The sequence below is a fragment of the Natrix helvetica genome (assembly GCF_964273705.1).
Source record: "Natrix helvetica genome assembly, chromosome: 2".
NCBI lineage: Eukaryota > Metazoa > Chordata > Lepidosauria > Squamata > Natricidae > Natrix > Natrix helvetica.
Genome location: NC_138552.1, coordinates 249,393,997 through 249,448,271, shown reverse-complemented (window position 1 = coordinate 249,448,271; position 54,275 = coordinate 249,393,997). Strand labels below are relative to the sequence as shown.

The window sequence follows — 54,275 nt, the reverse complement described above, 5'->3', positions numbered from 1 at the left end:
GGTCTGTTGCTCAGTGGTCCAAAGTCCTCTTTTCTGATGAGAGCAACTCTTGCATCTCATTTGGAAACCAAGGACCCAGAGTATGGAGGAATAATGGAGAGGCACACACTGCAAGATGCTTGAAGTCCAGTGTGAAGTTTCCACAGTCTGTGTTGACTTGGGGAGCCATGTCATCTGCTGGTGTTGGTCCACTGTGCTTCATTAAGTCCAGGGTCAACGCAGCCGTCTACCAGGAGATTTTGGAGCACTTCATGCTTCCTTCTGCAGACGAGCTTTATGGGGATGCTGACCTCATTTTCCAGCAGGACTTGGCACCTGCCCACACTGCCAAAAGCACCAAAACCTGGTTCAATGACTGTGGGATTACTGTGCTTGATTGGCCAACAAACTCGCCTGACCTGAACCCCATAGAGAATCTATGGGGCATTGCCAAGAGAAAGATGAGAGATATGAGACCGAACAATGCAGAAGAGCTGAAGGCCGCTATTGAAGCATCCTGGTCTTCCATAACACCTCAGCAGTGACACAGGCTGATAGCTTCCATGCCACGCCGCATTGAGGCAATAATTGCTGCAAAAGGGGCCCAAACCAAGTACTGAGTACATATGCATGCTTATACTTTTCAGAGGTCCAATATTGTTCTATGTACAATCCTTGTTTTATTGATTGCATGTAATATTCTAATTTTCTGAGATTGTGGATTTGGGGTTTTCATGAGCTGTAAGACATAATAATCACAATTCTGACAAATCACGGCTTGAACTATCTTGCTTTGCATGTAATGAGTCTATCTCATATATTAGTTTCACCTTTTAAGTTGCATTACTGAAATAAATGAACTTTTGCATGATATTCTAATTTTTCAAGTTTCACCTGTATAAAATCTGATTAACATAACATTACATTACTTTCTCAGAAGGGATGCAGTGGCTCAGTGGCTAAGATGCTGAGTTTGTCAATCAGAAAAGTTGCCAGTTCAGCGGTTCAAATCCCTAGCGCCGCGTAACAGAGTGAGCTCCCATTACTTGTCCCAGCTTCTGCCAACCTAGCAGTTCTAAAGCATGTAAAAATGCAAGTAGAAAAATAGGGACCATCTTTGGTAGGAAGGTAACAGCGTTCTGTGCACCTTCGGCATTTAGTCATGCCAGCCACATGACCCCGGAGACATCTTCAGACAGCGCTGGCTCTTTGGCTTTGAAACGGAGATGAGCATCATCCGCTAGAGTCGGGAACAACTAGCATATATGTGCGAGGGGAACCTTTACCTTTACCTTTATGTTATTTTCTCACATAAAAATAATCTATTCACTTAAATCTGCCTGCATGCTCTAAATTTCATATATGTCTGTGTAAAGTTAATCTTAGATTCTTTAAGCACTATTTAAAATAAATACTTTTTGGATTTCATATTTTCTACATCAAATTGTTAATAAGTTTCTTTTTTAAGCTTATCTTTTTAAATCTCTTTTGATTACTAATGATTTTTTTCTGCTCCTTCCTTTTCTAACTCCTGTTAAATTATGATTCTTTCTTTTAATATAGCCGCCTTCTCTTTAGCTGTGTCTTTTCCCTCAGTTATTCTTCTTCTTTCTTTAGGCTTCTATTTTGTTCTTCTCAGATTCTTTTTGACCTAGCTCCCATTTCATGAAATTGTGGCCTTCTCATGAGACATGAGTTTTCTGATACTTTCTGTGATCAGTGCCTACATCCGAATGGCTGCTTAAGAACCATTTTTTCTATGGAGTCTCTCATTTAAGCCTACTTTCCAGAAGAGTCAGAAATTGTTCTATGTCCCTGAGGTTGCTTTTTTAGATAGTAGAAACAAATTTTACCCAATCTCAGGACTTCTCCACTATAGTGAGAAGTTCATTCCGAAGATTATCTCCTGTAAACATTAATTTATGTTGAGTTAATGCAAATCAGTAATCTATTTTTTAATAGATTCATAACACTGGAAGTCACCACTGAAGTCTGACTCTGGTTCAGAATTATAATCCAAATTCAAGCATCCTGTCCAGATCATTGACCAGCTCAGCTTCCTTTGGTCACATCCAACAAAGGAGAACAAATTAGTTGCCTGCATCATTATTCCCACAATAGAAGTTTCTTTCAGCTGGAAATTTTCTGATAGTCGGTAGAAATCTGTTATTTTCTGAAGTGGTACAGAACAAAAGGCATAATGCCATTCGCACATTATGTGATATCCTTAGATACCTGGGTTTAACCTTCTTTTGAAAGATCACAGACTATTCTCAAATGTGAGTTTAGCAGTCTTCTGGAAGTCTGTTGCACAGATTTATTTGAACTAAGGAAGAAAAAACATATATACTCCCAAATGAGCAGATTCATTTCCCACAGTTTGTATTGGCAAAGGTTTTTTTTTCCCCATCACACTTTTTATTGTTTCTGTTCCTGTTCCTGCTATTTCTTATGCCATTGGGCATTGTCAGTCATCCCATACATTTCTACACTTTTTGGTTTACTATTTGGAATGATAAGTTTATTATTTTGCACGTCAAACTGTAGATCACATTGTCATTGACTGTAAATTGAGGGTATGTATTGATCCAGTATCTGATTTAAAAAATAATAATAATGCAGCATTTCAATGGTTAGCTAGCCTAGACCAATGATGGCTAACCTTTTTCTAAAGGCATGCCAAAACTGTGTACGGGTGTGCCATTGCGTGTGTGTGCACGCCCCACCCACATGTGCATGTGACTCCCCGCACATGCATGTGCAAAACCCCCCTATGGAAGGGGGAGTTTTCACCTTCCCCAGACTCCTGAGGCTTTCCTGAAGCATGGGGAGGGCGAAAACCACCTATCCCGGCCCCCTGGAAGCCTTCCGTAAGGCAGAAATTGTTTCTGAACCTCCAGTTGACCCGTTGGGCCTGTTTTTTGCCCTCCCCGGCTCCAGAGGATTTCCTGAAGCCTGGGGAGGAAGAAAAACGTCCAAATGGGCCAACCGAAAGTTTGGGAACAAAGTTCTGGTTGGCCCATTGGGACTGTTTTTCACCCTCTCTAGGTTCAAGAGGCTTTCATGAAGCCTGGGGAGGGTGAAAATGGCCTTTCCCAGCCCTCCAGAAGACCGAAAATCAGCTGGCTGGCACGCGCATGTGCGACGGAGCTGAGGGCGGCCGTGCTGGCACATATGGCTCCGTGTGCCACCTGTGGCACGCGTGCCATAGGTTCACCATCACAGTCCTAGACACTGATATTTGAATATAGATCTTTTTGACATTTATATTTTATTGGGTTCTACTAATCTAGTTCAAATGATATGACATACACTAAATAAATAAATACATATTTTTCATTTGTGGCAATTAATCTTATCAGATAAAGTATGATTCCCAGAATCTTTTCAGTATTTTGAGTTTCCCAAATGATCTTTTTTTTTTAACGCTTTGATTTCAGAAAACTGAGAGAAAGAGAGCTGCACCATAAGAACCATCGAGAAGAAAAGGGGCGGGGGCAGCTGCTATCTTGCCTACTAGTTTTGTTTGTAATACACTCAGCCAGTATGGTTAAAGATTAACCTGCATGAGAATGCTGTACATTGCAGTTAGGGAAGACTACAGTAGGTGTGTATCAAAAAAGTGAAAATGGTAACTGCAATCACTTGATTAGTTAAAATCCCCTTTTAACCTGCACGTGTTTGTTTCCATTGCATGAAAAAGAGGAGACTTTGCCCAGCTGCAGCTGGCATCTTGACCTTTTTCACCCCACCTTCTATGGATATCCCAGGATGCAGTTCAACGTACAAGAAAGTTAATGAACATTGTTGCATTATTAGTTATACTAATAAGATAATGTCTTAGTTTTACCGATTGACTCCAGTCACAGATGTGGCTGCACACTCCTAATTCTTGACTGATAAAAGAGAATCTGTGTGTCTTTTTGTGCACATCAGGATGGCAGGGAGATAAATGTAAGATCTGACAGATGTTCCTTAACTTGACAGCATGTGCACACTTACTTTCTGCAAGACTTTTCGGCTTTCAAATGCCAAAATAGCTGTTGTAGCCTTGGTCTCCCCCAAATTCCATTGTACGGGTATCTCCTCTTGTCATAACACTACTTCTGAGCAGTCATCCCGCTTAGTCCCTTTAGCAGAACACTTAGAGGGTGGAATTTTAAAATATTAAAAAACCTTGTTTAAGCAATGTCAAGTCCTGATTCACTTCACAAAGGGAAGGAAAAACTAAAGGGGGAGATAAAGGAGGCATTTTTACATCTTTCGTCCTCTAAATTCAGAATTTTCCATGTGGCGTGAGATTTCCCCAATTATCTCTCTTCCTTTCTATTTGCTCCCCCTTTTTTCTAAAAAATAAAAGGGGGAGAAAAGAACCCCATCACCTTGCATTCACAACAGACAGTCAGCCTAGAATTTAATCCTTAAAAATAGAGGGGGGGGGGTTTTAAGGAAAAAAAGAACTGACTTGCCAATATAATCTGGAAACAAGCAAATTAGAAAAGAGATCCTAATCATAACAGAACATTATGCAAAAGGGAAAAAATCTTTTTTTTAAAAAAAAAAGTCTTAAATACAATAAAAAGGAATAATTAAGAATCAGAGAGAGGCCACCATCTAGACAGTTTAATGATGCCACGTGAGACTGAAAATGTCTAGGCCTATCTCTTCTAATTTTCATCTTTTTAAAGAGAAAGTTGGATAATTTAAAAATTATTGAAATACTAGTTCACTTTTTAACATCTTTTCTATAGCTCCATTATCTTTATATTAAATATACCCGCTCTAACTATACAGTAAGTAAGTAAGTCTATATTTACAGGGAAATTTTCTTTCGTTCCATAGGAGGCAAGCTTTCTGGAAATTTCTAAAGCATCTTGGGGGGGGACAAGGTTGACAAATGGCTAAGGAGAAAATACCAATTTACTACAAGACAAAACTGATGAAGTTGCTTTCTGTGCACGTGCACACACCAGATACAGCAACTCCTAGGAAACTTCCTACCACTTCCTCTTATTTTTACCTTTCTTTTCCAGTCAGGTAGAAACACTGTAAAAAAAAAACAACAACAATCCTGGGCTGACAGCATTCCATCCTCTCAGTTGTTTAAGCTATACTTAAGAGCCCTGGGACACTTTCTTGGAAATGAAAATTACATTAGAGCATATCAGCTTCCTATTTATTTATTTTTTTGTAGAACAACTATAAAATAAGTTAGAATCTGTTTTAACTACTTGATGTCAAGGTGCTGATTACCATCTTTAAAGCGCTCCATGGCACGGGACCTAGTTACTTGCGGGATCGCATCCTCCCACATACATCCCTGCGGCCAATTCGCTCACACGGAGAGGGACTTCTCCTGGTGCCGTCCACTAGGCAATGCCAACGGGCGACACCAAGGAGTAGGGCCTTCTCTGTGATGGGCCCAACCCTCTGTAATGACCTCCCCCCCCGACATTAGAACCACTACTGACCTCCGCTCCTTCCGGCAAAAATTGAAGACTCACCTGTTCCGATTAGCAGGCCTGGCATAATTACAACTGTCCCTCCTGGCAAATGGACTATTAACTGGTTATTTTAGGGGTATTGTTTTTAATTTATTGTGTGTGTTTTAGGGGTTTAAAAACTTATATTTATATCTGGCTTTGTACAGTTCTTTTAATTCCATTTTTAACCTCCTCCATTCCAACTGTACATATTCAACTTTTTATTGTATTTTGATATATTTTGCATGGACTGTACACCGCCCCGAGTCCCTTTTGGGAGAGCGGGCGGTCTAGAAGCACGACAAATAAATAAATAAATAAATAAAATCTCTATAAACACATTGGTGCTTTTAGGCCTGACATTACTTGATGTAAATGGTCTATGATTGTACTCTGCTTTCTTAGAAGCCAATAACAAATGAAAATACTGCTGCTGCTGTCCTAACTACTGTTTCTGATTATCCCTGCAGCATTCCAAACAAATTCAGTTTTTTATTTGCAGGAATAATGTCTTCTGGGTAATTTATCATGTTTTCACTGCAGAAATCCACTAAAGCTTGACCAAGTGGCCATCCAACTTGCACCTGAAAACATTCAGAAATGGTCCACCCTACCTCCAGCTATCTTTAACTCCAGCATATTGTTGTCTCCTAAATGGCTGACATTTTTGGTCCATCAACAGTTCTTGTTGGGTATTCAAAGTTAGATCCAGAATACTTGATATCCTTGTTTCTTCTTCCTTCTGAAAACTGCAGCTATCAGCAAAAGACAACCAATACCTTCCATGTCAAGAAACTAACACAATTATATTTACAAATCTAAGATCCATGATGGTTTTCATATGTGAGTAGGAGATATCATCTGTCACAATCAACCGGAACGCTGTAAGTCTAGTAGTACTAGTGACCACGAGGCAAATGTGGTTGTTTATGCTTTGGGGAGATGTAAGTCCAGAACAGAAAATGTGTTCTTCGTTTGATATTTCTACTTATACTCTGCTCTATTGACTTTTGTTCGAACAGTGTCTCCAATAGATACTTCATATCTCAGCATGAACAAATTGCTCAGCTTGGATCATCTCCTTAAATTACATCACTGGTGTTTGATTTCTTCAATATGTTAGACTCTGATATACAAATAGAACATTTGAAAGCTTATGATCGAGTATGATATTTTATCCAGGTATTGCTCTCAAAGCACTCTTGAAAACTTGAAATAAACTTTCATCCATTCCATTTGCTGATGCAATGTACTAATTCCATGGTGCTGATCCAAAATATATGATGTAATATAAACGATTCCATTCTTTTTCGGAAATTTTTGAAACTTCAGCTACAAAACATTATATATGCATTATCTATTACTGATAGTTGTGGAAAACCTGCTCACACGAACTTATCAATACAGCCATGGTTTAGGTGGTTGTTATTGAGCTAATTGGAAACATGTCCAAAATCTATATTATTATTTTTTGTCACAGAAACACAGGCTATTTCCATAAGTGAACTGCATTTCTATCACAATTCATTGCAAGCTATTCAATTTATTGGTGTATTCATTAGTTATTTATTACTTTTATCTTTAGTACTCTAAGACAGGGGTGCCCAACCTTGGCAACTTTAAGCCTGGTGGATTTCAACTCCCAGAATTCCCCAGCCAACTGCTCTAAGAGGTTCTGTCACACGGCTGCTCCACATAAATCTGTTCTCAGCTTTAATAGTATGACTTCCAATGCTTATATAATATAAGCACTACCTGGTGTAAGCTCAATATTGGACTGAGAAAATTCTGTTGAGCTTAAAAGTTATATTTTTAATAAAGTAGATATTCCTAGTTAAGATGTTCATTTTTGTGTTTAAGTCTGGTTCTTTCTGTTAACAGTAAGAAGCACACCTGTATACACATAGAAAGTCGTTGGAATTGGGCATTCTTTGACCTTGCAATTCAGTTTAAAGTGGCCTTGAAGGAAGGCAAATAACAATACTCTTATCAAAATATTAAAAGGAATGTCTAATGTTTGGATTAAGAAATATCTAGTAGAGTTGACAATAAGACTATGGCAAAAGTCTCAAGGCTAGGTCTAGTTGGTTACTTCATGGCCAATACAGACTTGGGTTCTTTCCTGTCCATGTAATTTATTTAATTCTCCATGATTGTTGATGCACCTCTTTTATCTCTGATATAAATTTTGGCCAGTCTATTGTTGGGATTCACTGGCTCCATTGACTGTAACACACTTGTAGGGTATATGATTTTTTTTTTTAAAAAAAAACTTTGTTTCAGATCTTTATTATTTTGTTATACACTTCAGTGAATTGTTACTTGTCCACAACTATTCCATAAATAGTTTCTATCCCAGAGCAGTAACTATATTGAATTCTACTGTTTAGTGTAATGCTAATGCAGTATCAGGGTTTTTCAATGCAATTGTATAGAATGTGAAGGATGTGTGTTTTGTTTTATTTTTATAGTTTTCTTATGTATGATGTACACCGAAGATGGCATTTAATTTCGTTGTACGAGGTGCAATGACAATAAAGTAAACTAAATTAAACAGATATTTTTGCGGTGTGCTTTCACTATTCTGTGTAGATGTGGATTTTGTCTTGGCTCTGATGGGGGAAGAGAGAGGAATCAAATCAAAGGAATCTCTCCGATGTGGATTTTTCAAACCGGTTATCCCGACAGATGTAAATAATATGTCTGATAGTATGCTCTTTTAAATTCTATTTTGTATTTCTGTCCTCCAAATAATAAGGTCTGACACTGCTGTTAGGGTTAGTCTTCCTATGCAGGTCTATGTTATAGATTTCTTGATCGTTTGTTGTTTTCTAGCACTGTGGTTTGTCATGACACGAATAAACATGATAGCAGTGTTCCAATATTTGAGGGGCTGCCACAGAGAGGAGAGGATCAAGCTATTCTCCAAAGCACCTGAAGGCCAGACAAGGAATAATGGATGGAAACTGACCAAGGAGAGATTTTCAACCTAGAAATAAGGAGGAACTTTCTGACAGAGAGCAATCAACCAATGGAACAGCTTGCCTTTGGAAGTTGTGGGGGCCAGTGGCGTAGCGTGGGGGGTGCAGGGGGTGCCGGCTGCACCGGGCGCAACATCTGGGGGGGCGCCCTGACTTGCCCCGCGCCGCCCTTTGCCGGACTGTGGCCGCCTCTTTCCGCGCCCGGCTTGGCCCGCGAACTAAGCTTCCCGGCCCTGGCACGCCCAGGCCCCTCCTGCGCACCGCCTACCTCCCAGCGGAGCCGCCAAGACCCGCCGCGCCGCCCCCGCGGGAGCTGAAGGAGAGCGGCGCTGCGCTCCGTCTGCCCGCGGCTGCAACGTCATCGCGTCCTCCCGCTCCGCCTGGAGCGCCCCGGGGAGCCGGCGCCTTCCCGAAGCCCCCGGTGCGCCTCCCACCCCCGCGGCACCTGCTTCCCTTCAGTCGAACCTTTTCCCGCTGCCCTGTCGAGCTCCTCCTCGGGAGGAAGGCAGGAGGCCAGCATGGAGAGCCTCACTTGACTGATGCCGACCCAGGGGCAGCTGCAGTCGGGCCGCCCTCGGGTTAGGGGGCGCAAATTACTTGCCCCGGGTGCTGACAACCCATGCTACGCCACTGGTGGGGGCTTCATCACTTGAGACTTTCAAGAAGAGATTGGACTGCCATTTCTCAGAAATGGTATAGGGTCTCCTGCTTCAGTGAGAGGTTGGACTAGATGACCTCCAAAGTCCCTTCCAACTCTATTAATCTGTTAAATCTGTTAAACAGGAAGAATAAACTTTGGTCATTCTTCCATCAAGTCCTTGATATGGAATGAAGACCGCAAGGAAATAGCTTGCTTCTGTTCCACCAGCGGCACTCAGCTATTTATGAAACATTAGCATCTCCCCATAATTTTCCATGGTCCTTTTAAAAAAATTTCCAGTACTGAAAAATAAAGCAAATAATAATCCTTGCTTGTACAATTAAGTACAACAAATAATCATTGTCAACTGCATTTGATTTTATTTAGGACATGCATTTGTAAGATAACATTTGATTACACAATAAAAATTACCTTAAGTAAACCTAGATTGTATGGATCCAACCATAAGTGTAACTATGCAATAGAGTCTTGGGGTGATAAACCTGGTTTCTTTCATCAAGTACCAGAGGGTGTGCCAAACGCAGGAATATGGTTTTCTACCGGTGGTGGTTTGCTGCCATCTAGTGACTGATTCAAATAATGAAACCAATGAATGTGATATTTATCTTGGTTAAAGGTAAGACATTCTTGACACTTGATAACTCCATAGATTGTCTTGGCAACAGTATGGGAGTGGCTTGCCCTTGTCTTTTCCCAGTGAGGTTTTCTGACTTTCCTGTCTAATTTAGAATGTATGGATGAACCAGTTCCAAACCTGTAGCTTTTTTGAGATCTGCCATAGCTAACAAGGTGATGTCATCTGCCATTAGGGTACATTTCTTACTTTATTATATTTTCAGAAATAGCGATCTGAGTTTTTAAAAACATTTTAAAGAATTTGTTTATGGTAAGGATTATATATGACCTTTAATCTGTCAAGGCACAAGCTTGTCTTTTCAACTTCACGGGATACCGGTTGTGAAGATGCCATATATTCCCTGGCATTCACAACAGAGGTGGTATTATTCACTCCAGTTCAGATGAACCAGTAGCAGTGACTGCAGGACGTCCCACCCACCAGCCCTGATATAATGCGTGAGCACTGCACATGTGCAGAAGGTGGTGTGTGCATGCGCAGACTGGGTATGTCTGCTCATATTTGCGAACCGGTATGGAAGGTAAGTGAATCCCACCGCTGATTCCACAAGATGGACAGATTATCTCATCTCCTTGTTTCAAGCAAGAGCTATCTGAGGAAAAATGCCCCCAATTTCTCCCTCCTTGTTTTAGGCAGAAGGGAGACATACTGAGGTAAATTAGGGTTAGGGAGAAAGAAGGCCTTAAGATTCTAATCTCAGGCCAAGCTTTACAAAAAGAAGGATTTTCTACTTAACAAAGGTTGCTTCTGGGACCTGTTCAAGGTGTTGGCTATTACCTTTAAAGTTCTATATGGCATGAGTCCCTTATCTGAGGAGCCCCAAGGAATTAGCGTGTCTCATTTGCACCAGCAGAAGAGGCCACTACAGACCCCATCTGCTAAGGAATTCAGGAGGCAGGATCAAGGAGAAGAACCTTTTCTGCTATGGCCCTGATCCTACTACCAGAGGTGGGAACTGCCTGTAACTTTTTGACCTTCTAGAAGGGTATGAAAACTTGGTTCTTCTGCCCAGCGGTGGGATTCACTTACCTTCTCTATTGGTTTGCAAACATGAGTACACTTCTGCGCATGCACAGTGCTTACACATTACATCGGGGTGGATGGGAGGGGCATCCTGCAGCTGCTGCTGCTGGTTTGTCCGAACTGGAGAGACACAGGTAAATACCACATGTGGTTCTGCCACTTGGCTTGGGGCCATGAGGGCAATGCAACTCTGCCCTCTGCAATGCAACTCTGCCCTCTGCATGCAACTCTGGAGTGGTTGACAAGGTAAAAGGACCTCATCCCCGTATTGTCTCTTAGTTCCTGTTGGGGGCATAGTTTTAAAATTATAATGTGCATAGTTTTAAATGTTTAACTATTTGTTTGTTTGTTTTCATATATCAAGCTTCTGAACAACCCATTGCCCTCATACAGGGGCTCTAGCCAGTGGCAATTTAATCAATACAACAAAGTATTAAAGCCAAAAAATTTCAGGGGGCGTCATCTGGATGACTGTACATTGCACAATTAATCTCCACAATATGACTTCAAATCACCAGGACCAGATGGTTTACATCCCAGGGATCTGAAGGACCTGGCAGACATGATCTCAAATCACTGAACAAAATCTTTCAGAGCTCTCACAGCATGGGGGAAGTGCCAGGAATGGGAAAAAGCTGGTGTGGTTCTGATTTTCAAAAAAAAGAGGGGGGGGAAACAGAACCATGAAACTACAGACCAATCGGTTTAACATTAACACCTGGGAAAATTCTAGAAAAGATAAGCAGTGGATTTGTGAGTACTTAGATAAGAACAAGGCAATTAATAGAAGTTAATATGAGTTTTTAAAAAACAGTTCGTGCCAAGCAAACCTTAATTGCCTTTTTTGATAAAGTGACTAAATTAGTGGATCAAAGAAATGCTGTTATAGTGTACTTGGATCTTAGTAGGGCATAAAATTGACAAAATCGATCACAGTCTATTTCTTGGTAAAACAGAACAATGGGATAGACAGTACCATCACCAGATGAATGTGCAATTGGCTGACCAACTGCACTCAATGCGGAGCCCTCAATGGAACTACCTCTGCATGGAGAGAAGCATGTGGTAAAGTACCTCTTTGTTTTGGGCCTACTACCCTTCAACATTTTCATAAACAGTCTGGATGAGGTGATAGAAGAGGAGCTCATCAAATTTGCAGACGATGCCAATCTTGCTAAGACTTAGGAAGAGAGACTCAAGATTTAGAAAGATCTTGGCAGACTAGAGAATTGGACACTATGCAATGAGATAAAGTTTAGTGGTGAGAAAAGTAAGGTCCTGCACTTAGGTAGGGAAAAACAAATGCACACGTATAAAATAGGCACCACCACTTAAGTATGAGCCAGCAGTGTGCTGCAGCTGCCAAAAAAGCCAATGCAGCTCTAGGCTGCATCAACAGAGGGATTGCATAAGGATCATGAGAAGTGACAGTATTGCTCTATGCTTCACTAGTGAAGCCACAGCTGGAATACTGCATCCAGTTCTGATTTGTCACAATGCTAAAAAATGCTGAGACTCTAGAAAAAGTGCAGAAAAGAGCAACAAAGATGATATGAGGTCTGGAGACTAAACTGTTCGAGGAAGAATTAAGGGAACCAGGTAAATCTATACTAAGGAAAAGAAGAATTATGGGTGACATGATACCTGTTTTCCAGTATTACAGTCACAGAGATGAGGGGGCTGACTTATTCTCCAAAGCATGTGAGAGCAGGACAAAGAAGCAGCAGGTGACAGCACGTTAAAGAGAGATCCTACCTGAAACTAAGGAGAAATTTTCTGACAGTGAGAACAACTAACTAATGGAGCAGCTTCTCTCCCAGAGTTGTGGGTGCTGCACAACTGCAGGTTTTCAAGAAAAGAGTAGGGTTTGGGATGATATAAGGACTCGTCCCTTTGCAGGGGGCTGGACTAGAAGACCTCCAAGGTCCCTTCCAGCCCTATGATTCTAGGTGATTTCATTTTCAACACAAGAGCTAATATTCATACCAACTCTCTGGTCGACTGAAACAGCCTAGGAATGGAAGGAATGCTAACAGTGAATGACTGGCAGATTTGTTACCTTGGGCCATCTTGGAAATTATGTATTGGGTAGATCTTTGTTCTGTCTTTGCTTCAGGGAGTCAATTATCTCACCGAAGCTTCAGAGGATGGGTTGCATGTCACAGAGGTTGGAAAAAGGGCTTAGCCCTTATGTTGACCAAAAGAGTTCTGATATGAATCCTGGATGCAGGATAAGATTGGTGCTACCATCTTGAAATTTCTAGTCATATACTATAGAAATGCCTGATTCATACAGCAGCTTGGAACACCATTGGACCACCTGCAACTAGTACTTGCCACGCTCTTTGCCTCAACTGCAGTTATTCTGGCTTGTACTGGCATCCTGGGAGGTCACACGTGACTGGCTCCTAGGCCTAGTGAACGCTTCGCTGAGTGAGGGGTCTCTCCCGGCCTCTTTGAAAGAGGCGGTGGTGAGACCCTTGCTCAAGAAGCCTTCCCTGGACCCTATGGAGCTGGCCAATTATCGTCCTGTCTCCAACCTTCCCTTCTTGGCGAAGGTTGTAGAGAGTGTGGTGGCTTATCAGTTTCCACGACATCTGGAGGAAGATGATTATCTAGATACGCGCCAGTCCTGCTTCCGTCCCGGGCACAGCACGGAGACGGCCTTGGTCGCGTTGGTAGATGATCTCTGGAGGGCCAGAGATAGGGGTTGTTCCTCTATCCTGGTCCTATTAGACCTCTCGGCGGCTTTTGATACCATCGACCATGGTATCCTGTTGCGCCGACTGGATGGGTTGGGGGTCCGGGGCACCGTTTTGCGGTGGTTCGGCTCCTACCTTTCCAGTCGGACGCAACGTGTGTTGGCAGGAGAGCAGAGGTCGACCCTAAGCCCCCTTACGTGTGGGGTGCCACAGGGGTCAGTCCTCTCGCCACTCCTGTTCAACACATATATGAAGCCGTTGGGTGAGATCATCCGTGGTTTTGGGTGGGATATCATCTGTACGCTGATGATACTCAGCTGTACATTTCCACCCCGAACCACCCCAACGAGGCCGTCGAAGTGATGTCCCGGTGTGTGGAAGCCGTACGGGTCTGGATGGATGACAACCGACTCAAGCTCAACCCCTCCAAGACAGAGTGGCTGTGGGTACCGGCTTCCCGGTTCAGCCAATTAATGCCATCTTTGGCCATCGGGGGCGTTCAACTTGCCCCCGTGGAGCGGGCGCGCAATTTGGGCGTCCTCCTGGATGCCCGGCTGTCCATGGATGACCATGTGACAGCCGTGGCAAGGGGGGCGTTCCACCAGGTTCGCCTGGTGCGCCAATTGCGCCCCCTACTGGTCCGGGACGCCTTACGCACAGTCACTCATGCGCTGGTGACGTCTCGCCTGGACTACTGTAACGCTCTCTACATGGGGCTTCCCTTGAAATGCACCCGGAGGCTACAGTTGGTCCAGAATGCGGCCGCGCGGGTAATTATGGGGAGTTCTAGGTACTCCCATGTGACACCTCTCCTGCGCGAGCTGCACTGGCTTCCTGTGGTCTATCGGGTGCGTTTCAAGGTTTTGATAACGATCTTTAAAGCGCTCCTTGGCTCAGGACCTAGTTACTTGCGGGATCGTATCCTGCCCCATACATCCCTGCGACCAATCCGCTCGCACAGAGAGGGACTCCCCCAGGTGCCATCCACCAGACAGTGTCGAGGGGCGGCGCCTAGGAGCAGAGCCTTCTCTGTGGCGGGCCCAGCCCTGTGGAATGACCTCCCTCCGGATATTAGGACTACCTCCGACCTCCGCTCCTTCCGTGTAAAGCTCAAGACCCACCTATTTCAAGTAGCTGGCCTGGCTCAACTATAGTCTGAACATATCGCTCCTGACGGGTTTTTTATTTTTGTAATTTTATCTAATTTATTTAGGGGATTTTAATATTGTGATTTTAATTATTTCCATCCATTTGTCCACCTCCTCTTTGTATACGTCTTTGTATACGTCTTTGTATACGTCTTTGTATACGTCTTTGTATACGTCTTTGTATACGTCTATATTTTATGTATGTTTGTTCCATACTTGTATTTTTATGTTTTTTATTGTACGCCGCCCCGAGTCCTTCGGGAGAGGGTGCGGCTAAGAAATAAATATTATTATTATTATTATTCTTTTCAAAATGTTCTATTTTTAAAAAAAGGAATCTGATACTTTGCAAGAAAAAGTGCCGAATTTTAAATATTCTTATTTCCAAGAAAGCAGTAATTCTTAGTGCTTTCTTAAAGAATGTGCTTTGAAGAACAAATGATATAAGTTGGGGCATGGGAGACATGTATCCTGCAAAAGGACTGTACTTGGTGAGAAACTTTGCAGTAAAATTTAGAATTGCAGCGCTTTCCAAAAGTTGATTTAGACAAATGTGTTTATGAATGTCTTATGGAATCTTTATATATATCTGCACCTCTAGAGGTTGAGGACCTTCAGTTCCTGATTAACAGTGTCTCAGAAATATCTGAAAAATATGGCTTGATGCTTAACACCTCAAAAACCAAGATCACGATCGTCAGCAAACAACCCATTAATTTACCACTAATAAATTCGGAAGGAATACCACTAGAAAAAGTTGAAAGGATCACGTACTTCAGTGTTAATTTACATGAAAGCTGGGACATGATCAGTGAAGTAAAGACAAGGCTAGAGAAAGCTCGAACAGCATTCTTCAAAATGAAAAAAGTCTTCTGCGGTCATGACATGAGTCTAAGACTGAAAATCAGGCTTGCCAGATGCTACATCTTTTCTATCCTGCTCTGCGGAGTAGAGAGTTGGTACTACTGACAGAGAACCACTTGAAGAAACTAGAAGCATTTGAAATATGGATTTACAGATGGCTGTTACGTATAGGCTGGGTTGACAAAATCACAAATGAGGAGGTGATAAGCTGCCTGGGAAAGCAAAGGGAAATCATCAAAGCCATTAAAAAGTGAAAGTTAGCATATTTTAGACACGTGATGCGATACCCAGAAAAATACGGCATCCTTCACTTAATCCTCCAGGGAAAGATTGAAGGCAAACGAGGTCCAGGCAGAAGAAGAACATCACGGCTTCAAAACAAAACTCAGCAGCACTTTTTCATGCGGCTGTTGACAAAAATAGGATTGCCAACATGATCGCCAACATCCAATGACGGATATGGCACAAGAAGAAGAAGAAGAGAGTTTGACCATATTAGAGAGAAAAAGTGTTATTACTGAAGTTCCTATTGCTTATTTATAGGATATAAAAGACAAAATCACATCCAGATCAGTTCTGCTTCTTGTTACAAACTTCTATTTTTCTGACAATTGTCTATATTTACATCTAGGCCACCTATGAGACAGAAAGGAAAAGGCACCAGAGCATCCTGTATTTGCTGGCCATCAGTAAAGGCAGCCATTAAGAGCTTATAGCCTATGATTTAGTTTCCATGACAACATGTCACCTATAATTTATCTAACAATAGATGTGCATTGACAGTAGGATTCAAGCCCATTAAACATTTTTAGAATTTCTGAGTTAGAAGGGTTCCCAAATGTCATTTAGTCCAGCTCCAAATCTTATAATATTATGTTATTAAACTTTATTCATAAAGTAGTTTAACACTGTGCTTAAAAGGACATTTATTTGGAAGTAAATCTTGCTGAATGCCCTAAGTAAGAGTTGTATAGGAATGCAGCATGAAGCACAGATAGGTAAGTATAAAATGCGTCACCATATTTTTTAAGTGTATGTAACTTATAATTTAGCTAGGAAATTAGGGGAAGAGACAAGAGGAGGCAAATATATAATGTTAACCTGCTTTGGTTGTCTCAGAGAAGTACCTGAACATGGCACTTGTGTGCTGATGTCATTGCAGGTGTAGAGTTATTGTCATGGTATCAGTTTATTATAGATGCCACTGAAGATGTGGCTTCACATGTTGTCAAGGGATTACAAGAAATCTATGCTCTAAATCTGCGATAATCTTTCAAACCCCAGTTGAATTAGAAATACATACTGAAACAGGATAGGCAAAACTAGACAAAGCATACAAACTATAAACTTTAGGACATGGATGTCTACTTTCAGTGCAATGCTGAAGATCCTCTCAGGTGCAGAAAAACAAAGAAGACTACAGAGAATTTCATGAGTCAAATGAAAGCTGGAAAATACTTGCTTATACAACAGCTAATGAAATGGCAGAAGAGCACAGGTTCTTCTTAAATGTATTGTAATATATTGTAGCTGAATCCTGGATGGGTTCCTGCCAGTTCTAACCTCTTCTATAGAAGAGGTTCCACAAATCTACAGTGCCGTTTAGAACCGGTTCCAGCTCCCTCCTTCCCCCCGCCCGTCTGCACATCAAGATGAAGAGCGAGAGGAGGAATTCTGGGAGTTGAAGTCCACAAGTTTTAAAGCTGTCAAGTTTGAACACCCCTGGGGTTTTTTTTCTAAAGGGTTAGGGGTACAAGGGTCTTGCAACTTGACAGCTTTAAGACTTGCATGCTTCAAATGCCAAAGTTTCTGAGCCAACATTTTGGTTGCTAAGCAAGAGCGTTGTTAAGTGACTTTCACCACATTTTACAAGTTGGCCACATCCACCCAGTCACATGACTGGCAAGCCACTCCCACTTGGTCACATGGCCATGTGACTTCCACCCAGTCACATGGCCGGCAAGCCACTCCCACAAAGCAGGCCACACCTACAGAAGAGGTTCTAAAAAATTTTGAAACCCACCACTGAGCTGAATCTAATAAGAATGTTCTTCAGAGATAACATTAATCTGATTTATAAAAACAAGGAAAGTCTAATTACTTGCTGACAAGGAGATGTTGTTATGTTGGCAACACCCATCCTCTGGTCTTCATTCATATCTACAGTTTTATGGACTTATTTTCTGGAACAGAATTTAACTAATCAGGGGGCATTGCATTTATATCCTAGAAACCCTGAAGAGTTAACTATAAATGTGGTCCCTTTAAAAGAAAGGATTTTTCACTGAAAATTTAGACCTTTCAACTAAGAGGGCTTATGATATTTACAATTTAAAATGATAAAAGAATCTTGCTCATAGAAGGACATTGTTGGATAATGTTTTGTTCCATTCAGTGGCTAAGATGCTGAACTTGTCGATCAGAAAGGTCGGCAGTTCGGCGTTTCAAAACCCTAGTGCCACGTAACGGAGTGAGCTTCCATTACTTGTCCGAGCTTCTGCCAACCTAGCAGTTCGAAAGCATGTAAAAATGCAAGTAGAAAAAATACCTTTGGTGGGAAGGTAACAGCGTTCCGTGCGACTTCAGCTTTTAGTCATGCCAGCCACATGACCATGGAGATTTCTTCAGACAGCACTGGCTCTTCAGTTTTGAACTGGAATTGGACTAACAATGTTTAAAATATTGGATGGTTTTAAATGGAAGACTATTGATTTTAAGGATGGGAAACTGTCCAATAATTTAAATAGTCAGCATCAATAGTTGGGATTAGTTATCATTATGTTGACAAATCCTATGATTATGCTTAATTGTGCAAACCACTTCTCAGATATTATTGATATAAAAACTCTGAAAGTCAGATTACATGTATAGGTGGAAAGCTAAGGAAGGAGGCTTATTAGAATATGTATTGTAGTGAATTTATAGCTGAAGCAAGGGGTAAACTGTGCCTTCATCACTCCAGAAAACCAAAGGATCTGATAATGATAATACTGCTAACAGTTTAGTAAGTTACTGAGTGATGTATTCAGTGATGAACTAAGTGTACACTGAAAAATGTCTAAATAGCAAGCTGCTTCATTTTGAAATTTACAAAAATTGCATATTTCTAGGTCTCCTTCTCATCTCCAGTACAAAGCAACTGGGCAAGCAGTCTTTACTAAGGGTTGAGACTCAACCATGTCACTAAAGTGAAATTAGACTCTGTAGTTGAGGGGGGTTTTCTGATGTGGAGAGATGCTGTGCTTTCAATCACAACAGTTATTACAAGAGCTGGGGGACTACAGTGACTAGCTTTTCAGCACAAAGTAAACACTCTGTCCTTTTTTATTAGACTGCCACCTGGTACACATACCTACCACCTACCTCTAGCCAACATTTTTCAATCATACTTTTCATCTGTCGCAAAGGTGCAATCTAACAAGCTTCATTAACTTCAAGAGGAGCTCAACATGCCCTCCCCCACCTGGCAGAAATTTAGCAAAAACTGCGTTGGAGCTCAGCTTGGGTTTGATGGGATTTGAGATTACAGCCTCTCCATCCCCCCCCCACTCGTCTGGTTTAGGCGTCACTTACAATAGCCCATATCTCTACATAGCATGGGACCCTGGTACTGAATATAAGAAACTGCTTTACAGCTCAGTGAGAGTTTCAGGGTGGGCTCAAATTGATAGATCAAAGAAATGGATTGAAAATGGCAGAAAGGAATTTAACAGAGAATTATGGAAGTTCTTCACAGACAAAGAAATAATAATTTTAAAAAACACAATGATAGAGAGGGGAAATATCTGTTCTGGCCAGAAGTACTAACAAAAAGGATGCCAAACTGAATTTTTCCCTAACATGCTAGTGTGTTTGAGTGCCTTAGTGGGTTGCATGTCACGTAGCATGCACGGAAGTTGGTGCTGACGCTTCGGTTGTTCCTCCCAAACATGAAGCTCTGCAGAGGAACTTCATCAATGCCCTAATGGGCATTGGCTCTGCTCCTGCAGATGCCACTAAGACACATATTTTTCCAACAGCATATTCAACATCGAGCATGTCCAGCATGCAATCAGCAGTCACTCCGTTTCACTAGCCCTTAGAGTGGATTTCAAAGAATGGGAAAGCAAAGGCCTCCACTTCCATCATCAAGAGTTACAAAATGCCAGTTTAATTTATTTTTTTAAAAAAACTTGGCCAGATGAAGCTTTTAAAGAGGGTATATCTGGAAAAAAAATGATGTATAGTAACCCCATTTTAATGTCCAGACACAAGTGAACCTTTTTGTAGTATTCCTTCTACTCGAAGGTCACTTAGCTTTAACTTTTAGTATAAGATGAAGAAATGTTCCAGCATTCACATTTTATTTATTTGATGTTATGACTGGATCAAACCTATTTAAAATATACACTACTTTTTTCTTGTGTATTAAAATGTGTGCGTTTCTAAATTTTATTTTAACTTGTTAGCTCCTCTGATTGCTTTCTAAGGGGAAGAAAGTGGGAGGAAGGTGTTTTAAGTAAATACTTAAATAAAGCTTCAGTCTGTAACCCAAGCCTTACAAAAACAGATTGAACCTGTTTAACTTGTGAAAAGAAGATTGAGGATATACGCTAACACTTTTTAAATAGCTGAAGAAGGGGCCCACTTTCTTTTGGAGAAGTTAGAAAGGTAAATTCCAATTGAATAATAGATTTAAAAACTATGATTAGTTTACCTTTTAAACCAGCCTTTTCCCCAGTTTAATAAACTTGAGATGTTTGGAGAATGTGAGCCTCAGAATTTCCTAGCTCTATCAATCTGCTGCATATCTGGACAACAAAACAGCTGTTCATATTGCTGATTGCAGGACTTGTTCATTAGCTGCTATTAGAACTTTTAAAAGTTTAAGAATATCAAACTTTGGTCTTGAGATTGTTATATGAGGTTTGCTCTGTGCTACAATTTGGAATTTTTTTATACTGCACCAGCTCAAAATCAATGAATACTACCCCACTCAGCAATTAATATTTAGCTGAGGAGGATATGCTTTATCTATATGTAACTTTCTCAGCAGTGTGTTAATTGTAAGGCATGGACGTCTAAAGCAAACAACAGCCTATGTCACACTGCAGTGCTTTGGAAGATGCTGAATGAGAACAGCAAGGCATCAATTCAAGGGGGGGGGGGGAGTTAACCAGTCTTGTATTTTAGTAAAGCAAGCACATGGTTAGGCAAGATATAAGTGATGATCTTGTGTTCTTTAGGTCAGATGGCACTTAATATGCAAGGGAGGAAGAGTTGAAAATCTTTTGGAGTATTTAATCTCTTTATATTGTGGCTAAATTAACCCATTCAGGACATTCAGTTGCTGATGCTGCCAGGCAAGAAGAAATATAACTAAGGGAGCTGTTAGACCAGCAAGATGCATCATTACAATATCTATAAAGATATTGATGATGAAACTGGCTGGAAAAACAAAACTTTTTTTCCAAATGATCACAGAACTCAGGAGATTCCAACCTCAAATGTACCAGAAGATGAAATTTGATCGGTAATCTGGTCATTACCAAATATCAAGGTTATGAGAACTGATGAATATCTAAAAGATATATGGAAAGTACAAAAGAAGAATCTGTAAAGATTCTAACTAAACTATGCCAGTCAATCAGGAAAACAACACAGAGGATAACAGGTTGGAAGACATACAATAGCAAATAAGGATATTTAACAGAGTGCAGACACTTATATTCTTAAATTATAATAGCAAAATAATGTTGAGGATCATTCAATACAGATTTGATCCCTAAATGGAAAGGGAGATGCCAGAAACTGGATTTTCAGAATAGGTTGAGAAACAACAAAGCTTTTTGATGTAGACTGGATAATTGAGAAAGTTAAAGATTATAGCAAGGCCTTTTAATTGTGTTAACCATAAAAAGCTGTGTAATGTCCTTCAGAAAATGGAAATGGAAAAACCTACTGTATATGCTGGATAAGCTGCAGTCCAGATGGAACATGGCAAAATAGATTGGTTCCAAGTCAGGAAAGGAATAAAACAAGGCTTTATATTTTCTCTTTATTTGTTCAATGTAAAAAAGGCTTTATTGGAATTAATATGTTCTGGTAATTACATGTTTATTTGAATTTGAAACAAAGTTTAATATTTTTAGATGCACACATACTTTTGAACGACATACCTTCAACATGGAAACTTCAGCTGGGCAATAGAAACAGATTCTCCATACTTTTATTATTATCGTTATTATTGCTAAGAGATTAGTTCTTCAATATTCAGTCCTTGGGTAACAATGGTAATTAGGATTGGGAACTCTTGTTCTAAACAATGTGGTTGTGAGCACACTCACTTATAACAACAATTCCAGTTGAGGTTGTTAAGCAAATCCTGTGTGGTCATTAGGTGTGATGTCATGTGATAGCTATTTGTGACCTCCTGCTGGCTTTCTCATTGGCTTTGCTTGTTAAAAGCTGGCAGGGAAGGTCATAAATAATTATCACGTGACTGCAAGATGCTGCGACCGTCATAATTGTGAGCTAGTTGCCAAGTGCCTGAATTGTGATCATGTGACCATGATCACTGCAATTTCGAGGACAAGCTGTAAATCTCTTCCTTTAGCACTGTCATAACTCCGAATGGTAGCTGAACAAATAGTCACTAACCGAGGACTACTTGTATTGAAAAGACAAAGTGAACTGATGTAATTGATGCTAGTTGTATCTTACAAACCAGTTAGCCATAGACATAAATTATGCATGGACAATTGAAATGAATTGGAATTACTTTTTATTGAAATTGTTACATAAAAATGTCATATATATGTATTTATATATGCATGAGAAATCCCTATATATAAAACATATCTTGCATTGAAAAATTTATTTAAAATGCAAATATTTTTCAATGCAGTTTAAATTGGCTTAAACTATTGACGTGTGAAAACATAAAGATGAATTTCCTTATTTTCAAGTATACTTTTGCTAAGATCAATAAAACCTGTGCATTCCACAATTAAACAAAAACAGTCTGCAAGAAACAGAACTAAATGTGTTAGTTCTGGACTACTGCATTGTCTAATAGTTTAAAACGTATCATTTACTGCATGTGCTGATGTGTGGAAAAGTTATGGAGGCTTATGGCTGAGCTGATAAACAACATACCACAATATTATACAACTACAGGAATTATTTACTCAAACTTTTGCTTCAATGTAGCCAACAGATAATATATACATATGCAAGGTTTTAATATAATGGCTGGCTATGCTAGCCATCTGGGCAGTAGGACATCAATTTGCTGTTGGTTGATTTTTCAGGTAGCTTTTCAATTCTTCTTGAGACAACCAATCTCATGTCATATATTAAACCATTCTTAAAACCTTACTTGAATCCACTTAAACATATAAATTATATATTTAAACTGAAAGCTGGATGAAAGGTAAATAATTCTCAGTCACGAATCAAATTCTATTTCTTTCCAGGTTTTAGCAGCATTTCTTTTGTACTGTTCTAATTCCTGAAAGGGAAAGGGATAGATTAAAACATTAAATCACAAGATCTTAACAATTGCATTCCAATTTTCAGCTTGCGAACATTATGAATCCAACTATGCATCTCATTTTATATTCTACTGCAAGCATTGAATTAGACCCATTCTTTCCCTTTGTATCCTACACATGTCTATATACTACTAAAATTCTTGTGTCTGACTGTTTATAACTATCATTGGGAAAATTGGTGCATCAGTTTCATCTTTGAAACTGCAAATGGTTCATAGAATAAGCCACGGTTAAATAAATTTTCAGGTACATTTTCTACATTAAGCAAACTGTAGTTTTATTTTTTCATTTCATACTGTTTCCATATGCCAAGGTTTGCTAGAAAATTACTGAAGTACATTACTGTAAGAGCATTCATAACAACCGCTTGCAGTTTCAAAGAGCCCTTACCCAGGGCCATACTGAGGCATAGAAATAGCTTTTTATTTAGTAACTCAACAGTTCAAAAGTGAATTGATTTTGAATTTTCAAAATAGAAAAGTATAAATATGGACTAAACAATTTATCATCATAATAAAATGAAAACATTTTTCATAATTATGGGCATTTCATAAATTAGTTTAGTTTATACCAATACAATACAATACAATAGCAGAGTTGGAAGGGACCTTGGAGGTCTTCCAGTCCAGCCCCCTGCCTAGGCAGAAACTCTATACTGTTTCAGACAAATGGCCATCCAACATCTTCTTAAAGACTTCCAGTGTTGGGGCATTCACAACTTCTGGAGACAAGCTGTTCCACTGATTAATTGTTCTAACTGTCAGGAAGATTCTCCTCAGTTTGTCACATATCTTTCTTTAAATTTTGCAAAATTGCTAAAGGACTTCTCAAATTTCAGTCCCTTCTTGTTCTCCAGATGCATAATTTACTTACCTGATCAGGCAAAGCAGAAAGTGACTTGAATACTAACAACTGTGCAAACAACTTGAAAAATATCAACAATTGTACCAAGTACTAAACATGTGAGCTATAATTAGTTTTTAAATCTAGTGTCATCCATTTCAGGATGTAGCACTATTAGTTTGAATTCTTTTTCAAATGGAAAAGGATTATGTTGCAGCTGTGATCTCCACTGATCAAATAAGCCTTAATTCTGAGTTAACTGATTGTAAACCATTCTGAAGAGTTAGGATTAGGAATGGGGAATTTCCTTATTTTAAGTAAAGGTTACCAAAATTACTTTCTAGTATCACAGTCTGATAATGATATAACTAAACAACGTTAACCATTGCAAAATACCCCTGAAGTGCATAACATTGACAATATATGTTTATTCTATCAAATTATTTGTATTAATAAAATCTGAAGTATACAGAATCTCAAATCCTGTGATTTTAAATATCTTCTGATAACAGAGCCCCATCATTGTCACTACAAGCTAACTTCATTGAAATTCAATTCCAGCCTTATTATCATCAAGAACTGGAGAAGGGAGAATCATCTGTGCTCAATGAAAAAGTCGTAAGAAAGAAGTAAACTGATATGCATTAGACATGTGGTGTATTCTAGAAAAATGGTAGGATTTTTCCATGGTAGCTGAGCATCAGTGCAAAAAAAAAAAAATCCAAACAGTTTCATTCTAGGACAGATTTTTCTTTGACTTTGAGAAAGATTTGGTTAGAAATCATGATCCCTGGTACTGCTTCCAATCCATGGTCCTTAATGTCAGCAGCAATATGAGAAGTATATAAAACTCTATAGATAGACATTCTGAGTCCAAAGAGCAACATGAAATGATCAAGGAAAAACACACGAACTAAAATGCTACCATGCATGAATACCTCCAAGAAACAGAATACAAAGCATTATATTTGACAGTAAACCTTTAGCATAAATGCTCTTCTCTCTATAAATGCTTTATCTTTAAAAGAATGTATGGAACAAAGGACTACAAAAAGTGGGAGAAAGATTAGCTTTCTGAAGCATTTAATACTTATTCTTAAGATAACAGCCATTTCACTCTCAATTTTCATATAATTATGGGAAATCCTAATGCATTTAAAAACTGAATGTAGCCAAGGAACTGTTTTCTTACAGATGTATTCAGGGTTATCTGGCAGCTTTTAAAATCAAATGAAATATAAAAATCCCAAAATGTTTTCATAAAAGCCAGTTCAAATGTTACAATAATCTTATAATAACCGAACTTCAAATGGAAATTTTAGGGAAATAGCTGCAGATAATTTTCTTTTGACAGAAACTTGTCTATTACCATATTTTTCCTGCAACAGTACCAGCAACAAAAGCTATAGCAACATTCAATGGCATCAATAACGATAATAATCTTTCTAAAAGAAAAGAATGCTGCAACTAAGAAACTCCTGGAAAAAGATTAAATCATATTGAAAATTAATCTTACTGCTACCCTGTTTTTCCTATTTTGTTAATAAAAGCAGCACCAATCACATTTTGAATGAATGAAAAGCAAGAATGTATATGACAAGCAATTAAACTGAATGCTCTATTCTAAGTGACAAAATAAATTCAGTAACATATCTGAGCTCTATGAAAGTCATAATCCAGTGGAATGTACACACATTCATACATAAATCAGGATCACAATTAATGACCTAAATCTGTCATTCCAAATTTATTTGTCATCTAGTGGAAGTACCCTAAAATATGTATTTAATTGTAGATGATTTCTGTTCCATAAATAAACAGTTAAGATAATAATTTGGTTCACTACTAATGATGTGATCCCTAAAATGCATTTATGTTAAACTACGTAGGTCTTTAAATATAGTGTGGAAATTCAGATTTCAGAAAGTTGTATAGAAAATATGCAATTATTTTAAAATATGTTAAATGGATCTATTTTTACAAAACTAGCTTTTATTTAATGCTAATGCAGTCCAGGATATTGATCTAGAAACAGTCAAATCAAGGCTAGGAGACTATAATAGTCCCTCTGCAAAAACTGAATTCAAATATGCCATTTGTTCATACAAATTAACAGACATTGTTATTTCATACAAATAAGGACACACCTTCAAAACAATTCTTATTTATGGCTCTATCAACTTAGTGGAAGGGACAGACTTTTCACAGGGATTACATTGATGTATTAGTGTGTATACACACACACACACACACACATGCACATATAAACAATTTTCTAGAAACTAATATAAGCTATCCAATGATAAATATATCTCAAGAGAGATTTCGTGGAACTGGTCTCCTTGCTGGTCCTTCAGTTATGACATTGATTTTTTTGCTGCTCCTTTGGAGACATGCTAGCTCACAATTCCTCACGCAGGAGTCTTTATCTGTTTTCTTTCTAAAGTAACTCAAATTGTTGTGTGTTATGTTAGGAAATTATTATTCAGAGTAATTTGGGAAAAAACCAACCTCCTTTGTGATTTAAAGAGGAATCTCTGACCAGAAAAGCTCAACTTTACTGGTTTTGGACATATTTATAGCAACTGAGGAACACCAGATAAATTATCTAGGTTTTATTATAGAAAATATGGCCACAATAGTAGCTTAACAACATACCTCATTTTTTTGACTTCGCATGGCGTCAACTTCATTTTCAGCATATTGTGGATCCTGAGCTGGGTCCCTAGCTTCTTTGAAAATGTCTACTTTCTAAAAATATAAAGTAAAAAGTACAAAAAGTAATTTTATTTAACTTGCTTAACTTAAGTGTGCCTTGAAATGTCCCTTAACAAGTGTAGAGAAACATTTTCAGCCCAAGTATCCCTTTTTTTCTCTGGTAATTACTTGTGAACTTTTTAGTTGAATGGCTCTGCATTTTATGTTATATTATGATTAATTATAATGTATTATTGTTTTCATTATTATTATTTTATTACCAATCTATTTGATATCCTAATCAGAACTATCTAATGCTGTGAAGGAAGTTACCATTTTTTGTCCTAAAATAATCAAATTAGAGCCTGCTCAACTTTCCTTCCACCTCTGAATCAGTGGTGGGATTCAAATTTTTTTACTACTGGTCTGTGGCTGTGGCAGGGAAAGGATACTGTAAAATCTCCATTCCCTCCCCACTCCAGGGGAAGGTTACTGCAAAATCCCCATTTCCTCCCGATCAGCTGGGACTCGGGAGGCAGAGAATAGAAGGGGGTGGGGCCAGTCAGAGGTGGTATTGAGTGGTTCTCCGAACTACTCAAAATTTCCACTACCGGTTCTCCAGAACTGGTCAGAACTTGCTAAATACCACCTCTATTCTGAATACAGATTTGTCCAAGGAAACTAGAACTGTAACATCTCTGGCGTGTTTCAGGCAACTCTTATTAGTTGAGCTAGAAGGTGGCTTGGGTGCACCACATGTGATTTATGCAGTATTAGGCGGAAAAGCAGCTTTGTCTCTGCAATATTTCAAGCAAAATGCAAGAAGGCATTCAGTCCACAGTAAAGTTAATACTCCTATAGAAATATCTGTTTTTTTTCCTTTGCAGCTCATTCATATATAGGGCAATTTATGATGAAGGCCATAGGCTTATGATGGCTGTGGCCAACTAGGCAGTACTTGATTGCTAGCAGAACATCAGCTAAAAGGCTGGGTCTCCATAGGGATTCAAGTTCCTTTGTTCTTATTCAGTTATATTTGGTCCAAACTGTGGTGAACAATTTGGGTTAAATAGAGGTAATTTAATATATCATTAATGATTAATAATAAAACAATAATATATTCTCATATACTAATTAGAAATAAGCCTACCTTTGGGGGAAATATCTTTCCAAAAACCTTTTTCCATAAATCCAAAGGTGTTTGTGCATGCAACTTTCCAATGTCACAATCAGCAGCAGGAGGTGGTCCTAACAATTATTAAAAATATTTGTAATAATATTCACTCAACAGTTTAAAAGAGACGTAAGCCATCTGTCATCTGCTGCCTCTTCCCATTTTTTCCAGGACACCCCTGCCATCTGAATGTTCACTGGATGATTTGAATCAGTTACTTTCTCTCAGCCCAGCCTAACATGGTTTCCCCGAAACTAAGACCTAATCAGAAAATAAGCCCTGGCATGGTTTTAAGATGCTTGTAATAATAAGTCCTACCCCCAAAATAAGTCCCAGTTAAAGTTGTCAGTTAGATGGATGCATTTAGTGCCACATTTCCCCAAAAATAAGACCTAACTGGAAAATAAGCCCTAATGCGTCTTTTGGAGCAAAAATAATATAAGACCCGGTCTTATTTTCGGGAAACAATGTAGGCTGGGCTGAGAGACAGTAATTGATTCAAATCATCCGGTGAACATTCAGATGGCTCAGGCAACTCAGAACATTAAAACTGCTGTACCACAGCTAACACCTGTTACACATCTGACTGAATGTAATTCTTACTGAACTCAATAAGACTTACTGCTGACTAGATAGCTGTAGGATTACATTGTAATTTATATAATTAGAGTAGTATTGAAGATGTTTGCAATCTATTGCAATCTATTTCAATGATATTATACATAAATGCATTCTTTGATGTTTCAGAACTACTTTTATTTTGTCTGTTTCATCCCTGTATTCCAGGGGTGTCAAACTTGATTTCATTGAGCGCTGCATCAGGGTGATGTTTGACTTCGGAGAGCCGGTGGTGGCGGCCGGAGTTGGGCATGGTCATGATGGGCGTGGTCATAGTGGGCATTTGACACAGGCTCAAGATTCATTTTCCCCCTTCTCTTTCTTTCCACAGTTCTTTACTATAACCATTTTCTTATCTCTTCTACCAGATATTACTGGCAAATATTTATTACCCATGCTTCATATTCTACTAAACTTTTTATTTCTAAATTTATACCTCATTGTTAACAGTAAATTGCTTTTCCAGACAGAAAAGCTATTTATACTATTGTATGTTATTATTCAACTAATAATAAAAAATACAATAGCATAAATAACATGATAATACAACATCTAACAGCAGAGGTAAATTTCCAGGATAGTAAATAGCAGCACTCTGCTGGCCGAAAACAGGCCGCGTGGAGGCCCCGGCCAGCCCCCTTTCGGCCTCCACAATTTCCTGCAGCACTCTGCTGCCTGAAAACAGGCCACAGGGAGGCTGCCCCTGGCCACCTCATCGCCCATTTTGGCCAGCAGAGGCACCATGGGTCAGTCCATTGATATTTCCAGGCCAGCCCTGCAGGCCAGATTTAAGCATCCCATGGGCTGGATTTGGCCCGCGGGCCTTGAGTTTGACACCCCTCCTGTACTCTCTATATTCTTAAATCTTCATGGGCAATAACTAAACCATAGTCAACCAAATTAAAAAAGATTACCAACCTATTTGACTAAGGGAATCCATTCCTGCTGGAATGAAAAGCGGTTTACTTGGATCCACTGACATGGATTTGCTTTAAAAATATGAATAAAATAAATTAGTTATAAACCTTGTTCAAAAGTTTAATTTGCAACATGTAGGAGCAGGATATTCAGTTCCAAAAAGCACTGTGAAGTATGTAAAGGCATAAATGAAACTCCTGCTACAACTCTTTAAATAAACAGTGGTTTTCCTAGGATTGCACAGTGCTATTTTTTCAACAAATGCCCACTTGTTACAAATGCTTTGCTCATTTAAAGCAGAAAAATATTCTCTAGACAAAAGCCTAATTTAAAAACATTTTCAGCACTTACAACTTTGCTTATTTCATAAACCTTAATTGGGTGGTCAGTATTTGAGAGCAAGAATCCTTGATCATGTAGAAGAGTTGCCTTAAAATCTATTGAATTTATTTACTGAACATTTTGTACAGGATTGCCATTTGTATAAAATCATATAACTTACCTTCTATCAAAACCAAAGGCCAAATGGTTAATAAGTGCACGTGTTTTCAACCACAGAGCTTCTGATCTGCTAGTAAACTGAGAGAAGAACATAACAATTTGGATTATATTCTTCTCATAGTAAAATGCCATACACAGCCCATTCAAAACTATCCCCTTTTAACATGAGTGAACACACACTGATTTCTAGGACCCGTAGAGGTAGTCCTCAACTTACTACAGTTCATTTAGTGACCATTCAAAGTTACAATGGCACTGAAAAAAGTGAGTTATAACCAGGGGTGAAATTGAGCAGGTTCTGATAGGTTCTGGAAAACCGGTAGCGGAAATTTTGAGTAGTTCGGAGAACCGGCAAATACCACCTCTGGCTGGGGGTGGGAATGGAGATTTTGCAATATCTTTCCCCCGCCAGACCCACCAAGTCACCATTTTTTACACTTATGTCCGTTATAGCATCCCCATGGTCATGTGATTTACATTCAGATGCTTGGCAACTGACTCATATTTATGACAGTTGCAGTGTCCTGGGGTCATGAGATCACCTTTTTTGACCTTTTGACAAGCAAAGTCAATGGGTAAACCAGATTACCTTAACAACAGCGTTACTAATTTAACAACTATAGTTAATTCACTTAATAATATGGCAAGAAAAGTTGTAAAATGGGGCAAAACTCACTTAACAAATTTCTCACTTAACAACATTAATTCTGGGCTAAATTGTCATTAAGTTGAGGAATATCTGTACTTTGATGTAGACATATTTCTAAGAGTTTAAGAATTCATTTATTCTTAACACAAATAAGATTTAAAGACTAGTTCACATCTATTTTCTTTAAATATTATCCCTTTTTAAGATACATATTAATTTTTTAAAATCATTAATATATTATTTTAAAATAATATAGCATATGTGACAGGTTTCCTTGAAAATCACAGAAAATGTATTGGAAGAGGATTTGGGATGTGGATTCTATAAATGAGCTTGCATTTCTTTATAGCATACCGTATTTTTCAGAGTATAAGACGCACCTTTCCCCCCCAAAAAGAGCATGGAAATGTTGGTGCGTGTTATAAACCGAATATAGCCATTTTTGGCCTCCCAAAGCCCCGCCCCCCGGTCCTTTTTTTTTTGCAAAAACTGAGGCATTTTTACCTTCCCCAACCCTCCAGAAGCATTCTGCAGGTTTCAGCAGGGCTGGAGAAAGGCTAAAATGGGCGTTGGTTACTCACCTGATATGCCCTTTCTCCAAATGGTGGAGACATCATCCAGACATGGGTATTCCAGCCAGTATCCAATCGGACTGGGTCTACCAAATTGACAAGTCCCACCCTCCGTGCTAGCCTCTCCAGCTTAGACGAAGGAAGAATAATGGTAGACTGCTGTGTCGCTTACAGATTAAAATGTGATCTCACCTTATTGACATAAAAAACAAAAATTAAGTCTGAACAAAACAACCCCCGGGTGGGGCTGGATGATATCTCCACCATTTGGAGAAAGGGCGTATCAGGTGAGTAACCAGCGCCCATTCTCCCAGTAGGTGGAGACATCATCCAGACATGGGACATACCAAAGCCTAAACTGTCCCATGGGAGGGAATGGAGTGAGGATTTAAGAATCCTGTGGAGCCACCACCCGCTGCAATACTCGCCGTCCGAAGGCTGCATCTGCCGACGCACATCTGTCTATCCTGTAGTGACGTATGAATGGTGTTGGCATTGTCCACGTGGCCGCCCTACAAATCTCCTCCAAGGGGGCCTGGGAGGACCAAGCAGCTGAAGTGGCAGCACTGCGTGTGGAGTGTGCAGTGATTTGTGGTAGAACCGGAAGAGATAAGGCGATATATGCCCTGGAAATAGCTGAACGAACCCAACGTCCAATGTCTGTAGAAGAAGCCTTGGACCCCCTTCTTACCTCCAAGTTGGAAACGTACAAAGAGAGATTCTGACCATTTGAATTCCGCCGTGCGCTTGATGTACACCCGCAAAGCCCGACGCATATCTAGACAGTGTCATTTACGTTCCAACCGATGTACTGGATTGGGACAAAAGTCCGGAAGCACCAGTTCTTGTGCCCTATGAAATACGGAATTTACCTTTGGTACGAACGTAGGATCCAGATGGAGGACAACCCTGTCTGGGTGAAATGTGCATAAGTCCTGTCTAGTAGACAATGCAGCAATATCAGAAACTCTCCTGGCCAGTGACTGCAACAAGAAATACAACCTTGATTGTCAGATGATACAGAGATGCTGAATACAGAGGTTCAAACGGAGCCCCTGTTAATGCCTCCAAGACCTTGTCAATGTCCCAAGAAGGAAATCTATGTATTGTAGGAGGCTTGAGATTGGTAGCGCCTCTCAGAAAACGGCAAATAAGAGGCTGATGCGAAAGCAGCTTGGAAGAATCTATGGACAGGACCGAAGACAACGTAGCCACCTGCCGACGTAGCGTATTTGGGGATAGTCCCTTGTCAAGTCCCAACTGAAGGAACTGAAGAACATTAGGTATGGAGGCCTGCAATGGAGGGATTCCTTGTGTTTGACACCAGGAAGAGAATTGAGTCCAAGTGGCATCGTAAATTCGATTAGTGGACACCCGCCTGGCTGCCTGTATAGTTCTTATTACATCATGGGACAAATTAGCTGCTGTTAAGGCCTCCCGCTCAATCTCCAAGCGGTGAAACGAAGCCATGCTAGATCTGGGTGCCGGAGAAAACCTTGCAGCAGAAGGGAACTGAGGAAGCTGCCACTGAGGGCCCACTGACAGATTGATCAAGTCCGCAAACCAAGGCCTGCATGGTCAATGGGGCGCTATGAGAATCAGTTCTGCTTCCTCTATCAACATTTTTCTGATTACTCGCTGAATCAGTGGAATTGGAGGGAACGCATACAGAAGACCCTACAGCCAACTGCATCTGAGAGCGTCGGAGCCCTCCGCCCCACAGTCGCATAATGTGTGTAGTACCTGGGGAGTTGATGATTGTTCTGCGTCGCAAACAAATCCAGAATTGGGCAATCGTACCTCTCCGAGAGTTGTCGGAAAATACTGTGATGAAGGCTCCATTCCGCCGGGTCGATGTTCATGTGGCTGAGCCTGTCTGCCTGCAGATTGTGAACGCCTGAGATATGTTCTGAGCGAATGGAAACTAGATGTATCTCTGCCCATGCCACTAACTGGAATGATAAGGTCATTAGAGTTTTTGACCACGTTCCCCCCTGCCTGTTTATATGCATCTTTGTGGTTGTATTGTCTGTTAGGACTAGTACGCATTGGTGACGATTTCCCTGAAATGGCGTAGCGCGAGATACACTGCTTGTAGCTCTAACCAGTTTATACTGTTCTTTAGATTGGAATGCGAGCTCCCCACCCCAGAAGACTTGCGTCGGTGGTGAGGACCAGTGACTCTTTTTGGCATTGACCAGGAATCTGTGATCCTGAAGCACCTGCAGAGTGGTTTGAATGTCTCTGCGGGCTTGTTGTGTCGTTCTGGACAATAATAAGATGTCATCCAGGTAACGAAGAATGCGGATAGGCATGGTGCGCAGATGGGCTGCAAGAACCGCCAGAACTTTTGTGAAGACCCTCGGAGCCGAAGATAGGCCGAAAGGGAGAGCCCGATATTGGAAGTGGGTTCCGACATAACAGAACCGGAGAAACTGCCTGTGGTCCGCCAGAATCAGGATGTGGAGGTATGCTTCTGTGAGATCCACTGAGGAGAGAAGGTCGTTTGGGCAAACACACTCCAAGATGGATTGCAGGGAATACATCTTAAACCACCGATAGAGTATATAATAATTTAGACATTGGAGGTCGAGAATCGCTCTCCAACCCCCCAAAGACTTCGGCACTATGAAGAGATGGGAGTAAAAACCCCATCCCAGTTGGTTGGAAGGCACCTCCTCTATGGCCTGAATCTGAGGGAGATGCTGAATTGCTTTTTCCACCAACCTTCTTTTGATGGTGTCCTTGGAGACCGGATACGTGACGAAGTGCTGCGGTGTGTGTGTGTGTGTGTGTGTGTGTGTGTGTGTGTGTGTGTAGAGAAACTCCAGAGCCAATCCGAACCTGATGGTGTGGCGAATCCATACATCGTTGGTGATGGCATCTAAACGATCTGAAAAGACCGCCAAGCGACCTCAATGGGAAGGGAACTGACATAGTCACTTCTGCTTCCTGAATGGATGGTTAGAAACTCCCTTGTAAGGTTTTCTGTATGTGAAACATTGGTTACTCTTGCCTGACCAGTCATAGGTAGCAGATCCCTGCCTGGGAGGAGGCTGATGTTGTTGACGGGAGTAATTGAAACCCCCATCCATGCTCCAAAAGGGCTGCCTGCGAAAGAAAGAGGAAGAAGATTTATTATCAGTCTTACGTGTAGCAGAAGGCAGAACCTTTAGCTTATCTTTAGATTCCACCAGCATAGGTTCAAGTGGAGGCCCAAATAGACGATCTGCAGAAAATGGTGCAGAAGCCAGTATTTATTTAGCTCTGGCTTCCGCCTGCCACTGTTTGAGCCACAAAAGATGTCGCGTGGGCACAGAAGACGCTATGGCTTTGGAGGCGAAGCGTGCTTCATCCAAGGAGGCATCCGCAGAATACTCTATCGCAGCCTTGACTTTAATAATAATAATAATAATAATTTATCAAATTTCTAGACCGCCCCGGAGGGACTTGTTTGTTCAAGTCCTTGTGGGTTCTTGTGTCAGAAGGAGGAAGCCTCTCTTGTAGTTGTTTCAGCCAATGCAAAGCTGCCCTGTTAAAGAAAGAGGCAGAAGAAGAAGCCCGCACTGCCCATGCAGAGGCATGATGTCCCTTGACCAAAGTCTGATCAAACCTTTTGTCCTCCGGGTGGAGGGCATCCTTAGATGCAGCTGTGGCAGCGTTAGGAGCAGATAGCGCCACTATGGGGAGGGGGTCGATGGAAGGTACTTCCAGCAACTTAGCTAACTCCGGCCTCACATTATACAGTTGCTTATCTAAAGCAGAAGACCCTGGTGCAGCCCATTGATTCTGGACTACCTCCAGAAAAAGCTTAGGTGAAGGAACCACATCCTTTTCCACCATAGGCCTGGAAAATAGAGGATCAGTCGTGTCAGTCTTGTCCTGCTCCATCGTAGCCAATGGCTTGGCTGCAGGAATACCTTCTTCGTCTTAAAGAGAAGGGAACGAAATAACACAGGTTTAAACAATCCTACCAATGAGGAAGGAGCATGTGTGAGATCCTCATCATCAGAAAGGTCAGAATCCCTGGAGACTTGTTCCTACACTTCTGAAACAGAAACCTGAGATAAGGAGTCATTAGGTACCCCCTGTGCGCTGGAAGGTTTAGCCTTCTTAGAAGAATGAGCTGCTTGTGAGGTGGAAGGCCCAGCAGCACGATGTTGCAGACCAGCAGCAATGCCTCTTTCTATGGCAGCTGCTATAGTATCAGCCATGTCAGCCAGATAACAAGGAATCCTTCTTGGAGGAGGGGAACCAACATCCAGATCAGAGGTGAGACTCCTTTCCCCTTCAGAATCATACTCATCAGGGACAACCATCACATCCTCAGGCTGCAAGGGGGACGCAGGGGGATAATGGTCACCATCTGTGTCCGTGGACAGTTCCTCAGGGGGACTCTGGGCCCTTGGAGAAGGAGTCACTGTAGCCTGAATAGACTCCTCACAGTGGCAAGACTTGGCCTTGGCCTTGCGGGGTGCTGAGGCAAGGGAACCATCCTGGGCCTTCTTATTCTGTGCCTAAACCTTTGCAGGCTTGGGAGGGGCCTCCCTTACAGGGCCCACCCTTTTCCTAGTTACCAACTCTGTGGTATAGAGGCAGGAGGAGAATCCTGAGGGGAATCAACAGTCAAAAGTATCCAAGACCTTAAGACGCCATTCTACTTATGACCTTGAACGGAGCTCTCAAAATGGTGGACAGAGCTTTTGGTGATTCAAAGTTTTTCCCGCCGAAACCTCTTCCAAGATGGCCGCCTAGAATCTTCGAGTCCTCTGAGGGACTGTAACGGCGAACCGACAACGCTGGTTATGTCGCCACAACCTCCTGGTTGCCGGATGCTGCAATCGCCAAGGCGATCAATGACAGCTGTATCCCTGACAAGGGGAGCCACTGCTTCATGACGGCAAGCCGGATCGGCACGATGGGCCGCTGCGGCAGTGGTGGCTGCTGACGGCTCAAGAAAGGGAGGCTGCCGATCTTCCAAGCTGCAGCGGCAACCCAGAAGCTGCAAGGATCCGAAAGGCGAAACGGAGCTGAAAAGCCTCTGTGGAACAGCCAAGCAGCAAAGGCAGCAAAGAGGCCGGAGAGAATAGCTCGTGGGCCAAATTCCCTCAGAAGCCGTTAGGCACCGGGAATAAATCCCAAAACCTTGTCCCAAGCACCAAATTTGATAATTGAGAATTTTAGAATAGCCAATTAAATCGAATCGAAGCTGAAGACAAATTAATACTACTTTTATCTAATAATCTGTCGGAGAGATCACCAGACACAGCCAGTCCAATGGAAACGGACTGAGTCTAAGCTGGAGAGGCTAGCACAGAGGGCGGGACTTGTCAATTTGGATTGTCTGATTGGATACTGGCTGGAATGCCCATGTCTGGATGATGTGTCCACCTACTGGGAGAATGGCCCCGTTTTCGCCTTCCCCCAGCCCCAGAAGCACTCTGCAGGCTTCAGAAGGGCTGGGGGAGGGCAAAAATTCCCCAGTTTTTGCAAAAAATGGCCCATTTCCCCCCAAAACAGGGGTGTTTTTGTCTTCCCCCAGCTCTGCTGAAGCCTGCAGAATTCTCCTGGGGGCCACGGAGGACAAAAACTTTTTTTCTTTCTTCTTTGAAATCTTGGTTCGTCTTATAGTCCGAAAAATACGGTAAATCTGCCATCAATTTATTTTTATTAATACATTTTATTTATTATTGGAGAATTGATCATAAAAATCAGTTATGAGAGTACATTTGTAATTTGCAAAAAGAACATGACGGTAAAATATTTTGAAGAACAATTGCAGCTTGCTTTAATGAAATCTATTTTCCATTTTTAACCAATAAACGTAAAAATTGTGTTCTAACGTCTTTATTTATATAAAATCATTTTGAGTAGACATCTTTTTAGTAGAAAATGTTAGTAGAAAACTTTAAAATATATCCATTTTAAGTGAATATATTTATAATCTTTGTACTTAATATTATATAATCACTTATATACAAATATACAATGGTAGCAACGTTGCCAAATGTATACATTTGTTGTTTCTTTTCATTAATTTTTCTTTTCTACTCTTCTAGTTTTATATTTCTGTATGAATATGTGTCTGTTTCAATAGTAACTTTTAAAAGGCCTGGCCTTGAAAGGACCTCTGAAATATACTTAAAGGTGACATCAGAGAAAAGGGAATCCTACTGAGGATCTGCTGGGAGAATATTGGTTCTGAAGCCTGTCATGAATAAAGTATCTATGCCAACAGATTGATACACTTCAACGAGATTGGTTGGTCAATTAAATATCAATTAAATCCAAACACAATAATGTAATTCCAACTACAATACATTAATTTAATTCAAGTGTCCACACACACGAAATTCATTGCAACATAAAAATGATTTTAAAAAAATACATTAGAATTTTCTTTATTAAAGATACTTAAAATAACCATAACCTTTCTAACTTTAGTTTTAAACCTATACTATCCATAGTGTTACAAACTTAATTCTGTATTTCCTTTGATTGTATTATATTTTATAAATAAAATGTGCCAATTTTTTCCCATCTGGCAAATAATTGAACTTTTCATTCATTTATTTCCCTTACAGCATATATTTTTCAAACCAGGCAGGTTCAATATTAAGTAGCATTCTATATGTAATTGTATTTGATATTTATATGCATATATTTTATTGGACTGTTTTAAATATATCTTCTGTAAAATGAGATTTGCTTTTTTCATTCTTGCTACACAGTAAGTTTTTATTTTCAGTGAAACCAATAGACTCAAAAATATTAAATACCAGTTGGATTGTACTTCTGAAATTCAATCATACCTACCGCTAAAGATGCGCCATAATAATGAGCAACAAATCGAAGTGTCTTGTATATTATTTTTTTCATCTCAGAATCAAATTCCTAAAAAAAAAAGCATCCTAGATATTTTACAGTATATAATAGGATTACATTACATATTTTTAAACTAAGAGACAACTATTTAAAAATTAGGTCAAATGTTACTTTCACCTCAGTATCAGCAAACCATATTATTATTTCTCTGAAAGGTAGCAAGTAACCATGGTGTTGTTATTAAATTATCAACATATCTGAAAGCAGAATTATAAGGATTATTTTTATCAACTTCTGGTATAATACATTAAAAATGACCCTAAGTATATAGTATATGTTTATGTTTAAATGTATTATTATTACTAGAAAAAATTAACCTAATGAATATGCCAATGTATATGGTGAACTTTTCCAATAATGGCCAATTGTTCAAACTACTATAGCTAAATAATAGTAAAAGTTTCCAAGCATTAACTAAGATCTGATCTACATATAACTGTTCTAGTCCAGTAAGTCTTGATTTATTGGGCTAAGAATAAACATCTGTACATGAATCAGGAAATTTTACTTTAATTATTAAATACAAACCAAAATTATCTCAGACCCAGACATTTGTTTGGCATATTACAATTAAATTGGAATTATTTAACTTAAACAACAGAAAAATATGATTTAATAAATCAAGAGCACTTCTATTATAGTACAGGTAATCATTGACTTACAATGGCAATTGGGACAGAGATTGTCACCATGAAGTAAAACGGTTATAAAGTGTAATGTCATGTGGCCACATTGCTTAGTGACAGCAATCTAGCCAATTCTGGTTGTTGTCATAATACAAAAGGTACTGCTTGTGGGACTCCCAAGCAAGCAGTGTAGGAGGGCTGCAGAAAGGTGGGAGGCCCTGTGCATGCCATGCACAATTTGAGGAAGGAAATGCTGTGGTAGGAGCACAGGGAGGCTGGGGAAGGAGGACATGGGGTGCATGTGAAGGCAGAAAGGCAAGGGAAGGAGGGTGCAGATGTGGGCAAGCGTAGAGATGCTAGGGAAAGAAGGTATAAGTAATGGAAAGCTGGAGAAAGAGGGTGTGGGGTACATTCAACTTGGAGAACAGCGTGGGTGGCCATGGGAAGGCCTGGCATGGTCAGTAGCTGCTTCACATAAGGCCAGGCTGTCCAAGCCTCATCACAGTGGAAGACGGTAAAGATTAGGTGGGTGTTGCAGAGCCTGCAGAGTGCATGGTGGCGGAGGCAGCTAAATAATGTTTAGAAATTGCATAACATTTAAGAATGCAAAAGGAATGTGTTTATTTTTGTTTTTAAAAGCATTATAATGAGATAATGAAAGAAATGTGTGTTAATAGTAAGCTATATAACTAAAATACTGAGATTTTATAATATTAACAGTTTAAGGAACACACAAATTATAAATTGAAGGCTTTATAAATTGAAGCTATCATTCTGAGGAACAGATCAATTGTTAAGTGATGAAAGTGTGTACATTTGCTACAGAAAGAATATACTAATAATTCACTCTTTTTAAAGCCGGAAACTGTAGTGTTTACCAGAAACTTCACTGTTACATAATTAACTTATTCATTCCCAATGGTAACTGTACATATTAGGTTCCTTGGTATCAATAAACTAAAAGGAAAGTAATATTTGATACAAAGAAACATATATAATGAAATTATTTTCAAAAATAAAAATCCAAACTCACAAAATTGTACATAGCAGAAAAGCTTAAATGAGCATTACTTACATGAAATAGATCATATTTGCTTCCAATTATAACTAGTGGAATTGGAAATGGGTCAATTAGCTCACGATCCTAATAAGAAAAATAGTATTATTATCATCAATTGCAAATGTAATGACAATTTGCTGAAAAAATAAAGTTCTCAATATAAGCTTGGAATAAATAGAATTTAAGACTGCATAGCAATTAACCTGTAGTGGTCAAATGGGGATGCCAGTAACTCAATAGTGGCTTATGCTACTGTTTTGAAACATGTGAAAAAGGTTGCACAGTAGCAGAAGCTGAACAGGAAGAAACTGAGTAGGTACTGAGATTGGTGAGAAGGGTTTCCTCTTGTCCAGGACACCTTACCTTTGCACTTAGCCCAATAGTCTCGCAGTATATCAAGTCATACTTCCATCAAGCCAACAGCCACTGATCTCCATCACTTCCATGAAATGAACTGATCCGTACTTTATTTTTTGAATCCAGCTAACCTTATAGCCAGCACCACATCTCATGATAGCAAATTCCAAGGTTCAGTTACTTGTATAAAAATATATATTTAATTTTGTCCCTCTCATTTGTCTCCTTTCAGCCCTAAAGTTTCTAAATGTCATAATCTTCCCCAATAGGGAAGTTGCCCTAGTCCCTTTATCATCTTAATGACCCTCTTCTGAATCTTCTGTAGTTCCACTACATACTTTTTGAGATACAGTTACCAGAACTATTTCAGATGTGGCTGCACCATTGATTTATAAGTGCATTATGACACTGACATCTCTATTTTCAGTCCAGAGTCAAAACTGTTTCTTCCCCATCTAGACCCACACATTCTCTAGGTACTGAGAAAACACTTTTGAAAATATTACTTAAATGGCTTGGGGCAGAAATGTACAACGGAGTATCAGTGTCATCAGCATAGTGATGATACTTAACCCCACAGAGGAATGACCTCACTCAGCATATAAAATGTGCGAAACCTCTATACAAGACAAAAGCACCAGGTATATTTTCAATGACAGCTTTGGAAATCTATTTTACTTTCTTCAAGAGAGCAAATTACCAATTGAGTGTCAAGGGCTGGTATTAACGTCCCTAAAAATTCATATTTAATTAGTTGTCATGTTATCAAAAGACACTGACTTTGTGATAGACGTTTGAATAAGTGCAAAGTATAGAGTTGTATTGAAGGTTGTTGGAACTACATTTTTTCCTTAAAACTATAGCTTCCTTGAGTTGCCTTGCCAGGTAACAAAAATGTATAGAAGTTATCACCCTTATTTGAAAAGGAGATTATAAAACCAATATCAAAGTGCTTCTGTAAAATCATAACTCCTGATTGTTGTAACATGCCACAACAATAGCATTAGATGTCTAACTCAGAAGAAACCTTATCTCCTTTCTGCTCCTGCTAAATTTTCATTAAATTGCTATAATTTTCCATTGAACAACTTCTTTTATATCTAATAAATTTTCACTCATGCGTGAAAATATAAAGGAATTGTTTATGATTCTCAAAACAATTAACTTTGTATGAGATTGTGACATATGAATAAAATACTAGTTCTTACTGGATGATCCTTTGGCACATTGTTCCACATCTTCCGCTTAATTTCAGTAGCTATTTTGGAATTGTTTTGTCCCAGTTTTGATATAATTCTGTCTACATGCTTTCTAGTGATTTGTAGAAGATTCTCCATGGTTGGCCAGAGTTCATTTGGTTTTGAAAGATCCAAGACAAGAATAACAGCAAATGTCCTACAAAAAGAAACCTTATTTTTAAAATTATCACCTTAATATTTCACCCATGAGAACTTCGACATGAATCAAAACATCCCTTCCAAAAGTCTAAGCAGATTACCTAAACATTAAAGAAATACATTTTCCCTTGAAAATGATTTAAACTTTACAGCAACATTTACTATGCTGGTTTATTAGTTGGATTGATAAAACCTGTTACTATAGATTAGCAAACGGTCTAAGAGTATCTGAAATAGTAGTACTGGCAAAGATAAAAAGACAAAGGACAAAAATTAGATTCTTTCCAATTTAAGAATATAAATAATACTACATTTTTAATTATTCCCACAAATAGATAAAACTAGCAGTTAGTCAGCTGTATTATAATAAAAATTGATCACTCCTTTGATGATGTTAGAATTTCACTATTTAGACAGGCCTAACTATATAACTCTTCAATTCTAACATTGGCAGACAACTTGACAGCACAAACTTAATGCAACTAAATCCAAACTATTTACAAGAAAAATGACTGAGCACTTAAAAAAACAAATAAATTTAAAATTGAAATACTTTCTGTAAAATGAAATTACTTTTGATAATTAAGCCTTTCATTGCTTACCTTATGTTAACTGTCATTATTGGTATAGGGATTAAATCCAACAATGAAATTCCACCACCTAATTCCCAAAAGTGAGCAATATCTTTAGGCTGAAAATATAATAGGAAAAACCCCTCACATTGTAATGTCTTGATGTATTAGTAACATTTTTAAAAATTATATAGCTGTGTTTTCAATTACATAATTTTTCAGGTTTCAAAAATGATAAAATACTGGTAGGATTTTTACATAAAAACTAAAACATTTTTGGTTCTATCTAAATAGTCTTCAATTAAATATAAATATACTAAAACCTATGATTACCAGATATAGATTGCAATGTACTTTACAAACAAATAACACTTCAAATAAGCTTCAGAAACACCACCATTCTTGCTGGAGTCAACATAAAGAAACTGTTTTTTTGCCAAGAAAGACAGAGAATATGTTTCCAGCTAACGTTAAACTACCTAAGCTCATCTGGAGCCTACTTAACAGAAAACATATTGTTGCTGGGACATGTAGCATAAGAAAGTAAAGGAAGTGAAGTCAAAAATATATTCCTTCTTCATATGTAGCTAATATAAAGATTAGAGAGCTAAAATATTACTTCACTAGTCCTATGAGAAGACTTTGTTCTCATATTAGTAGACTTTCATTTAATTCCTGAGGTTGCTGGGTATGTTTATCACATTATAATAGATGACTGGCATTTTTCTTTGCAGATTTACTGAAATTGAAAATGTTGCCACTATATATTTTGTGATGTTGATGAGAAAGAGAACTGACAGAAAAGCAGTCAGGGTTTGTCAGATAACAAGTCTACTTCACAAATTTAAAAATAGAAGAAGGTAAAACAGAAACAGTAGATTAAGTGAGTAGCAATTGAAAATGTGACTTATAAATGCAAAAAATAGATGAGACAAAACTAAGAAGAAACTAATACGGGCAGATTACAAGAAATATAATATAAAATGCGAATCAATTTATTTACTTTATTGGAGATAACTATATTTTTGTTGAGAGATGATATAGATACACTGCAATCTATATAGTATATTCATTTATTCATAAGGCAGAAAGAAACAATTAGGTTACTGACTCTAAATCTGCATTGAGGCAATACTTTCCAGACATGGGAACATCACATGATTATATCAGACAATAGTTGTCAATTTTCACTAGTTTGTTGTCAATTGAAATATGGTCAAAAAGAATAGATATAAACTGACAAAAACTTATGATGCAAATACATAATACTGTTTCCAAGCATTGCAAAGTAATTTACAGAATATACAAGTTTTCTAAAGCTCATTACAATATTAATGTAAAATGGTCAAAGGCTTTTACTGGATAGTGCTCATGACTTTACTGATATGAGATGTAATGCAGTGCTTACTATACATCATGCTGCAATTCTCAAACCCTAAAGTTTAATGCAACAGCATTCACAGAAAACTTTTCCAAATCAATATACTTACTGTATTATGCCCCTTTGCTCTTCTTCCAAAAGTATATTCCAAAGCTAGGGTTGGTTTTGGAACTTCATCTCTAAAAGATTAGGATATCCCACCCACCCAATTTGCAAAGTTACTCAAAGGCTAAGAAAAATTATAATATTATAATGTTAAATATTATAAAAACAAGTAATTTGCACAAAACTTTCCACTTACATTCCACAGAAGAAAAACTGGCTGGGGAAAATTATTTCTAATGACTACATTTAAACGAAGTAGCTATGTAATAATAAAATTTCAAACTATTACAATTTCCAGTAGAATATTTCTAATTACTATTCAGTTAAGAACAAAAATCTAATAAAGCCAAACAGAAACTCAAGGAATCATAAAGAGTTAAATATGTATATTTAGGAATGTTTACTCTTTATATTGGGAGTTTGAAAAAGTAGAAAATTTGGCAAAATGAATATACAGCAGAAATAGAATTTGCCAGTACAATGTCCATGGCTGCTAAAGAACTAATAGTACTACTTAATGAATACCAACAATTTAATAATAAAAAAGCAACATTTCAAAAAATGGTCAAATACCTTATGCAAGATATATTGATTTCATAAATACGTTAGTGCTTAAAATATCACAAAAGCTATTGGTTATTTTAAAGCACAGATTGATATATTTAGTTTGCTGGATATCAGAAAAGATAAGGTTCAAAGTAAGTGGGAAATGGGAATACATCCTGAGATTTTGATAAGGGACCCAAAACAAATCATAACACTGAAGTATCACTCCACTCGAAAGGTAAGGTGCATGTTAAATGTAAGTGACAAGTCCTATAACACTTGTGCACAAACACATATGATCTGATATTAACTATACAGTGCTCTATATGGTTTCTTCTAGATGTATGGTTTGAAAAAAATATTATATTATATTCCTATAAAGATATTGTTGATAAATACTTTGAAAATATGAAATACGTTTCAAAGTTTAAACACATACCTGTCAAGGCACCTCAATATAATACTAGTCTTACCCTAGAAATTAAAAACAAAGAATGCTATTGAAATGCCAGTGATTCATACATATTGTATCATTCTACATGCTGTAGAGTATTCTCCAAATAATTTTTAAGAAAATATTTGAAAATTACAAGCTTAGCCAATTATATATCAGGTGATTATTGGCAAGTTGTCTTCTACTTTTTATCAGAATGCAGCTGTACTGATATTACTATTAATTATTCAAAGTATTGGAAATGACATTATTAATAATAACCACAGGGCACTAAAATGCAAGAATAACAGCAGGTATCTGTCTACCAATTACATTCATATGAGGAATCATTGGTAATTGTATATAGAAAGTTAATCAAATAATGTGTTTCTACAGGAAGTGTTTAAATTGATGAGATGGAAATAAAAAAGAATGCATGTAATACACATAGCCTTCAATATATAATTTATTGCTTTATGCTATAAAGATTAAACCGTTGGAGAAAACAGTCTATTTATGATATGATTTTCTTGCATTTCTATAAAAATAAATACATTATTGCTTATGTTTTTGAGTAACTTTTATTTTTATAATGCTGATTCCATTCATTCTGGGTATCTTTACTTAAAAAATAAGTCCCACTGAGATAGGTTATACCTATTTTTAATACATATGTCCAAAATTGTAAATTCTATAAGTCATTTATAGATTAATATATTTTCTTACTGAAATATAGCAGAATATGTCAGCAGTTCAAGTTTAAGTTTGTTCACTAAGACAGCCCTCTCCAACCTGATGACTCTCAAACTGATTCAGACACCTCCCACAATGTAAAATATGAAAAACTGGGAACTGAATCCCAAAATATTTGCAGATACAGTCTGGATAAAGTTACAAGAGGCAATCATTGTCACTAGAACATACAAGTAAGAAATGCACATAGTATATAGATAGTCTTTGTTTTGCAACCATAATTGAGACAGGCAACTTAGTTATTAAATAAATTGATCACTAAGCAAAATATCACAATTTTATTTCATTTTCCCTTTGCTTTATGAAGTTATATAAAGCAAAATGCAAAAATTGGTCACAAGGTTACTTTTTCATCACCGTGGTAACTGTGAAAGGTTGCTAAACAAGTTGATTGCTAAAGGAGGACTATTCCTTTTATTATATATTTAAAACACAAAGTATTCTGCTTAAATAAAAGTCAAATACTAATCATTACCCCATTTTTATTTCCTAAAAAGAATAACGATCTTTCATAACATTCCAGAGTGTCTCTGTCATCTTCACTATTTTCTCTTTTCTCAACTTCTGCTTTAGCAATATCCCATATAGTGTCACTAGTAAAGAAAACAAAATACAAATATCTTCAAACAGGATAATGTCCCAACAATTGCAGTTAAAGAAGCCAGTTCTGAATTAGTAGTTCAGCACCAGACTAGAAACCAGGAGACTGTGAATTCTAATTCCACCTTAGGCATGAAGCCAACTGGTGATCTTGAGCCAGTCACTCTCTCTCAGCCCTAGAAATGAAGCAATGACAAACCACTTCCAAAAAATTTTGCCAAGAAAATTTTGTCAAGCTGTCACTAAATGTCAACACTGATTCAAAGGCACACACACAAAAACAAAACAATTCATTTAAGAAGCTACTTTGACAAACATTTCTTTCTTCACTGAAACTGGAAACACTAATAAATACCAAATAGTAACATATTTTTAAATTAAAATTATGTATATTAATTGGCTATAATATGAATTAGTCTGTAAATATGTACTTACATTAAAATCAGAATAGCACTGAGAATCATTAAAATGCATGAGAGTAGTTTGTGACACTTGAATTCTAAACTATACAGGCTGGCACTCAGTTTTGCTGTTTTCACATTAATACATTTTTCCTTCACTGTAGGATAAAGGCAGGAATGCCTCTTTTTACAGATTGCTAACTCACAAGGGGTTACTGGCTAATTGAAGTTTATAAGTGATAAATGGCTATACATTACTTTTAGCAATAAATAAAAGAACAAGAAGAATGCTTTTGACTCATTCATTTAATTGGATTCTTTATCTAGTTTTAGACCTTGTGTGAAGAACTGATTACGTTTTGGATCAATTTAGAGTTCACAAACAATAACATGTTTGCATTAAGATGCACACTCTTAAACTAATACTCTGTTGAAGCACTTGTTTCTTTTTTATAACAGCATTCAGTCTTTTGGGATAGAAGCCTATCAGCATGGCACATCTTGCTTTGGGAATCACTATAAATGAGACTGAATTCAGTAGGACTTCATTCTAAGATGTATGCACTGATCTGTACTCCACCATGGTGTTAGTCATAAGAGTAAACACTCTTTTAACCTTTATTCCTTCATGGATGTAGTGGATATACAAAATCTATACACCCTTGTTAAAATGACAAATTTTTGAGATGTAAAAAAAGCCCGGATCTGAATCCTATAGAACGGGGGTGTCAAACTGGCAACCCGCAGACCGGATGCATCATGTGCAAGCCATGCCCACCATAGTTCCGTGAATAAGAAAAATGTCACAATATGTCACATGATGTAGCGAGTTTGACATGTCTCCTATAGAAAGTCTGTGGGGATGACCTGAAGAGGGTTGTGCACAGGAGATGACCTTGCAATTTGGAGTACTTCTGGAAGGATTCCCAAGGCAACATATGACTTGTGCCAGGCTTCCATCCGAAAAGACATGAATGCTCTCATAAAAACAAGTGCTTCAACAAAATATTAATTTTAGGGTATGCATTTTAATGCAACCATGTTAATATGTTTTTTAAATTTTATTTTTGCTCCCTAAATGATTTCAGTTCGTTTTTCAATTGAATTGAACAGCTTATATGTTATAGTAGCACGGAGAGCACTTGCCTATAAAGTCATCAAGAACCAGACACGTGCTATGATAATGGTAGGAAAAATGTAGAAGTGATATACTTTTTTTTAAATGGAAAAACCTGACATTTTAAGAGGGGTGTGTAGACTTTTTATATCCACTGTATGTCCAGGTAGTTTCTAAGGCAACAGCATGGAACTGGTTTGCCATTGACTTCTTTAGGGCCTTCCTTATGATGAGCCTGAAATTTATGTTGCTAAGCAAGACATTTGTTAAGTAAATTTTGTCCCATTTGATGACTTTTCTTGCCATAATTGTTAAGTGAATCTGGATTCCCCATTGACTTTGCTTGTCAAAATGTTGCAAAAGATGACCACATGACCTCGGAACACTGCAATCTTCATAAATATGAGTCAGTTGCCAAGCGCCTGAATTTTCACATGACCATGGAGATGCTGCAATGGTCATAAGGATGAACACTGGTCATAAGTCACTTTTTTTCAGTGCTGTTGTAATTTGGGATGGTCACTCAATGAACTGTTGCAAATCGAGGACTATCTGTAACTCCTGCTGATGAGGTAATATTTGACTTTCATTAAATTTCAAGTGCATGTGTGCTTGTCCCAAATTCCCTGACCTGTTCCCATTCTATAAGTAGGTCTTTTCAATTGCCAAAAGTACAGTGGCCACTTGGCTGACAAAGCCATGTATGGTGATAACGGAGGACCCTGCAAGGAGGAGCGGACTTCCCTAGATCCTTTTCCTTAGTTGTAATTACAGGTAGTCCTCGATTTACAGCAGTTCATTTAATGACCATTCAAAGTTACTACAACAGCACCGAAAAAAAATGTGACCATTTTTCAGAGTTACGACCTTTGAAGCATCCCCATGATCATCTCATCAAAATTCGGATGCTTTGCAACTTGGATGTATTCACGACCGTTGCTGTGTCCTAAGGTCATGTATGTGATCCCCTTTTGCAAACTTCTGACCAGCAAAGTCAATGCTTTGCCAGATTCACTTAACAACTGGGTTACTAACTTATCAACTGTAGTGATTCACTTACCAACTGTGGGGAAAAAGGTCGTAAAATGGGGCAAAACTCACTTAACAAATGTCTCACACAGAAATGTTGGGCTCAGTTGTGGTCGTAACTTGAGGACAACAAAGAAATCTGGATCCGATTACAACAGATAGATAGTCCACAGAATATGAAAGAAATTGGAAGGGACCTTGGAGGTCATCTAATCCAACCCTCTCTCCCCAAGCATACCATCTATTTAATTCATGAGTGCTTCAGGTGATTGGATGGGAGCTGGCTTGCAGTCTGTGCGAGTCAGCATCTTAGAAGCAGCGCAGCGGGAAGGCAGACCGCACTGCTCCCCATCGCTTCCATTTTCACGCTTTGCACCTCTGACCGTTTGGATCAACTTGTTCACCCGCTTTAGATCCAGAGGGTGGGATCTCACTCAGTGATCGCGCAGCACCGCCACTGCTCGTTCACTTTTAGGGCGGGAAAGTATGGAAAAATGCATTTGAGGCTCCTGCCGCCGCCCCGAGGCAAGAATTGTGCTGCCGTCAAGCTGCCCCTTTTGCCCACAGCACCCTTCCCCGCTGGCGCAGGGACAAACAGCGGCCCAGCGAGCTTCACTCTTCCTCCGAAAAAGAAGGCGAGCGAAAGTGGCAACTTGGTCAACAAACGGCGGGGATTTTAGGCCGCGATCTACTCCCCGACAACCATGGCAACGGCGCCTCAGAATCACACCCGCCATTGCTTTCTCTCTCCCTGGGGCAGCAGCGAGGAGGGATGGAGTCCGGGACACTTTCTGTCGAAAGCTGACGCGGAATGCAAAACAGCCCGGGCGCCGGACACACAAGCCTCCCCAGAGTAAGAATAGCCCCTGTAACACGTCACGGGTCCCCACTAAGGAAAATTCAACCCAATAGGTCTTCTCTTTACCTGGCCCCAGGCATCTCTTCTCAACGTCGTCAAAAAACGGCGCCGACAATTTTAGGCCTTGATTTACTCCCAGGTCGCCATGGCAACAGCGCCTAACCTGCGAGCGGAGCTTTATGGGAATTGCAGTTCTTTATGGGAATTGTAAGAGGAATCTTTCGCCAGCAGAGAAACCGCGGGGCTTACTTTTTTTCTTTGCATAACTCATAATCCTGCCTCTGCTCACTCGCCCAAAGTTGTTAACGGGCTACAATCGATAATACCGCACTGAAGGATTTGTAAAATGCGGGTGATTAAAAGTTTGGTCAGCGTAGAATTTATGATCGTTAGGGGAAAATGTTCCGATAACACGTCCTGCAGAAATTTATCTTCAATCAGAATCAATCAGAATAGACCTGGAAGGGACCTTGAAGGTCTTTCTAGTCCAACCCCACCCCACTCAAGCAGGAGAACTATATTGTTTCAGACAAGTGTCTACTTAAAAACCTCCAATGATGAAGCACCCACAACTCTGAAGACAAATTGTTCCACTGGTTAATTGTCCTCTCTTAGCAAGTTTCTCCTTAATTCCAGATTGCTTCTCTTTGACTAGTTTCCAACCGTTGTTAATTGTCTTGCATTCTGGTCCTTTGGAAAATAAATTGACCCCCTCTTCTTTGTGGCACTCTCTACACTGGAATATTGCTGGAATACTACTGGAATATTGCATGTTCTGCTTTCAAGATTATTCTATTTCTTTCTGAAAGCCGATCAAGCAAGCCCCTCCCTAGAAATTGTTATACCTGGTTGTTTTTAAAGTTGTGCAGCGCAGCACTCTGCAATCAATCTGGAAGCAAACGTTTTGGATTTACTTGCTCAAATGAACAGAATCAATTACCCTAAAGCCAATCTGTGAAATATTTAGGCTGGACAGTACATTGATGAAAATTCTCAGTCATCTAGGTAAAGTGGTCTGGAAGCTGAGTCATGGCCACAGGACTACTTTTCTTTTTGGTTTGAAACTTTTCACTGTTTATCCAAGAAGCCATTTGGGTAAGCAGCAAAATGTTTCAATTTTTTTTTTAAAGTCCAGTCACTGGATAGTATGGTTTAAATGCTTCAAATAAATAAAAGGGGAAGAGTAATAATATTTTGACTAAATAATTCTCTAAAGCAGTGCTTCTCAGACTTGGCAACTTTAATGGACATCAACTCCCAAAATTTCCCAGCTGGTCGTAGGAAATAAAATATCTTAAAAGTTGCCAAGTTTGAAAAACGCTGCTCTAAAATATGGCATGCTATCTAACCCTGAATCTACATGACAAAATACAGACTTCTTCCTCATTTATTTTATTTCTTAAAATGGTTTACAGTTATATAAAAATACCTTATACAAAACCATAACTATATTAAATAAATATATTCTAATATAAATTAACATTTTGTTAATTTTAAGGACAATTTGAAATAAGAGCCATTGAAGTATTTCTTGATTAAGTTTATATAAATTGCATATATTTTCAGTTTTCATTATTTTGGGATGGGGCCCATATTTAACATTTGAAGATAAACGTTATGTATGGCTAGTTGCAGCAGAATACATATAGATAGGATGCATATAGAGCAATACATAGGGACAGATGTACATTCAGATGTGCAATCTAGTTTAAACTTAGTTTCCTACAGTAGTGAATGTTGCACACAGTAAGCTATTTCTGCACACACATATCTTTTACACAATCAGTGAGAATAATGGTTGCAAACATGTCTCTTTTTAATAAAAATGTATAGTAAATGAAATATGATTATACATAGCCTCTATAAGAGTATCAGAGTACCATTATTAATTTTACATGGAGACTGCAGCAAATATAGAGCTAGGTTGGGCTCTTACCCAAGTACCTTGAAAATAAAAAAAACAGGTAAAAGTCAAGGTAGTAGAATTTTATGTAGTTTTTATTTTCCAGCATGAAAATGGATCTGCTAATTAAATGTAATGAACTTGCTTTGGAAAATGCTGGTCCCACTTCTAAAGTCTAAAAAAACTTCAAAAATAAATTCCCCAAAATTTATCCTAATTAGCAGCATAGTATGTCAGAAACCCTACATATACAGATTTGCAGAAATTTATTTATAGACGTGCTAGTTGGTTATACAACTATAGTTTCTTTTAAATCAGTACTTTCTCTTTTAAGAAAGGAAGAAATTTTGCCTAGGTGACTGTGTGAAGTGAGAAATAGTTCCTAGGCTGTAATCATTTGTAGGATCCTCTGGAGAATGACTGTGCAAACATTTGGCCTGCCTGAGCAACACTGAATGAAGAGGAATTGTCTTGGACTGCATATAAAGTATATAATGTAGTTAATATATATAAATGCATATAACAATTTTCAAAGTTTACGATCTTGTGGGGCTGCATTACTATCTGTCCAGGGCCAGATATGGCCCCATGGTATCTGGCTTGGACACGCCTGCTCTAGAGTCAACCATTATTGTGCTGATGCAACTAAAGAAGAAAAGCTTTATTGAACCTATATTCTTTCATTCAGCTTCACTAGGTTATGAGTGATACTCTAAGACAGTGGGTCTCAATCTTCCTAATGCCGCAACCCTTTAATACAGTTCCTCATGTTGTGGTGACCCCAAACCATAAAATTATTTTGTTTTCTGTATTTTTTCGAAAAAATGTGTTTTCTGATGGTCTTAGGTGACCCCTGTGAAAGGGTCGTTCGACCCCCAAAGGGGTCCCGACCCACAGGTTGAGAACCACTGTTCTAAGATGTTCCAAGGCACCGGGAGAGGGGATGAAAATGACTAAAGTACATCTATCAACACTTAAGAATTATGAGAAATAGTTTTTCCCTGCTAAACAACCAGATTGTTTTTTAATCTCTAGATCAGTGGTTCTCAAACTTTTTCAGTCCACCGCCCCCTTGGTGCTACAAACTGATCCCCAGTGCCCCCCACCCAATTTAAAAACCTTTTTAGTTAATGTTAATTCAACAAAATTGTTGAACATGATTCAGTGACACCAGGTTTTCAAAGTCTGATAGTCATTTATCAAGAACCTTAGTAACTAGTAACTTAGTAAACTCAGTAAAATTTAGTAACTACTTCACTGTTCTTAGTAGATGATAATTCCTGTGTAGATATTGAAAGAAGTAATCTCAGTAAGGTATTATCACAAAGCACAAAATTGCAACAGATATCATTAAGATATCACAAACTTACACAAAAAGATGTTCTTGTAAGTTTCTTGCAAAATGGATAATAAACACTTTTGTCTTTTATCTAAAGTTTTTAATCTTTAGATCAATGACCTTAATTATTCTTTCTCTCCCTCACAACATACACATATACCAGTGGTGGGTTTCAAAATTTTTAGAACCTATTCTGTAGGTGTGGCCTATTTTGTGAGCATGGCTTGGCAGTCATGTGACTGGGCAGGAGTGGCCAACTTGTAAAATGTGGTGAAACTCATTTAACATGCTCTTGCTTAGCAACCAAAATGTTGGGCTCAATTGTGATCTTAAATTCTCTTTCTTTCTTTCTTTCTTTCTTTCTTTCTTTCTTTTTCTTTCTTTCTTCCTTCTTTCTTTTTTATATTTCTTTCCCTTTCTTTCTTTTCCTTCCTTCCTTCCTTCCATTCTTTCTTTCTTGTATGTCTCTTTTTCTTCCTTTCTCTTCCTTCCTTTGTTCCTTCTTTGTCTCTCTCCCCCTTACTTTCTGTCCTTCTTTCTTTTTCTTTCTTTCTTTCTCCCTTTCTCTCTCTCTCTCCCTCTTCCTTCCTTTTATTCTCTCTTACTCTTTCTCTCTCTCTCGCCCCCACTCTCTCTCTCACACACACATACCTTCCAGTTGGTGAAAATTTCTGTTTTGCCACCTGGGAAGCTGGCAAAGAAGCCTTGTTTTCCCTGCTACCTGCAGCTCTTGGAGGAAGGAGGAAGGGAAGTGAGCCCCGGGCCTCATCTCTGCCTCCTTCCTCGAGAGCTGGCTTCGGGGATGGCCAACCTCTCCCGTCACTGCACCCTTCACTCGCCTTTCACTCAGAGGATCTGCCAGTGCGGTGCCTGCCATTTCATCTCCCGAGAGAAGCTTGCGAGAGACGCACAAACGGTCACAACACAAGGCTCCTGAGGAGGATGCTGGACACCAGGGGTGGCAGCTGCGCCCGCTGCTGCTGCTCCTAGTAATGCAGGCTTCTTGGAGAGCATTAAGTTGCAGGCGCACCGATTCCAGCAGCTGCGTTTTCCCTTGAAATTTGCTGTCCCGGCAACCTGAAGGGGACATTCTCCCAGGGGCATCTCAGGTGCTCCCACCCTTAGCCACGAGGGAGTGAGGATGGCTGGGCGCAATTTGGCATCTCCCGGCTCCCCTGAGATCATCGAGGGGCCTCATGCACCTGCTCGCTCACATGGCCTACGTGCTTCCAGCGGAAATGGGAAGCCCGGGGATCTTAATGTAGAGGGCGGGGGAGGCTGGAGCGGGAGGTTAAATAAACAAATTTGGCTTTGCTTCCTTGCGCGGCAAGAGAGAAAGGTGCCTGAGACGCTGCTGGGACAATGTCCCCTTCGGGTTGTTCCCTTAGCGTCCCCCTGCCGCCCCCCCTTGCCTCTTAATGTCCCCCTAAGTCATCCCACCACCCCCTAAGGGGCGGTACCACCCACTTTGGGAACCACTGCTCTAGATGCTCAGAACAATGCAAACAAGATGATAAACTCCATATCATTTGAATCTTCCTGAAGCTAGGATTGGAGCTGCTGGAGAGAAGGAGGGGGTGAGTCACAAGACAAAGACACTGAGGTGGGGGCCCTTAAACTCCATATCATTTGAATCTTCCTGAAGCTAGGATTGGAGCTGCTGGAGAGAAGGAGGGGGTGAGTCACAAGACAAAGACACTGAGGTGGGGGCCCTTAAACTCCATATCATTTGAATCTTCCTGAAGCTAGGATTGGAGCTGCTGGAGAGAAGGAGGGGGTGAGTCACAAGACAAAGACACTGAGGTGGGGGCCCTTAAACTCCATATCATTTGAATCTTCCTGAAGCTAGGATTGGAGCTGCTGGAGAGAAGGAGGGGGTGAGTCACAAGACAAAGACACTGAGGTGGGGGCCCTTAAACTCCATATC

The 54,275-nt window shown here is 39.2% G+C and overlaps 1 protein-coding gene across 1 annotated transcript; it reads right to left on the bottom strand.

Annotated features, from left to right (window-relative positions):
- Positions 1–21,515: 21,515 nt before the first annotated feature.
- Positions 21,516–49,270, bottom strand: DYNC2LI1 (dynein cytoplasmic 2 light intermediate chain 1). The gene is made up of 13 exons (XM_081940698.1): positions 49,173–49,270; positions 45,576–45,693; positions 44,354–44,388; positions 43,373–43,442; positions 41,913–42,001; positions 41,122–41,308; positions 39,572–39,640; positions 37,802–37,879; positions 29,766–29,842; positions 29,264–29,334; positions 27,704–27,801; positions 26,515–26,607; positions 21,516–22,970 (listed from the first exon to the last, which is right to left on the bottom strand). Exons 1-13 carry the CDS (start codon positions 49,184–49,186, stop codon positions 22,908–22,910), a joined length of 1,062 nt encoding a protein of 353 aa, XP_081796824.1. The 5' UTR covers positions 49,187–49,270; the 3' UTR covers positions 21,516–22,907.
- Between the last annotated feature and the right edge of the window lie 5,005 nt (positions 49,271–54,275).

What these genes read in the sequence shown, in the direction of transcription:
- DYNC2LI1 (XM_081940698.1), bottom strand. An exon ending in ATTATGGCGCATCTTTAGCG is followed by an intron (nt 29,843 to 37,801) that starts GTAGGTATGATT and finishes TTCTTCTCTCAG; the next exon opens with TTTACTAGCAGATCAGAAGC. An exon ending in GAAAGATATTTCCCCCAAAG is followed by an intron (nt 26,608 to 27,703) that starts GTAGGCTTATTT and finishes TTATATTTTTAG; the next exon opens with AAAGTAGACATTTTCAAAGA.